This window comes from Saccostrea echinata, unplaced genomic scaffold, assembly GCF_033153115.1.
Source record: "Saccostrea echinata isolate AGI-Se365-2 ecotype Australia unplaced genomic scaffold, CSIRO_AGI_Sech_v1 ptg000054l, whole genome shotgun sequence".
NCBI classification, from domain to species: domain Eukaryota; kingdom Metazoa; phylum Mollusca; class Bivalvia; order Ostreida; family Ostreidae; genus Saccostrea; species Saccostrea echinata.
This window is the reverse complement of record NW_026889803.1, coordinates 13038649-13110737: the sequence shown is the minus strand read 5'-3', so window position 1 is coordinate 13110737 and position 72089 is coordinate 13038649. Positions and strand designations below refer to the sequence as shown.

Sequence of the window (72089 nt, the reverse complement as noted above, 5' to 3'; positions counted from 1 at the left end):
CACAGTCATGATAAAACACACAACTAAACTACAGACATTGGGTTTTCAAGTTAATGAATAAAATGATGTAAAATATGAATATCCTAGACAATTGCTATCAGAAATGTTATTGTTCATCTGGTTATTGTTAAATGATGACTTAAAAATGTGTTTATCTGATTTTAACAAGATGATAAATATATAAAATTTAATAGGTTTCGCAAGTTTCTATATATTAATTAAGAAACAGTTTTTTTATTGGATAGATCAAACACTTCAATACCTGTTATTGGGAAACAGCTTTTACACACAATTTAAATCAACGAAAAATCAAAGAAGCACTTCAAGTAAAGAATGTTTAACTCGTAAATAATGATTGATTTTTTAAAAATATATACCGGTATATTTCAAAATACAAATTTAAAAGAGTATATAATTGATGTAGCAAAATCTCTTTGTAAATCACAGCATATAATAAGCAAGAGTAGTTATGGACATCGTATTTAGGTAACTTGAAATGTTTTAAGTGTATGAAGACATCATTTTCCAATATTTACATTTTCAAATGTTTTCTCTTACAATTTTGTATTATTATTTGAGCAAAGTGTATTTACATCTGTGTATAAACAGGTTCGTCACCTGACCATAAATTCATTGTTTAGTCATAAGTGATTGACGTAATTTCATAGTGACTTCATAAGTGGTCGACGTGCTCAACACATTTAATTTATACCGTTGAGGTTTGAAAAAAATCATTTCATAGTTTTAAAACTATATTACCCACATATTTGTTAAAAACCTGTCACAAATGTAAATATAAGTAATAAGGTATCATTTTTCAACTTTTATCGGTATGTAAATACGGGTTGGTCATGTGATCAAATCCCATAAAGCCCGATGTAACAGAAAAGAGCAGTTTTCTTTTTATTCAACTGATAGAAAAAGGTGCAACAGACAAGAAGGACACAGCATCAAAGCAAAAAAGCTGATAGATAAACTGCTAATAAACTGAAAGACTTATTAAATTAACCACCTTGCAAAACAATACACTTTTAGAATACAAAGATTGATGACTGAAGACCAGCGACCAAATGTGCTCCACTGTTCATAGAAAATTTAGTATCAATTTTTTGTTCAAATAATTTTAATTATTAGGTAAAGTTTAAAGCAAATTAATATCAATCAGTCTATTAAGTACAGTGTGTACATTATTCAAATCAAAATTGTATGAATATTTCAATACGCTATCAAAACTGCATAAAAAATAATTTTTCTTAATTAAGTTTTTCGCTTTATCATGATTGATATTAGCACAAAATTATAAAGATAATGAAGTGCAATGACCCTGAATGATAATAATTATGCATATTCCGGTAATCCTTCATAGTATTTTTTAGATTCTTAATTTATCATATTACCTTCAAATATTTAAGGAATATAGCCGAAAATATATTCGTCAAATTTTGTTCAATGACAAACATAATTATTCATTTGCATGGCAGAACATCTACATATCTTTCAATATTAAATTTCTACTTTCTAAAATTAGTTTCATCTTTTTTTTTTAATTTTGATTTCCATGTAATAACAATTCAAGGTCAAATTTTGGAGCGGGGCGTTCTGTGCTCTTACACTTTTAGATTTGAAGTAAAATAAATGCCGTAAGAGTTACTTAGGAAGATTGAAGCCTCAGTATGTCAAAAAATATGTTTATTTCAGAAATACAGAAGTCTTTGATGTAAGTACTATAGTAATTGTAAGAATTCATATACAACTGTTCTGAGTTTTCCTGAATTCATTTTGATCAATCAAAAACAAAAACAAAATATATTACCAAACACAATTTGCAAGGGCTTAACGAAAGTTTGTAGTTCAATACATGTAGTTGCTTTACAGTAGTCGTATCTAAAACGATAGCTTTTTACACTCTTATTGAAGCTAAAAGCAGCTAGAACACATGACATCACGACAAAGCGATTTGGAAACATTATTTTTTCTGAAATGGATCTAATTACTCAATTGTATCATGACCTTTCACAAAAATAGATTTAAAAAGATATCACCAATGTTAATGACTGGTACTAACAGTCACACTTGTCATTTCATTGCTTTTGAAGAAAAATATACATCTAGTGACATTTCTTTTTTTTCTGAATTTTCTGAAATTATATCAAACAAAATAACCTAGTACAATTGGTACTAGCTTTTTAGTTTTTTGTTTAAATGAAGCATTACATATTACTTGTATGACATTTCAATATTACATATATAATTTTGAGAAGAGAATATGAAATATTTACTATGTAAAAATTGCGGATACATTGGTTGGGCCTTACATCAATTCTTTTTTTTTATCATAGAAAAATTACCCTTAAAACAAGAGTTACTGAAAATTCATTGAAAGATTTTTTTCTTCAGTTTTCTTTTATTTATTTACTTATTTTCGTTGTTAACAATAAGTACAATGTAATTGAAATGCTTGATCTTGAAAAAAACAACAGTAAAAAAGACCACTGATCTAAATTGCTACAGCTGCACGAATATATATGCATGGATATCCCTTTTCCTCCTCTTTGGCAGTGGAGCACGTGGCTTAGTGGTCATATATATTTGACATGAAGCCGAAAGGTCGTTGGTTGAAGCCCCACTTGGGCACTTGATGTTGTGTCTTTAGACAATGCACTTTATTTGCATTGTCTCAGTCCAGCCAGCTGCAATTGGTACCGGCTTATGCCGGAGAGTTAACTTGCGATGGACTGGTGTCCCACCCAGGCGTAGTCAATGACTCTCATCCACTTGGTACCACAGACTCGGTATAGGCACCGCTCTTCTGAGCCTCATGCATGGCTCGGGGAAGGATTTAACACTAATTCTTCTTTTGTACCCTGCAGCTTTTAAGCTTTGTCATCCAATCTCAAATTGAGTAAAATATTTTTTAAGAAGAAGAGTTACTTTTTGAAACATGTAGATTGTTATGAAGAATATAAGGTGTAAAATGTATTTGAACTGTCTTAGGTTCTTTTTGTTGTTCAGGATTTCATATGAACAACAATGAATACAAAGCATCGAAATACAAGAGTTATTAAATTGTAGCAAACATGGTATTTTTCACATTTCCATTCAATCCATGATAGATAATCTTTACACATGAAAACATTGGAAAACCAAGCATGTGACATGATTTAATTAAGCAATATTTGCTGTCAAGATTATATCAGATATTTGAAAGGTTTCTTTTGTAAATTATGAATTAGCAAAGCTCATGATCACACGGTCCATTCATACATGGTCAAATAAAATGTATAACATTTTAAAGGGATTTCAATCTATGATGAAAAAAGTTTGATAAGAACAGTTAAAGTTTTATAAGAAAACAAACTAGTAGATCATTCATTTGCTTAATTTTGAAACTCTCTCTCTCTCTCTCTCTCTCTCTCTGTGAGTGTGTGTGTGTATGTGTGACTGTGTTTGTTTGAATCTTATTACATTAAACGTCTAATCATTTATATATCAATTTTTTCAAGATTTCTGTATCTCTTCTTCATGCAATATCAATATACTGAATTATTCTTATCTTTTAAAAGTATCCTTTTTATAAATATTAATTCAATACACTTTAAAGCGGAAATGAGAGGCGGAAGAAATTTAAAAAATCTAACCATTAGGTGTTTTGATCCAATTATTGATAATTGTTTTGGCAGATTTTTCACCTCATAAATCGCTTCCTACTTAGTTTTCGAGCGATTAAATTGATTTATTCTCAGTATTCGAGATAGCATTTATTTCTTATTCTCCACATGATACATGATTAACTTACAAAGATATAGGTGCAAGCCTTATCAATATTCAGTGTTCCAGCTAAATCAATTTCTTTGCCTTTTAAAAACTTTTAATTAAAAACAATAGTATTATTCACTTATCTCTTACAATTGTCATTTATTTGCCAAGATAACGAAAATCTCCTTTATGAAGAACTAGTTGCACTTGAAAGCGGGAGGTTTTAGTGCTTTATAAAATGTGGGTTAAGAATTAATCATTGTAGTACTCGCAGTATCGTCTTAATGTATTTTACAACTCTGTTAATTGATTAGTACAGTTTAAAGTTTTTCTTGCTCTACAAGCTCCTAGAATGCTTAATAGTCAAAAACCAAATACAGTTGTAGTGTAATGTAAACCTATATATACATCAAAATAAATAAATCATACATTAATATTCAGATACTCATAAAGAATAGAAATGGATCTCTCTAATAATTGTAAGTGATTTTCAAAGAGTTCATAAAATTTATTTGGTTTTATGAAAGAAATAAGTGAATATTGATTTTTTAAAAAAAGTATTTTAATCATTTTCGAATGAACAATGATTGAACAACTCTCTAACAATTGAATAAATTGTCAGTGAAATATACAATACAAATCTTTGAAATTGCGGTAGCAATTGAAAGGCGACAAAAACAGTTTTTAAATGAAACAGTTTTGAAAAAAATATGAAGATAGCGAACAGTATTCAAGCTCATAAGTCCATTGAAACAGTAAAATGAGCAGACCAAACACGGACTCAAAAAACATCAGATGTGGGATCAGGTGCCATGGAAGAGTAAGCATCCACGCCCGTCTGTGCTCTTTGTCATGATGGAGTAAACGGAGAAATCCGTAGTCAATGCAGTCTGGAAAGAAATATATGGAGATAACGAACAGTATTCAAGCTCAAAAGTCCATTTAACAGTACAAAATAGGAGCAGAGCAAACACGGACCTCCAAAACATCAGAGGTGTGATCAGGTGCCATGGAGGAGTGAGCATCCCCTGCCGACCGGTCACACCCGCCGTGTGCTTCTTGTCATGATCGGGAAATAACGATAAAATCCGTCGTCAATTCAGTTTGTAAATAATGGCCTTACAATGTAAAATGAAAGATGTTAGTCAACATTCGGCCTAACGACACATTGTTATTTGCAAACAAGGTCATTAATTTGCGAAATGTTGACTTCAAACAAGATTGTAGATATTGTTGTATCATCGACTTGTTTGTCAGTAGCCTGTCTCACTTTAGAAAATGTTCGTACGAGAAGCATGCTCAACTTTGAAATATAAATCACATATACAGGTAATAATGGTTCATTACTACAAAATTAGGGAAGCTGGCGATAGGATAGAAATATTGAAGTCATCACGTTTATCATAAAGTTTAGAAATTAATTTGCCATCAATAATGTTTTCTTGTGAAATATTTCTAGTTAAATATCCAAATATAAAGCAGTTTTGTCAAACGCCGTGGTGTCTTTATTTCGAATTGAATGGAATATTTCGAAACAAAAACAAAATTCAAGGTTATATAAAACAGTAAATATTTTTTAATCTAGGTTATCTGCGTGTAAGAAGAATTTGGTTATTGAATTTGATGACTCTGGGTAACCTCCTTAGATTTTCTTCCTGTCAATCTAAATAGAAAGATTAATCTGATGAGAAAGTGCACACTTTTATTTACAATATTTTTTTTATATTTCAGATAACCGATTTTTCCTGACACAGTGACTCACATTTTTAAGTTAGAGTGTCCTCTGCAAGGTTAAGAGGGATTTTGTTGTTTTGATATATTATGAATCTACCAGAACATAATCGGAGAATACCCTCAACTTATTCATTTATCAGATGCGAAAGAAATCATCCACCGACTTACCGTATTAAACTATATTTCTTCTCAATCAAATTTTGTACCATTTGACCCCTGTAAAAAAAAATACAGAAGAAAGCAATCAAGTTGGCTATCGAACATATTTGAAGGCTATCTGTGAAAATGAACCACACATTTAAATTTTGAAAAAAATGGTATGATATTTATCAAATGTTGAAATGAACACTCGACAAATTTTTATCGACTATATGGGAACTGTCTCTTCTTATATCCAAAGTGAGACCTACAAAGCTTTTGTTGTATTTTACCTTATCAGATCCCCGGACCTTTGTGTGCTAAGTAAGACGCTCACTTAATAATTTTTTGACAGGTTTTCACACTGTGGCGAAGAGATAGAAAAATACAGTGCAAAAAAGACAATTATAATGATTCTGTTCTGCAATTGTTGTTGTTGATTTTTAATGATACATGTTTCTGTCGAAACATATATTTAGTTAACAGCAGACTACCATTCGCAAGCTAATTCGACAGAAAAAAAAACCCCATTTCTTTTAAAGGAGTGACACATATTTATATCTTCAGGCAGAAGATTACTCATTTCAGTTAATTTCAGAATATAAGCATTATATCCCCAGTTCCCCTGCAGGATAAGGAATCCATAGACTTGTAATTAAAAAATCAGCATGGATCTGTCTAGACGTTATATTCTGACTCCCCTACAAAAAAGTACAGTCAGTAAAAAAGAAATCGACACAACAAATTAACAATCAAAATGTTAACTTGTGTCTATTGCATTGAGAAAGGTGGAAACATGAATGGTAGCTTTGTTTTGAGGTTCGTTTACAACATATTGAACTAATTAGACTTTGAATGACATATTGTTGTCTTTATTTATATTTCATTTGCATTTCAGCTACGTAAATTTAAATCATGGCTATGGATTATGTTTTGCAATACAAGCACAGGTATTTGCTTTATATCTAATCAATATGAAAATGAAATGATAAACGATATGTAGATATACATGGCGATTCAAGTAGATAACAGACTAACACACTCTGTAGATCCCCTATCCTGGTTGATTGGGAAAAATAAAAAAAAGGGGTGTTTGAAAAGAAGAAGGGGGAAAACATAAACCCAAAACTTTGTGAATGAAATATTTTTGGTAGATACTATAAATGTATTCATAAATCATAATTCTAATTTTTTTGGTAATTAATGAGCTTTTTTTAAAAAAAAAAAAAAAAAATCACCGTTTTGATAAATATTAACTCAACTTTTCTCATATAGTTGTAAACCTTCAGAAATGATTATAATTATTCAAAAAAGGGAAAACAAACGTATAATATATAAACATAACTCCTTTCATTTTTCTCTCATTTTTTTTCAAAACCACAGGCCCTTTACGATGGCCGATATCAGCCTGTACATAATCCGACTACTATTGAAATTTGTACACTTAAAATGTACATTGACATGTACATTTTGCACTGACAGTGCACACTTCGTGCTCTTAACTTTTGTGTGTACATGTACAAAATGGCAAAAAGGCAAATGTAAAAGTAGAGGCATAAAACATATGTTCTTTTGATTAAAATTCCTGGTCGGCGAAGACCATTAAATATGAATAAAATTGTACAATGGCACTGGCCATGGGATAGTTGGACAATAAAAAAAAGAGACCGATAAATATTAGAGGAAACTGTTCTAAACCTTTGATTTAAAAGAAAACTCCAAACACTCTCACTGAAAAGTTCTAATTCCATGGTAATATTACACAGTTGGAATGATCTGATAGAAGTACTCTTAAAATGATTACGTATATACGTATACTAAGTATTTATAATATGAATGATTTTTCTATAAAATGTGAAAGTTGAAGTAAACATATCAGTGAAAAGAAATAGTCATTTTAAAATTACTATGTAAATGAAATTCGAAAAAAATGTGGATTTTATGAACTTCAAAGGTCATAATTTAATCTTACATAATATTTCGGCATGTCTCTTACTTATATGGAAATCAGCTTTCTTTTACTTTTGATCAAAAAAGGAGTGTATGTATATATGTATTTTACATATACTAGTCGTCATCATTTTCTGTGGTGGGTGGGGACAGTTTATTGATATGGATGTGCAAAGAAATGTTTGTGGAAGGCAATTTTAATCAATGAAATTTTCATTTTTATTTTTAAAGAAGATCGTTTAATTTTTAACTTACAGGTGGAAGAAATTTTTAAAATTTTCTTTTTAAATTTTTCAGCCTTTTTATTTCGAAACTTTCCAGTGCCTTGTACAATTTTATTCATATTTAATGGTTTTCACCATCCAGGAATTTTAATTAAAAAGAATATTTGTTTCAAACGTTCACATTTTGACATTTGCCTTTTTCCCATTTTGTACATGTTCACACAAAAGTTAAGAGCACAAAGTGTGCACTGTCAGTGCAAAATGTACATGTCAATGTACATTTTAAATGTACGAATTTCAATAGCAGTCAGAATATGTACAGACTGATATCGGTCATCGCAGCCCTTAGTAGAAAATCCTCAAATAATTGTTTTTACTATAAAACATATTATTGGGATGAGATAAGTTAATATGTATTTCTTTTTTTGAAATGTTTAACCAAAGGAAATTTATCGTTTCAGAATTGAATACTTTTACAAAGCAATAACATAGAATATGTGAAATAACTGCATTAAAATATTTTTTCCGAATCTGAGACGAAATACTAAGAAAATATCATAATCATGTTAAAAATGATACTTTCTTTGTTCGTCAATTGTGTCTGGGACTGAAATCTAATATAATAGTGGGACTGGAATTTCTTAAATTCTACACTGTTTACGTTGAATCTGACTTTACTCTTCAAGGTCAAACGAGTTATCATGTTATGAATCTGAACATATTTATATATCGCGCATGCATGCTTTATTTTTTTCACCTTCTGAATAGAGGACAGGCAACATTCTTAGCATAATTTGTATCTAAATTTTAAGATACAAATTGTACTAGAAACGAAAAACAATTGAAAAAAATAATAAAGCAATTTTTGAAAGCAATTTATCAGTGTGTCATCAAATTAAACCATACTGATGTTGTATTTGCACTTCATATACATACGAAATTCTAATGCTTTACAATAAATGAAAAAAAGATGTAAAGTAAATTTAGAGGAAATTTAAATCAAATACTTAAATTTGTTCAATGAATATACAAACAAAATCTTTGCATTTATGATTAAAAGAAGTCATTTTTGTTCCCTACTTTAATGAAAACATAGGAGAAAATCATTTTATGCATTGTTAATAAATAAAATTTCTCATCAATTTTCTCATCAAAATTGTAACCAAAGGGGTTTTCAAGAAAGAAGGCAACGGAAAAGCAATATGAGCTGTAATATACTAAAGTCTTGAAGAGATTACTTGTTATAAGATTGTAAATTTGTAAAATATAAAAAAATAAAGGTTTGTAAACTTTTGTTATTCGTATTTTTTGGGAAAAACTCTTTAGAAACTCTGACTAAGCCATCTTTAAAACAATATGTTTGTTTGCTCTCCCGACCGACCGACCGGCTAAAAATGGCCAGACTTAAAACTCTTTTTAACCTACAGGAAACGATTATTTTTTTTTTTAATTCTTTCCAAAATTTTCTCATCCCGACTACAACTATTTTTAATTTTGATAGACTTGGGACTTTCAGCATTGATGTTGAATTTTTCCAATCTACCTACCGACCCATTTTTTATCCTGATCATGAGTCGGGAAAGGGCAAACAAAATTTATTTTATAGATGATCTTAAGGGGGCCGACTGAGGTTTTCATTGCGAAATACTTCTTGCAGCATAGTAAAATCAAGCATATTTACACTTTCAACGCAACTATTTTCACGTAATTTGTCAAATTTAACAAAATTAAGAATCACACAAGTTAAAAAATCTAATTACAATTTTAAAGGACTGATTCTTTAAAAGATTTTTTAACTGATAGGTAGATGGACGTCGTAATAGTATGTTTGTGACGTTATGAAAAAAGTTCTTTAATAGGGGGTCATAAAAATTATTATTATAGAAAAAATTATGAAAAAATGTGCTCTTCAATTTTTAAACACAGAAATTTGAAAATCTCACAATTATTTTCTGATATTTTATATATAAATTATTAGTATCGGTCATATTCTGTAGTATTCCATAAAAACAGGACAATTTCGATTTTTTAAAAATATATTTAGAGATGTCCTCTCTGAAACCCAGACAATAGAATGTTGTATTTCTTACATATTTACAATATGGTATTACTCATTATATATTATAATTTGAGCAAAGATTCTATTGTAGTATTTACTATTATAGTAGTATAGAAGTATTTGTAAAATTAGCTTTGAAGTGCGAAAAACTAGCACTTTCTCATATAATCCTATGGTAAATGTGCCCGTATTTTGAGATGGTCCCTAAAATATCCAGACAATAGATTTTCGCTAAACTTGGCATGTGCACTGAGGTCAATGTAAATTACATATTATATAGAATTATAGAGTTTTTCTATTGTAGTTTTCAGACAATAAAACCCTGGTCGGCTCCCTTAAATCAAAATGACATTGTCGTCCTTTGATATACAGTATAATAGTATACATTCTGCACAGAAGAAATCTCTCTGAAAAAAATAACATTTAGTTTTAGTTTTCATTATCATAAATGTTTAAACTTCATAGAGAATTATCACAGAAGAGCAATTTTTACAACAATATAACATTTTCGAAAATACAGTCCATACAGAATGAAAAAAATCTGAAAGCAAGTATATATTTTGTGCAGAATTCCAACCGAACATGAGGGAAAATAGAGTTGATTTGGTACGTTTAGCACCATGAAGCACATATTAAGAAACTATGTAAAATATCTCGGTGTACTGTCTAAAAAATAATGAAGCTAATCCCTATTTTGCATTGAATTAATAAAACTTCTTAAATACACATTCATCTGCCTTTTTTATGTCTTTTAAAATACACTTTAAAAGGCTCAAAATACACAAAACAACTATACAGAGGACTGATTATTGTCTTAAAAGTACCACTGGCACCTAAATTTAAATATAATTTGGTATAATGAGTGAAATTAAAATTTTTAAGCGGATTAGAGTAATCTACATGAGTGTAGATCTATAGATTTGCTACAATATATGAGGCAAGATGGTGACGATAGTGAATAAAAGCCAGCCATCTTAAAATGGTAATCGCCCAGTATCAGTATAAATGCAGTTGAATGTGGATTACTGAGTACATGTTTGCTTAGTTCAGAAAGATGAAATACCTCTTTTTCAATGTAGATGGTTTATGTTAACACTTGTATGACAATGTAGATGTATCTTGATACATGATAAAATTTGAGGGTTTTCGCGTCATCATCAGTGGTATGCATACACTATTAAACTAACATTTAATAAACGGTTCTTTATGTAAATTTATCGTATACTGTAGCATATGTTTTTGCTATTTTCATTTTGTAAATCTCAATTACATTATTTGAATTGAAATTTCCAGAGAAAACAGACTTTGTAACGAAATCTCAGACTTTTTTCTCTTAAATTCTTAAGTACACGAATGGTTTATTTTAATTTCGAATGGTTTTTACCAATGAAATTTAATAAATTTAATTTTTCGATTTTGAGAGGCCGACAGGTACAGAAGACGAACAATACATATGTCTTCAAGATTTCACTATAAATAATAGAATGATGTGAAGTGTCGTAATGAAAAATTGTAAAAACATATTTCTTTACAAAATTATAAACTGGTATATAAATGGTATGCTGATTGGGATGGAAAAAAAAGTAATTTTTAAAGATAAAATGAACGAAATATTTCACCGCAAAGTGATGGAATTAGATATTATAATCCAGCTCCAACATTCTTTCAAGGCATGTTTTACATAAAACATATCCATTAAAACACGAGTTATGTAGCATAAATTCTTTCACTTAAATAGTAAATCATGCAAGTGATAAAAAATAATAGAATATAAAAAAGCTTAAATAATCAAGTGAAGATAACGGTGAAGTTTGCACTAAAATGTAACTATCACAACATGTACATAGCATACTAGTATCCGTCAATCAGTTTGACCACAGTCTACTCAAGTTATCCGTCCGTCCGTTTTATCACAGTCTGTTCAGTTTATCCGTCAGTCAGTTTTACCAAGGTCTGCTCTCTTTATCCGTCAATCAGTTTTTCCACAGTTTCAGGTGATCCAGTTTATCCGCCAGATAGTTATACCATGTCCTCTCATTTTCTTTTGTTCAACATTTCCTGATCATAACAACTTACATGCAAAGGACTCAATGTAAGAGATTCCTTTGTTCTTTTTAGCAGGGAAGAAGGGAAAATAAATTTTATTTGCATTAAGAACTAGTTTAATTTAATGCCAGCTATCACCTAGATTAATTAAGTTCTGTTTTGGATAATAAGAAAGAAATATATATATATATATATATATATATATATATATATATATATATATATATATATATATATATATATATATATATATATATATATATATATATATATATATATATATATATATATATATATATATATATATATATATATATATATATATATACCATATATATATATATATATATATATATATATATATATATATATATATATATATATATATATATATATATATATATATATATATATATATATATATATATATATATATATATAAACCATTGAGACCGTTATTCATTTTACTTAACATGTTTGAATGTTGTAGTCAATAGGAAAAGCACCAAGTCTGCGCACTGTTATACAAAGCAAATACAGCTAAATTACTAAACCTAAATAGGATTTTTTTTCTGTCTTATTGAATGAAATTATTAACAATATATGAAATATGTCATTCATTGCAGACAGGTATATTACTTGACAGCAAAAAAGATTAAGGTACAAGTAAACGTTGTTTGAAAGAAGAATATTAAAGATATAACACAACAAAAATATCCTAAGTTACAATAACAAAGAGTACGTAGTCAACTCTGCCACAACTATACCAACATTTGCCCAAAGTGAGGAATACTGCCACACAATCTATCTACGTGGTATCATAAAGTTTGCTTTGATTTGATAGTTTGCAATTTATATGGATTGTTTTTGAATAAAGGCAGAGGGCACATACACGTATAGGGAAAGTAGATCTAGAAACACCCCTTATCTTGGTAGCCCCATCGTCTGTGTTCAAGAACCTTGGTCTGTAATGGTCTCATTGAACATTGTACTTCGTGCCCTTTCTACATTGTTTTAACAAACATTTCAAGTTGATAAAAAGGAGCATAGTTTCACGATACACCTCTCGTCAATCACCTTTAATTTTTGTCATTATTTGGGATAATTTAATAGGTTGATAACCTTCCATTATATGAGATACATTTTGATCAAAATGTGACGTTTACGAAGAGAACATCGAAGACAAGTGCATTAAAAAAAAATCATCAAGCACTTTATCAATTTCTACATAGAAAAAAGGCATCATCTTTATTTTAATTTAAAAAAATTCAGATTTTATTTGTCAAACTTTTGATATCACGTCTTTTTTTTTAATGCAATGTTACATTGTAACCCCAGACCTAACAGTTTATCTTCATGAAAAATTGCATAGTTCTTAACTCTTCATCAAATAATGGATAATTAATCTCAATTATCTGCTTTTTTCAGTGTGAATGCAAAGAGGTCGCTTGTTAAAGAATAAGGTCTAGGCTATATAATTTGTATTGGAACAGATTAAAGATTGATTGATTGATTGATTGTATGTTGTTTAACGTCCCATTCGAGAATTTTTCACTCATATAGAGACGTCACCATATACCGGTGAAGGGCTTCAAATTTTGTCCTTTACTCGGCACTCAGGGCCATTGAGCAGTGAGGGGTCTTTATCGTGCCAACGCCTGCCGTAACACGGGGTCTCGGTTTTTAAGGTCTCATCCGAAGGACCCGCAACTTTCACCTCAAAGTACCGAGCGCATGGCGAAGGAACAGTTGCTACCCATTTTTTATCGACTTAGGTCAGTCGCGGCCGAGATTCGAACTCACCTCCCGATCACGGAGCGAGCGCTCTACCGACTGAGCAACAGATTTAAGAGAAAACCATTTGGCCATGAAAAAATAAGGTAAAAAAAAATACCTTATAGCGACCTGGCCAAATTGATGAGTGTGTTATTATTATTTTATCATTTTGATATAAATGTCTTCTCTTGCCAGATATAACTAGACATACAATATATCTTCGAATATACATGAAATAGATCTTTGAATATTCACTAATTTTAAGAATATATATCGGGATCTTTCCAAAAAGCTTAGAGAGCTCATTGGAAACCTTCGAAAAATTGTCAAATAACGAAAATATTTATATATGATATAAAAATAAGCATAAATTTGAATGCAAAATTGAAGAAATAATTTCTTTACATTTACATCATTACAATGTATCAGATATTGTATATTTATGTAATAGATCTAATCTTTTCAAATTAATGAATGTATTCAGTGTATAAGACAGCTTGAAATGCTAACACGCGTCTGTATAATGAACTCTGTAAATAGAAACAGATAGGTCATAGACTTCAGACACATTTCTTCTTTTGATTATTTGAATGAATATTTCTTTATATATGTCAATAAAAAGAGTCGCGGTTTTCTAACAATGTGCATGTTATGAAAAAGGGTAAAAGGTACATATAACTGCTTTATAATGGTATATAGGTTCATCTGTCATTCATGTTAAATTTCTCAATTTCAATTTTGGAGCAAAACAAATTCCTACATATCATTTCCTCATGCTGGTGTTATTCCCCACGGCCGCCACTCTGGAGTCGGGTTTCCTCGGAGTAAGTTTTCCAGATAACAATCAGTAATTTTCTACAGTTAATATGAATGAAGCGTATGAACTGTCAAATGACTCGGCATAAATTGTAGTAAGTAACTGATTCGGAAAGAGAACCCCATACGGTTTTTTTGTGGTTCGGAGACTACCTGGTTCAAAGAACTTAAAAAAAATCTATTAAATGAGTAACGGATAGTGTGCTAATTGTGGAATACAAGGATGTACAGTTTTCAGATGTTACAAATTCCTTAGAAATTGTTTTAAAAAAAACAAAAATAACAAAAAAAAAAAAAAAAAAAAAAAAAAAAAAAAAACTGAATTAAACACTAAGAATCAAATAATAATACTTCAGTGCAATATCAGTAAATTTAAAAGAACAAATTTTCTTTAAGCTAAGAAGCTAATTTCTAGAATGAAATACATGTATGAAGATAACAAACAATAATCAAACATTAAAGTCCATTTAAACAGAACAATTTGGGAACAGAGCAAACACACTCTCTGGAAACACCAAAAAAGCGGAATCAGGTTCCACAGAGGAGTAAGATTCCCATCCGCTGTGAGCCCGTTGTTTTGATCAGTTAAAGGAAAAAATCTGTAGACAAATCGGTAAAAAAAAAAAAAGCTAAACAATTTGAATCAAAACACGTCAGTAAAAATTCGACCTCATGACAGGTTTTGTTCACAAACAAGGTGATTGTAACGACCATTAAATTTGCAAAATCTTGAAAAGGGGTTATTGATGTCCCTGTAAGATCAAGTTATTTGTCGGTTGCCTCGGTTTAAAAGTTGATAGTACTTTATATGCTCTTATGTTTTAAATCAATGGGATACATACAAATAAACACTATCTGCAAGTAATAATCGTACATACGTATGAGTTGTTGACTAGAGAAACGTTAAAGGCAGCAGTTAAATGAAGTTAAATTGTTAGTTTGCCATCAATATTTATATTTAATACAGTAATCAAATACGAAGCAGATGTCAGAAAACTGTTGGATACATTGCAGGGTCAAGCAAATGCTCTACCAAACCCCTATCTATACGCCTCACAAAAATATTAAGTGCTTTAATGAGAAAATTAAAACGCGCTATATTCTGGAAGTGGTTTCAATCAAATACGAATTTTCAAAAACTCCAAACTTTTAGAAATTTAAAATCACTAAGTTATTGATAGTCACATCAAAACGTATGGCTTTTCTACACTTTATTCAACCATTGCTCACGACAATTAAAAACTAGGCTTTTTGACATCATAGACAAAATGGAATGTAGACACTTTCATGTCTTGTGCTTAGTCATCTAGAAAATCATTCTGAATCTACTACACAAGTTCTATGAAGTTCATATGAAAGGATGCAGGAGTTCCTCTTTGACGACATCTATATAGTCTTTGGCGACCAAGTCTTCCAACAATCTGTTGAAATTCCAATGGGCACTAGTTGTGCTCTTTTCTTAGCCGACTTGTATTTGTAGATATATATTCCTATGAAGCAGAACTCTTGCTGTGGCCTTTAACTCTACTTTTAGATAGATCGATGACGTTTTATCAATTAATACTACTTACTTTTATTCATATGTCGACTCCTTATATCCCCGTTAACTCGAAATAAAAGACAACACAGAATCTGTCACATTTGTGTCATATTTGGATATTTTGCTATAGACAATAATGGCCATTATAACAAAACTGTATAACAAACGAGATGATTTCAGCTTTAGTAATATTTTGTTTTCACTTGCATATGGTGTGTATATCTCCCAACTTATTCGATACGCAAGAGCATGCTTCATTTTACTAGAAAAAGACGTTAATGACAATCTAACAACCAAGCTTTATGATAAACGTGATGACTTTAATTTTTCAATCGCCAGCTTCCCTTACTTATTCATCATCTGCATAAGCGGGTTATATCTCTCAGTCGATTCGATACGCAAGAGCATGCTCTACGTATGAACAATTTCTAAAACGAGATAAGTTTTGACAAACAAGTTGATGAAACAAGAATATCAGCTGTCTCTTTGAAAGTCGTCATTTCGTAAATTCTATGGTCGATATTATGACCTTGTCAGCAAATACAATTTATTGTTAAGTCAAATGCTGAGGTTTTTCATACCAATTGTAAGGCCATTATTTACACACTGAATTGTCGACGGATTTTTCCTTTATTTCCCGATCATGACAAGGAGGACACGGTGGGTGTGACCGGTCGACAGGTGGATGCTCACTCCTTCATGGCACCTGATAACACCGTCTGATGATTTAGAGGTCCTTGTTTGCTCTGCTCCAAAATTTGGATTGTTTAATGGACATTTCAGCTTGAACAGTGTTCATTATATCCATATATGTCTGAGTACGATCAGCTTTTAAACCGAGGCAGCCTCCTGACAAATAACTTGATGAAACAGGGATTTCAAAAACCTCGTTTAAAGTCAGCATTTTGTAATTTCTATGGTTGTTATAATGACCTTGTTTGCAGATACAACCTATCATTGGGTCGTATTTTGACTGACCTGTTTCATATCAATTGAAGCCTTTTTTTATACTAAATTTGAGTGCGGAATATTCCGTCTACCTGACGGGTCAATAGGGGATGCTTACTCCTCCTAGTCACCTGGTCCCACATCAAAAATTTTCAGGGATCCATGCTTTAAGCCTTGTCAATAAATTTGTATCATGTAAAAGATGTTTAAGATCGATCACTGGTCGTTACCTTCACCATTTTTACTAAAAGATGTATAAACCGGGCTTATATAACAATCAATAAAGATAAAAATGGGAAATTTCGAGTTTATCTAAATGACAACTATACTTATTGTGGATATTTTTTTCAAATAATGACATATAGCTTTTAAGTAAAAAAAAAATCATTATGTTTGAAAAAAAAAATATATGAAAGAAAGTAGTTCTGTTTCAAGCAATTATTGTCTATTGCCTTGTATCAGTAAAAAGACTCCCATTGTCGGAATGACATTTCTTTTCTGTCGAATCAAAACCTTGTAAGAAAGCAAGAAAAAAATCCTGCCACGTATATTTATAGCATAAGCGATGTGTATGTGTTAAATTCTTAACCTATTCACAATAGATAAATATCTATTTGGACAAACAGACTGGAATGTAGATGACAGCTTTGTATTTTGATTACAAGGTTTTCATTTCAATTGTGTTTTTGTGTAAATAAAACCATAAAACACACAAATAAGGGAAAAAATAAGAATACTTTAGAAAAACGCATTAAATTTACAGAATATTCTCATAAAGTTAAGAAGCAATAAACAAAAGGTCCCTACAGATTCGAACTGAATTCCTTTAATGATGCGTTATAGCTACGGCTAGTAAATTAAGGTACATCTTGGCATTTTTTAAAAAATTTAAACATAATGAAAAAAAAACATATTTCAAACTATCAATTTCAATAAAAAAAAGAAAGAGGAAGACTAATCATAAATTTGGAACTTTTTTTCCTATTAGACAAAGGAAATGCATTAACATGGACCACCGTCTCTTAGAAACAGTAATTAATATGTTCCTGACCTCTTCTTTTAAATAATATTAAAGTGAATACAAGTATCGGGAATTATATTATCACGACTCCTTATTGAATTCCATGAAAATGCTTTAATCTCTACTTAATTCAATTATAGTCGTAACCTACTGGAAAATGTAAGTTTATTTTAATTATAACGATATAGTGGATCTAGCACCAAAAAAGACGGTATAAACTCATTCTAGATCTTGATCTTAAAATGATGATGTTCTTTTTGTGCAATAATAGTGACAATTTCGATGTACCAAATTCCTAACAACAACAACACATGCCTCACACAATTTTCAGTATTTCTCTCCGAATTTACACTTCAAATTCGGTTACAGTCCGATTGTGGTTTGTGTACAAGATCTTTGAGCTTCGGTGTATTCCTTTAAAAAGAAATCTAGAGGGTTCAACGGACCTTTTCACAAAATATCTACCGAATAAAACAAAAATTTTCCAAATCTCCAACAAGACAATATCTGAGCTGAAGAAGTTCTCAAGAAATATTGAATTTTTATTGGGTTAGAATACATTGTGAATAAACTTCAAAAATATATAACAAAGAAATAAGCAAAGTTTTTTTTTTTTTGGTGAAAAGTGGTACTGGTGGGTTGAATGAGGGGCAACTCTTTTGCAGTTGTAAAATAAACGATGTTTTCATCGAATGTCTCTTGCAGCCTGTAACATCTCGGATAGTGTGTGGGGGTAGCTCCATTCTGTTGAAACCAAATTTCCTTTGGATATATGCCTTTTTCTGATTAAACATGGAAGAAAGAATCTTTTTTCAGGTAACGATACTCTGAACATTCTGAGATTTACCCTCTTAATGTTCAAAGAAAAAAAGGCCCAGTTAACACTAAAGCTACCAAAACTATCAATTCCTTCACCATGGACGGTTTTTTTTTCATTTGGAAGATATAGATTTGGTTTCTCACTATCCCAGTAACACAGATCTCTCTATTTACTATCCCATTTAGTGTAGAAAAATGTGCTTCATCAGAAAATTAACAATTTTATTGTTGTCTTTCAGCCATTTTTGCAGACATTGGGCAGCATTCAACATCTCTCAGTTTGAGTCGCTTCATAATGGACATTTTATAGGGTCTCAAATAAAGATCAAATTTTAAGAATCTGAGCATACTAGATCTGGTATATGTTACTCTATTGTTTACATCATTCAATACTTTTTACACAGATCTTTAAGAGATTCTTCAATGATTTTCTCACCTCATGTCTGATGTTTCTCTTTTCTCACCGACTTTGGGCTGCCTTTATTTGAATGCCTGTTGTCTTGAATGCATCCTATTCTCAAGAATCTTTCTGCTTCTAGATGACTTCTTTTTCCTCTAGGTTTATTATGCTCATTACCGTAACTCGAGTCTGTATTTTGTGATATACAGTAGACTAGAGTCTCTTTAATCCGGACACTTCAAATTCCCGGCGATATTTGCTGGAACATAATTAACATTTATTTCAATTTTAAGCAATTATTTCAGCAATCCGGACGCTTCATTAATCTGGACAAATTGCCCGGGAATAAAAGCGCCCGGATTAACAAGGCTCGACTGTAGTTTTTAAATGGAAGGAATCTGTTGTTTTCACTAATTTATATAAAATGAAAATTTGTAAGATCATATAATTGTGTGACTTTATAATTCAACGGTAACAGTAACTTTTCCGCACTACTTTATTTAAAAAAAAAAATTAATTTCACCATGTTTGAAATCTATGCCAATTACTGTTAATTTTACATTGATTTTTAAATTGTATAAGATATCATGGGAGACAAAATTAATATAAACCTTCCCAAAATAATAATAATAAATCAATAAAAAGCAACTTGTTATCTATAGCTATTTTAACAGTATTTGTCTTACGTCTGTTCTAAATTAGTGACAGAGTTGATTTGTCATTTCATGGTTTTTAAGGTTGATAACTGTGAATCAAAATACAATCATTGATTATGGAATAAATGTATCTTAAGTACATAACAAATGAATTTGATTTCCTCACCTTTGGAAGCATGCACATGCTTATACAATACTGTTTAATGATGTTCTGTTGAAAAATAATTTTATTAAGTAGCTTAAGATGCGTCATTAATCTAAGAAATGAATCAGTTCTTCACTTGATAGATTTGTATCAGTTCTTTTTTTTTTTTTTTTTAATTTAATTCTTTTTTTCCGGCAACATCAATAGTGGCCTTGAATTATAATGTTGAGTCATGTATAATTTTCTTAATTAGCATATAAATAAATGTTTAAGCAAAATAATTCATGATTGGAACTTCAAATAAAATCAAAAGTGCAATGTATTCCCACCTTAATAAATTCAATTTCCTATCATAACCCTGAGATCTTATTTTTGATTATTACTCTAAATAATTATTTTAAAAATAAAATTGACTGGATGTTATTATTTTTGGAATACTTAAATTAAATTGTTAGACGTTAATTAGTTTGTATAATGCCAATTACTGGATAACGGGTCCGCTGTAGCGTACGCTGTAGTCTTGTTTGTTTTGAATTCATTTAATCATTCTCTAGTTGCTGTCTTCAAAAACCGAAGGGAAAAAATAACAAACCGAATAAGGTTCGATGATTTGCATTTACATACCCAATGACTGATACAACTTTATTTCTTTGTAAATTTATCTGTTTTGAAATAATCGCTTTAGTGGCAAAATAAGAATGTGAAAAAAATGCAATTAAAAATTATAGACTTTTAAAACCCTAGTCTAATAAGCTTTACTTAAAAAAAATTTAAAAGATATTTTTCTATGTTTTAATGTATGTGCTTGCAAACAGAGTAGAGGTTGTTTTAGCTTTCATAAATCTGATTGTAATTCAGTTGATGTCACTCTATGAAAGCATTTATTGTACGATTCTAAGTATTGTATGGAATTCCTGATAAGAGGATATGATGTCATTACTTTGAAAATAGGGGTTGAATGAAATAAAAGACGAATTTATTCTCGAAGTTGATGCCCTTTCTGTCAAAAATGGCTTGCACCAAATGACATCCCATTACTACCCTTTTTAAAGTCATGTCTTGATGTGAAATTCATTGCAACACCTTTAAGGGTCATAAATTAAACTCACACAGAGAGTTTTTAGCACTACCTTTGAGGATCCTGCTTGGTCGTATTTGTAACCGTCTTTCGCGTTCTAAGGACCAGCTGTCATAAGCAAGATGAATAGCATTTGACATATCACACAACACTTGTGATTTGATAGATGGTTTCATCCATTAACCTCTCGAGTACCCAGGACTGTATGGAGCTCTCTTTGTCAAGGCCCTGCTGTAAACTTCATATTTGAACTCGTTTGTAAATGAAATGACAGTTGTTATGAATATGTAAAGTTGATTTTATTTTAATTTCTTAATTGTGAAAAGTAATTCAACCCGAAGTTGAAGGAGTCAGTCATCTTTACCTGGAAGTCAGAAGTTCGGAAAGGGTGGGAAAAAGTCATGATTTGCTATCAAATTTATACTTATAAAGTTATAAATGATATATAAATGATCAAAATTTTATGAATATATTTAAAAAATGACGAATATGGCATGAAGACTAATTTTGGTACCGGAATTCATGATTGCCATCATAAACTTTTCACCAGAAATAATTGGAGATAGTGCTAACGTATAAGTGTCATATCAAATTAAGAAAATGTTCAGGATTCAACAAGTTGACAAGTGTGATATACATTTAAATGCCATTTACTATTTAGTGGTCCATAGACAAGCTTCATGATTTCTTCGTTCATAAACTATCATATCAAATTTCTGTCAAAAAGTGCATGCAAACAATTAGTAAAAGTAAATAGATCTGATAAATTCATTGAGCGGCAAAATTATGAATGGAAGACAATTATTATGAAACAAAAAGTCGGTTATATGCGTCAATTTTGTACGTAGATTGGTATATTTTGACAATAAATTAAATGAACATTTGACATCTTGAAAGTACGCTTAACTTGCTTAAAATGAAAAAAGTGCATCGTTCTTTTTTGAAAATTTTCTGTATACTTTGTTTTTGTTTATTATTTAAATTTATAAGAAATGATAATTTTCGTCATGAAAGAGCAAGACATTTGAAGTTTAATTTCGGTATCTTGAATCCGACTTCTCGAATATCATGGATATGTCAAAGTGGTTTGAAAAGCCCAATCACTATTTTTCAAAATCTCAGTCCTTCGAGTTCGAAATAACGAGGTTTGTTTATATATATATATATATATATATATATATATATATATATATATATATATATATATAACTCTGATTTAAGGACTAGGGAGACCAGAACATTATATATGGCTTAAGGAGACAATATACAGATTTTTTAAATTTGCTTTTTTCTAAAAAGAAATACCAGATCAATGTTCTATAGAACACCATTTAGTCTACTCTTGCTTTATTTTTTCATTATAAATGCCTCCTAAAAATATATGAAAAAAATGGTCTCCCTAATATTTTATGTTTCTCTCATATGACTTAAGGAGACCAGTGTATACTTTTATACATATAACTTGTGGTTTAAGTAGACCATTTTTCTTTCATAGTAATTTCACTGATTATGGATTAATTAACATATTGTTTCCAACCAGAATAGTTGCGGATGGTCATTGGTCAAGCTCAGCAGAAAGATATTTGTGTTAATGTGACTCAACATGATCAGTACAAAATCTTGAATATAAAACTAAAGTCATTGCACAAGTGACTTATATAGAGAGTAGTTGCCCCCCTGGTGCAGTGGTTAGAGCGTCTGCTCTAGAGTAGAGAAGTAAGGAGTTGATCCTTACGTCGCAGGTTCAAATCCCACAGTTGGCTGGGGAGACCGATCCTTCGGATGAGACCGCATAAATCGAGGTCCCGTGTCACAGTAGGTGCTGGCACGAAAAAATCCCTTCACTGCTCAATGGCTGTAAGTGCTGAGTATAGGACAAAATTTGCAGCTTTCCACTGGCATGTGGTGGCGTCTCTATATGAGTGAAAAAATCCCGAGAGGGACGCTAAACAACATACAATCAATCAATCAATCAATATATAGAGAGTATAAGCCCAGAGTAGCTTGTTCTGATATCCACAATTAACTCTCAATGCTGTCGCCCACATGTTGCAGTAGTAAGAGCCTATGCTCAAGAGTTGCCGTGTTAGGAGTTGATCCTTATGTCACATGTTTGAATCCCACTGTGGGACGTGGAGACCGGTCCTTCGTACAAACCAAGGTCCAGTGTCACAGTAGATACTGGCATGAAAAAGATCCTTCACTGCTCATTGGCCCTGTGTGCCGAGCATAGGTCATTTGCAGCTCTCCACCGGCAAGTGATGGCGTCTCCATATGAGTGAAAAATTCTCGAGAGGGACGTTAAACAACAAACAAACTCTCAATGTCCAATACAGTTTAACCTGAAAGTGAATGCAGACATAGACATGCAGACATAGATTAGACTTATTCTTTAGACCAAGTATAGTATACTCCATATTGTTTTGTTGAGGACACAAAGTTCACAGTGGAAATCAAGTAGTTTTTCCTGCTATTTATACCCAGCTTCTTTTAAACCATATAGTCATTGAGTGCATTCACTTTCCAACTAATTGATGAAGTTCTGAATCATACCTATATTTGTTTAAATTCTTTGTGATTTAAGAATATGTTTGACCAGTTGAAACCAAGAGTACATGTACTACATAAAATTTCAATGTTGTGATTAAGATCCAGTATAGCAATATGTAGATGCCATGTTCAATATACATATTTGCTATCATTAAACTTGCAGAGACCATGAATCAAAATAATTCAAATGCTTCAAAATCATTTTATTTTTACTGCTAGTCAAAATACAGTCACTCAAGCATATCCTTTGTTAATTTGAAAAAAAAATGATAGTTTAACATTTATTATTAATACCATACCAAAGCACAAGATAGTGCACTTCTTACATAATCCAATGATTCATGCTGTGATTTGACATATTTAGATGTTTCTCATTTACAGTTCAATATACATGATATACAAGTACAGTGTGACACTAACCTAGTATCAGTTGAATGGATCATTACTATTCTGTTTTTAAGAAGTTTGCAGGGTAAAAAGTATAATAAAATAAATAGAGGATATTCAATGTTTTGTAGATGAATATGGAATTTATTTCACGAGTGGGACAGGATTTTTTGATATTTTCACGAGTGCGAAGCACGAGTGAAAATATAAAAAAAAATCCTGTCTCACGAGTGAAATAAATTCCATATTCATCTACAAAACATTGAATTTTCTGTTTATTACATTTTCTTTGATTTTCCCTTTGCCTCTGTCTTTTCTTAACACAGTGTCATAGGCTTGACGTCATAGTTGAGCGGTTGAGACGTCATAGCTTAGAAGTTGTGTGTGAGATTGAAAACATTACATAGCATGGATTTTAGCAACATATTTAGGAAGAAATTTGCAGTTTTAGCTCTATCAAGATGCTTAGTTACTATCTCTATCTTATGAAAGGCCAGAAATTATTTTTTACTTACTTTGATATCCTTTCACACTGTGAGAGAATATCATTTTTGGTATCCTTTCACACTGTGAGAGAATATCACTTTTATTCAATAAATAAATCACAGTGTTTCACTGTTGAAAATGTAATAAAAATGTTGATACATTTATTGATTGCATATGCTAAAAACTTTGATAAAATATCAAACTTTGTATCATAACAGCTTTTACAAATTAATTCAATACATTCAAAGGTACAAAAATCAAATTATTTTCATCCACAGTTTTATCATATTCAGTTGAACAACAGCTACATCTATTATATAAAATGTATGGTAGTTGGCACTGATGGTATAATCAAAGAATACAAAGCTCACTTCTATAAATGTTATCCACTAGTAAGGCAAAGTCTCACTCAACAAACACTCTGGTAATGTATATCACCTGAATCCAAAATCTATGCAAGTTGTTCTGGGTTAGATTTAACTGCTCAATAACCCTGAAAATGTATGTTACATCCAGCATCAGAAGCAGGATGCATCATCTATGTTTACTGATCACCAAAGAGTATATTGTTACTTTGAATGAACCTTCTCTAAAAAACTGGTCATTAATCCAGAAAATCTAAGTCAAATCAAGGATTGGTACCCTGAAACATTAACATACATCATCTTTGCAGGTTTGTTCAACATACAGTTTATAATTACATGAGAATAGGACTGCTCAAAACACTTACTCTTGTGGAGTCCCCCATGTGGCGCAAAGGCTAGAGTGTGTAATCTAGAGTCGCAAGTAAGGATTTAATCCTTAAGTCTCAGGTTCAGATCCACTGGGGATGTGGGGACCAGTCCTTCAGATTCGACCGTATAAACCGAGGTCCCACCTCGCAGTTGATGTGGGCACAAAAAAGATCCCTTATTGCTCAATGACCCTGAGTGCTAAGTATAGGTCAAATTTTGCAGCTCTCCACCAGTAAGTAGTGGCATCTCCATATGGATGAAAAATTCTTGAGAGGGATGTTAAACAACAAACAAACAAAAACAAAAAACACATGAAGAAAATGTTGATCAGGTCAAGCATCTGAAGTAAATCTGTTAATGTGCTTTAATCCATGCAAGTTTGTCCAGTTAGAGCTTAGGAATAAACCTTGCTCCTTAAATTTTAACTGGGATGACAATGCTAGGCATATAGCAAGAACTCATCTAGACTGTCCAGAAAAGCTTAAGAATATTTAGCAATATCTTACTTGCATGATTTAAAAAAATCTGCAATCTAACATTATTCTAAAACAATTTCAATAAAGTTTCTAATTTTCAACAAATTCAATGCACTATGAGATGAATTACATTTCTAAACCACATACACTCTACTTAAAGTGCAATATACATGCATTATACTGTATGTTAAATCTTTACAGTTCTCTTCAAGTACTCTAATAGTATATAAAATATGAAGATTACCAAAAGTGATCAAGCTTTAAAGTCCATTGAAACAATACAAAATTGGAGCAGAGCAAACACAGACCTCTAAAAACACCAAGTGCTATGGAGGAGAAAGCATTTTCTGCCATGTGCTCCTTGACATGATTGGGCAAATGGAAAAATCCACAAACAATTCAGTGTAAACAATTTTGATGAAAAACATTAGTCAACATTCAACTTAATGATAGATTAAATTTGCTATAACAATTAATTTACATGTAAGTGTACACACATGTATGCATACCCAATTTTACTAAATGAATTATTTCACAATATCCAAAATTGGACAATAATATATAGTTTCTAATCTAGCCAGACAACAGGAAATTTTCATTATCACTTAAATTACATGAAACTATTGATGTCTGTGAGCTACAAATTATATCTAAAAATTATATACATTTTAACAAGTGTTTACAGTTTAGTGTATTTATTATACACAAATGATGACTTAATTAGTAAGACATACCAGTAAAGTCCACAGATTGACTTCCAGATTTCAGCTCAAAGGCTTGAAGATTTTTAATGGCTTTTTCTCTCATAATTTTTTTTTCACTGAATATTTTCATTTTTTTTTTCAAGACACTGTTTTTGTTGAGGTCTTTTAGCAGTTTGATGCAATCCAAGAACTCTGAGGGCAATTTAAGAACTCCTGAATTTCTTTCTTACCTGGCAAAAATAAAAATTTAAAAGTTTGAAATATATTCAACTTACATGAAGAAAACTAGTAAAACTAGCGATAATGTAATAGACCTTTCAGATGTTCCAAAGCAGCTACATGTACCTTATTAAAAAATATAAAGTTTGAAGTATTTAGAGTCACCTGTATTCTGAACAAGGGATATGTGTATTTGACAGACAGATGAATGAATAGACTGATCACTATAGAGCACCTTAGTCTTTTTTCAATAATCATTATATTAGTGAAAATAAAATAGGAACTAGAGTGCTTCAAGGAATGTATATGTCGCCTGCTAGGCAGTGTTCGAAATTAGCGTCGGCCCGTCGGTCCTGCGCCGACGTACAAACTGAAGGACTCACGAATAGTATGACTAAATGGGTCCTTGAAATAATTTTGGGCCGATGATTTGCCGGGAAATAAGTTAACGTCAATCACATCTTCTCAGACCGTTGTTTTTCTTTACCGCTTGTTGGAAAGGCGTAAGAAGTTGCGATTAAAGTTTAGGTATATTGGTGTATGTATTTACATTAACTTTTATATCTTTCCTGCATTTTAACATGTTTAATTAGATATATTAAACAAATTAACCAATGAGCGTCTAATGAGCGTCTTTAAACCAAATTGGACTTATGATGGGCAAAACTTGTTATTTTTATCAAGATCGTATAATTTCTTCTTTCATGTGTATTTTAAATAAATACTGAAGATTTGATTTCTTTTCTGTATGGAATAAAGTTACGTTATATGTATGCGGTTACATTTTATCAACATATTGTGGCAATCTATGAAACCTGCGTAATTTTTTACCCGCGGATTTACAAACAGAAATTATATTTCTGAGGAAAAGTATGTATATAGTAATATAATTTAATTTTGGTTGTAAAGCGTCATTTGATTGGATAAAAAAAATAGAAAATAGCGTATAACCTTGGTTGCCTATGTCACAATGACTTACGTTAAAATGTATCAATCCGCTTGACGTTACATTTAAAATACGTACAATTTAAGGGCATTTTTGAAGGAGAAATTGTTTTATTTTTTACACTTAATGATGGGAAATTAAATTATAAGGAATAACTTTAATAGCTACCCAAGTTATACTGGTATAACCTGGGTTGGAACAGTTTACGCTTTTTTATAAACCGCTTCGCGGTTTATAAAGCGTAAACTGCCCCAACCCAGGTTATACCAGTATAACTTGGGTAGCTATTAAAGTCACTCCTTAAATAAACACATGTCAAACTCATTAAATGTTATATATGACCAAGTAAGACAGTGTGATGATTAATATCTTACCGTTTCAAATTGTTAATACTTGCGAATTGTAGATACCCTTTATTAAATTGACATATTTCATATGAAGCGATAAACTTACCAAGACCATCGATACGTAAAAGTTTATTTTCCCAAAATATTTAATGGTATTATTTTTTGGCCTGCGCTGCCCTGAAAGGACTCGTGTAGTCCCTTTATCTGTGGGTCCTCTGGACCCATAGAAAATAATTCTGAATTTCGAACACTGCTGCTAGGTATCTTCATTAAAGAGGTAAATAAATCTAAGAGTGGTCAGCTATTAATTTAATATTAGCATGGAGGTTCATGCATTTGCCTGCAAGGAAAAAAAAGGATCCAAAAGTAAAAGACTGGGATAGAATCTGGCAATCAAAAAATATAGTTCCCCAGTCCTTATATGAATAATTAAATTGAAATTATGATGAATAACTATTTATCATTTTATTAATACACATGCAGGTGCTTCCAACAATCCTCGGAGGAAAGAGATTTCAGACTGTCTTTACTTTGTCACTTTGTCAGTCAACACGATTCATTGTAGAATACTGATCCCAATGTATTTTCATAGTATTTAAATAAGTTTGTGGTAACTGAATTTCATACAGTTTCAAAGTATAGTATCATGAGCTCAAAAACATATATAAATGCTAATTATCAAAACCCTGCCTCTAAAAATTTTGGAGATATAAGGTGTGACAGACGGACAGACAGACACCAGGTAAAGTGATCTCTAAGTGTCGTTCTGCTCTGCAGTTGACACAAAAATGAAACTTAGTCAATTTTTGAGCATGCATATCACTTCAGTGATGAAAGGAATGCTGAAGTGGTAAGTCTATCCTAATTATTTGAAAATACGGCAACCCCATTGGTCAGAATATAATACATATGCTGTCCAGCCTTAATTTCATTGGCATAAAGCAGCACAAAACAAGATTTGATTGGATGGTGCAACTCGTTTTTCTAGGGGGCGCTGTTGCAACCCTGGAAAAGAAAATAGGACTGGGGCTTGCCCTTTGGGGGCACTTACTGACCGAAAGTAAACAACAGAAATAGCAAATTACACTAGAAATATGTCCATAGGCCATGAATGCCCCGCCGAGTGTATAGTAATGCAACATGAAATTTTGTGTTAGTATATGAAGTTTGATGAGAATATCTTGAAAAGTTTCTTTAAAATTGAAATAAAAATTTTAAAAAAAATGAATAGATGATAAGTTCTCACCAAATTATGTATAGATGCATAGCCTTAGATAACAATATCTTAAATGGTTTAAAACCATGCAAGATGCAAATTAAAGAAAAGTGAGGTCAAGGTCACAGGAAAGGTCAAAAATTTTTGAAATAGTTGAATAGGTCTTACTAATCTTACAGCATATTAAGTTTGATAAAAAATATCTTGAATGATTTCTTTAAAACTGAGCTAGTCACAAGCGTGGCGCCATGGTTAAAGCGTCTGCTCTAGAGTCACGAAGTAAGGAATTGATCCTTACATCACAGGTTTGAATCCCACTGTGGGATGTGGACACCAGTCCTTCGGATGAGACCTTATAAACTGAGGTCCCATGTCGCAGTAGGTGCTGGCAGGAAAAAGGACCCTCACTGCTCAATGGCTGTGAGTGCAGAGTATAGGACAGAATTTGCAGCTTTCCACTGGCAAGTGGTGGCGTCTCCATATGAGTGTAAAATTCCCAATAGGGGCTGCAGATTACCTGTTATGATTGACCAAAATCCCTACTAGGCTTTAAACTCTTCATTCTTGACCTGTATATCGTCAAATGAGATTTGTCCAGTTAATTAAGGTAAAAATTACTAATTGATAAAACTGTAAATGATTTTTTTTTTTACCTGAGTCAGATTTTTACTTTTCTTAAAGGTGTCTGGATTTCACTGTTGGTTCCACCTATCTCAAGGAAATGATCTGTAACAGTAAATGTTAGAAATCATAATCTGTTCTCTATCTCCTATAATCACGAGAAAAGGTGTTAAAAATTAACAGATGGAGATAAAATCAGCAGTCATATTAAAGGCTTTTTTCAATCATCAATTTATTAGTGAAAATCATAAAAGTATTAGGCAAAAATGAAAAATAAATGTTGTCATTAATTAACCTTGCATATCTCTACAATTTTCTGATAAGAAAATTTATACCCGATAGATGCAATATAATCACCCTTTGCCTGCCCCTAAATTAAATTATGAAATTTTGATAGATTTTGATTTAAGCAATTATTTAAAACAAGGTTTTTTTAGGGGCACGTACCCCTGCTTTAGATTTATATAAAAAAAAAAAACTACAAAAAACGTGAAAACCTATTTCTATCTTACTGGTTTATATTTATTACAAATGTCCTCATAGTCAGCATAGCCCAGAATGGTAGACCGCAGACTCTCACCATGAACATTTTTAGTGTCCTGGTTCGAATCCATTTGTTGGCACATTTTTATTTTTTCAAACTTTTTACCTGTATAAACATTAAAGAACGAGTGCACTTATGGGCCCCGGTAAAATGTGAAATAATGAAGAATCAAATTAAGCTTAATTTTCCATCTCAGATCATTAATTGATATCTAAACCCTAAATTCAACAAATTTTATTGCTGAAATTCATGAATATACAAAGAGCAAAGCCATACAATGTGGTAGGGGTCAGCCAACATTCGTGATTTTCTATAGTAAATTGAGGACAGTCATTCATTTCAAAGCTTTTGTTTATTGTCAGCCTAACGTTGTACAAACTTGTGTGATTGACAAAAAATGCATTATACATTTATAAAACTTGTGTGAAAGTAGGAAATTTGTACAAGATTAGGCTTGTACTTAAAATATTAAAAAAATGTATGAAAAGTTCAATGTTTTTCCTATAGCAAGTAAGAGCTTAGATTTACCTGTATGATCTAGCTATGTTGAACCCACCCATGGAATAAATTATTTAAAATACCGGTAGTCACGTGAGTTCTACCCAGGTAAACATTCCTCAAAGATGCTCACTGTAAAGCATAGCCACGTTTTGTATCATTATATCAAAGTCATGCCGCATAGAGAAGTTTGTATGTACATGTATTTGGTTTTAGGAAAACGGGAGGGTTAGGAACACAGAAGGGTTAAGAGAGTTTAGTGTCGTTCAAGCAAGACAATGGTACCAGTATTGAAAGCCACCCAAATACACCTTTTTTCATTTTAAAATATAAAGGAACTAATGTTAATACTTATTGCATTATTTCAAATGCAAGCATACCAATTTCATAGTTTGATCACTATGGATACAGGCATCTATACAACTTCATTCAATTTTTTTCTCGGGTAAAATAGCGCAAGAAGTATCATTCGGCAAATGTGCCTGTCAATGATCCACCATCAGATTGTTCAAGTGTCTGATTTAAGATTTAAATGCCTCCTCCCCTTGATTTAAATAAACGATTGAAACTCAAAATGGGTTTGATATGACTTTCCGGATCTATAGGCATTTAAAAAACTTCATTTGTTTCAAATCCATGCTGATTGATGTTTTAGCGTGATTTTAATTAGAAATGTCCACTTGTGTTTAACTATTACTAAAAGAGAACAATTTGGTAATATATTCTAAAGTAATACAGCACTGAAAAAGGGCCCATTAAGCATTCCTTAAGTGCACTTGTCCTTGCACTTTGATTTTTTTATACAGGCTTTTGCATTTTACTTATATTTTCTTCCTTAAATGCATGTTTGGTGTTGATATAAAAGACATCTACAGAAATGCAGATCATAAATTCTCTTTAACTAAATGCAATCAACCGGAACTATACCTCATTGTAAGCACACTTTGTTCGAGGACACTAATCATTCACTTTGTGTTACTCGATACTGCAGGTGTCAGGAAAAAGAATCTTGCTGAGCAATAACTGCTGTGTTTTCCTTTCAAGAACATAATGACATGTAATAGTACTGTTGTGCCAGTGGGAGAGATACTGTTCTATGCAGAGTAGATGCAGTTCATTCCTTGGGAAAAATGTGTGCATTGGCGATATGTTATGCTAAAAATGCATGAGGGTTTTCAGATTAGAAAAGAATGTGGTAAGGTCAGTTAAGGTTTTATGTCCCATTGCCATTACTCAGTCAGACATCAAGAATGACCCTCATACAAAGGATGTATAATTCTGTAAATACTGAGGTAGGATCATATGAACACACAGTTGACTAGAATGAAATATATCGAGATAACAAACAGTATTCAAGCTCAAAAGCCCATCAAAAAATACAAAATAGGAGCAGAGCAAACACGGACCTCCAAAACATCAGAGGTGGGATCAGGTGCCATGGAGGAGTAAGCATCCCCTGCAGACCGGTCACACACGCTATGTGCTCCTTGTCACAACTGGGAAACAATGGAAAAATCCATCGATAATTCAGTGTGTAAATAATGGCCTAACAATAAGTATGAAAAACGTCACTCAGCATTTGACTTAATGATAAATTGTATTTGCTGACAAAGTCATTGTATCGACCATAGAATTTACAAAATGATAACTTTAAACAAGACTGCTGATATTCTTGTTTCAGCAACTTATTTGTCAATAACTTACCTCGTTTTAAAAAAATTTCAAACATAGAGGATGCTCTTTCGTATCAAATCAACTGAGAGATATAAACCCTGTATGCAGGTGATGAAGGTATATTGCTAAATAAGTAAGGGAAGTTGACAATTGAAAAGTTAAAGCCATCTCATTTGTCATAAAGCTTGGTTGTTAGATTACCATTAACGTAGAACTAAAGCAATACATGAGAAACAAGAAACTACACACATGTGGCCTAAAGTCAGTGATCGGAACATACATCGATAAGCTTTTTCTAAAGACTGAAACCAATATTGGTCCTAAGGTCAACTCAAATTTTTAACTAGAAGTGTTCCTTTGATATACTATATTTTACTTATTTTCTATAGACTTACTATACCCTGAAAAAAAAAAATGGAAAACAGGAACTAGCTGTTTAAATGACCTCGACCACCGAGGTTAATCTAAAGTTTGTCCCTGCCTACTTGAAAAACAGACTACCTCGGGCAGTCAGTAATTTCCAACTCTGGTTATGAGATGCTAAATGTTCAATATTTACAATCAAATGCTTATATTTACATTTTTAAATTCAGGATAGATTGAGAAAGTCAATAAAATCACTTCTATATTATGTCTGTATACTTCAACTGAAAAATTAGTTGAAACTGGTTCCAGAAAAGAAGCTGAAAATGTTCAATAGTTTACAGACAACACTTGAAACATGATGACTGAACAAACACAGATAGCAATAAGTAATTTAAATGACTCAGGTGAATTATAACCTGTTCAATCTAATAGATCCATCTTTTTTCTAATACGACGGTTGATCCAAAAGTTTGTGAAATTTAATTATCTCTAAAATTTTATTGTGATTTGATGAAAGCAAACAATAGGCATATTTATAATATGGAGTCTTTATGCAACAATACTGGATATTTTCACCATGTTCCAATTACCAATAAGGTCACACGAGCTTTCTGAACATTGATAGTTGTAAAATCAGGGGGAGACTTCTACGTAACGTCAAGTTAAGTATGTCATGTCACATTATAGGAGCGTTATAGGAGCATCTCACCCTCATGTTCAATTCGACTAAGTAATTCTACAGAATATTCTGCCTTTTTCTCCTTTTCTCTCTTAAGAAAAGCCTTGGTATCCTCTCACACGGATCAACTTATCTTAATATTACACTCATATTTCAAAAATACTCCCCATCTTTGCATATGGTGTTCCAATTTCAGAAGCAAAGTCAAGCACAGTACGTCAGCGGTCAACGTCCATCAACGCTTAATAGCGATTCTCTGTAACCACTTGAACTTCTTTGCCACGCATGGTCACCGATTTTGATAAAACTTTGCCTATTATTACAACTTGACACCAGAAACATATATCAAATAAAATCCCGTTGCCATGGGTCTTGGTTGCCATGGTAACAGCCAGAAAAGTTGAAAAAATTGAGATTTTCAGCTACTTTGAATCTTTATTAAGCCTTAATAAAGACTAAGAAAAACAAACAAACCATTCTCCTAAAAACATGACACCTTGTTTCCACTTATGCTATAAAGAAACTATTTAGAATTTATCTCTAAGTAATGGTAACCATGGGTACATTTGAAATACGTTTTAGATGCTGAAAAATGCTGAAAAACGCTCAATATTCACAAATGAAAGATGTTACATGATCAAACTCAATCAACAACGTAAGAAAAACAATAAAAAATATTTGACCTCATGTAATTAGGTATTGGCAATATTATTCTAAAAATAATTTTCATGGTTGCCATGGTAACACAGTGTCACCATGCAAAATCTGTTGCTATGATTGGGTTAATGCTACTATCGTGAGGAAAAACAATAAAATTCATGACTGGCACATATGCATCCTTAGGACCTTGCAACACCGACAACATAAGAAAAATTGAGATTAATTGTTGCTTTGCAGTGTAACCATGGAAACAACGTACTAGTTGTTTAATGTGATATTTTTTTTGCTGCTTAAGGAATTTACTAACCTTTTAATCAAGAAAAATATTATTTGAATCACCCTGAATAGTATTTATCTCGTAGAACTAAAGTTGAATATCATATATTGATAAAGGTTGTTGAAAAATACAACACTGTTGCTATGGTTACCAAGAAGAGAAAATGTTCGATTTTGTTAATTTTTTGTCAATATTAGACCCTATGTGCCAGCTTTTTGCATCCAGTTAGAGATTGGGTGATAGTCAAAATTTAAAGTCAGGTTAGTTGTTCACATATATCAATCATTAAAGTTTCGGGAATCTACATACAACGGTACGTATCCAAGGAAACAGAGTATTTTTCAGATTTTTATGCATATTTTTTTGCTTTATTTCCATAGCAACGCACTATTTAAAGAATTGAAATTGAATTTTTTGAAATGTGAAAATTAAGGTCACACCAAGGCCTTTAAAAATTGATCATCAGTTATATAGAAATATGCTTTTTAAAAAGATAGGATAAGATTAAAACACTAGGAAAGTAAATTTAAAATCCCTTCGTGGTATTAAAACCATGGCAACCATTGCCAACCTATAAGAAATATCATATTTTGTCCTTGGTATATGTTACAATGATCTCTTCTCAATTATTTGCTTGCATTTCAACCTATAATAGTTTTTATTCTTCAGTGTATGACATTATAAATTTAAATGAACAAAATTATTACTTTTGAATACTTTGTTTCCATAGTAACGTATGTTATAGATGATTTACCAAACATGTTTATCATGCATTTAAGACACCAGGCCTTCAACTTTCAGAAACAGTCATTGCCACTTGTTTGCTTTGCTGCAAACGTTAACTGTGGGACTCTGAAGATGTTGAAAAATGCCATTTTTCAAACTTTAGGACATGTTGCTATGGTAACCGTGACACGTAGCAACCAATTTTTGCCCGATTTGAGTTTACGGTATCAAAGACTTTTATCATAGAGAGTTTGGAGAAATTCTGAGACTATGCGTGCCACAGCTCCTATATAAAAGTTCAAGTCATTACAGAGAATGGCTCTTAATTTGTCTATGAGAAAAACAGACCCTCCAAAAGGCAGCCACACCTTTAATCAACCTCCATGGAAGTTCTGTTTTTCTTAAATTTCTAATGCCACTGGTAAATCAGTTGCTTAATGCATTTTTCTCCAACCTGTATCAGTAGTATACCCCTTTAAGTCAGAGTGTTCCCAAGATTTTAACAAAACTTATAACTTGACCAAAATGTGATGTTCTCTAACAATTAAAATATGAACAAGAAATCATCAACTAATAATCTAAATATCAAGTTAAATCAGTAAAACTCTCACAGAAAGGTATATTAGTGGTCAAGCAATCGTAATTATGACAAAATTTTCGTTTTATTTGCCACTTAGTGCAGGATTTTTCTTATTTCACGTATTAAGAATTAAAATGATAATGAACGAGTAAATGTCTCCCCTGCATTTTCAAACATCCTTTGCTATGGCAACTGCCATAGAGTTACTATCATAAATATTTAAAATATTGTTTATTAAAAAAATTCAACAAGTGTCTATATAATTCTTATTTGTAATTTTCAACCACTTACACTAATAAATAAATAAAAAATGAAGAAATTCCATGAACTTTCGAATCAACCCTCGTACATGTCAGTCATTAAATTTATATTAATATACAGTATGCATAAGGGAGACCAAATGTATTATTACTGCATTAAGGAGACCAACTACTATCCACATGTAAATCAGTATTTAACCACTTTCACTAATAAATAAATAAAATATGAAGAAATTCAACAAACTTTTGGATCAACCCTCATACATGTCAGTCATTAAATTTATATAATATGCAGTATGCATAAGGAAGACCAAATGTATTATTACTGCATTAAGGAGACCAACTACTCTCCACATGTAAATCAGTATTCAACCAATTTCACTAATAAATAAATACAAGAGGCCCAAGGGCCTTAACGGTCATCTGATTATAATACAACAATTAAGAGGATCCACAGAGTATAAAATGAACTGAAAGGTGAAGCTTTGTTGCCCAAAAGCAAGAAAAATAGGGTGATCAGGATCAACAAAATAATTAGTCTAGTGTTCATGAACAGTTCATAAATTAGGTTCTAATCTGTTCCCCATTTATCACTATCACCATACAGTTATTAACAAACTATTAGTGCTTGTTGAAAATCTCTTACATTGGACTCTTTTGGTCTTTGATGAACATTGAATAAGACAAGTTATTTTTGTCTCAATTTTATTCATCTATTACTTACAAGTCTACCTGATCATTAAAACTATGAAAGTACTTTTTGTATTATACGATAAAAAACCTTGCATAATTCTCTTATACTATTAACCTTTCAAGTACATTATTTACAGTGATTCTCACGTCTGAGATTTTTCTCAAACATGCGTGCCACCAACGTTTTTTCCGACTCAGCTGAGAAAAAATTCTGAGATTTCTCAGAAAATCTTGAGATTGATGTATACCAGTCTCAAACAAAATCTCACAATTTTTTTTTATGGTACAATGATCGCAAATGTTGTGACAGTGCACATTTTAATCAATAAATACACGAAATTAACATACAAGCACAGAAAGGATGTTAATTTCTCCCAAAACTTGATTATCCTGTGAAGGGGGGGGTTAATTACGCGCATGTAAATATTCTTATTATATTAATATTGTCCACGCATGGAATCAAGCACTTTAAACTTTACCAAAAGAAAAAAATAAAGAATAGAATATTCTAGTGGCACGTTCGTACATAACATTTATATCTTCATTCGTACAGGAATTAATATAATTAATTTAATTCATATTTAAATGAGCTATTTGTGACAAGACATTTTTATTACATGTAATTCACAATGTTCATGTATATCAGAAAAGGAAATATGATTAGATAAAATATCAAAACTCCTCGGTCCCGTATTTTTTTTCCCAGGAAGTTACATTTTACTATTTATTAAGGTAAATATTATACGAAATATTAAAAGAAATCTGTCTAGAATTTCATGTACAAATTCTTCTGTTCTTTCGAAATAATATGTAAATCGCCATTTATTTATTACAGATGATAGCAGTCTGTCTAATTTGGTTCTTAAACTTGACTTATGACCATTCTGAAATACATGTATAAATCACAAGAAGGACTGCATCTATTCAAATGTACTTGCTAGCTATAGTACTTGCAAGAATAGATTCTTTTTTAACAAACAGTATTTTTTAGTACGACAACTTACATTTTGAAGCAAAAAAGTATGATCCGTAGGTTCTTTTTTTTTTTTTAAAAATTACATCATTACGCAGTGAAACTTTTATTTACGATACAATTAGAAATTAATCAGTTTCTCATTACTCAATGAGCGTATGCGAGATTGATTTGGGTTTTCAATGTAACGATGATTATTTTTCAAGTGGTGCTATATTCATTGTTTATTATTTATCTAAAAAAAAAAAAGAAGACTTTCCGAGACATTTTGTCACAGGGGATCGTAGAAAAATGCGATGTGTTAGTTTACCGCTTCCCTATACATGCCCTTAGTTCAAATTTCAGCCGGTTTTTCTTCCTTCTGGGGGGATATGAGCTGAAATTCACCGACAATTAAACAGTTCCTCGAGAAATTTCCTTGATAAATTAAATCCTGTAAAACTAAGCATGCGTATGTTACCTGCTCCTGGATATGTTTGCTGTTTTTCCACAATTATGGTATACTCGCGAAATTTATTACAGCATGTGAGAAATTTACATGATATAGGCCTACTGAGCTTTTTTTTTTTTGTGGATCTGCTAGAAAAAAAATTCACTCAGGTTTATTCTAAATTTAAATAGTCCCTATGACTCATATTTTTTTTTTTTTTTTTGCTATGGAGAATTAAGAATTATACAGATATATCTAACATATATAACAAACAAAGAAAAATGATTTCTTTTAATCAGTCTGGGGAATATAGTCTTGATCCGCCTACCTGCTACATGTAACGTCACAATGGTGGAAGTGACGCCTCGGTGTATGTTTTTGTGTGTTTATGTCGACAGACGAACCAAGACTACAAAGTTTAGATATGTTTTTGTGTTATTCTTCTGTAGGGATTTTTTACGGGGGGCTCAATGAAAATTGTCGCAAATGTCGAAATGGAATCCTCTTTGTTGAATGACTCGAAACAACAAATAAAAGACGAAGGAAGTGTGGGATGTGTTTTTTCGTGATATTCACTAAAATATTGCATAAATAACTGACTAAAAGGTAAATTCAATCATTGATTCAACAAATTCATGCATTTTCAGAAAAAAAGGTCGTATATAACAACGAGAATAAGTCCAAGATTTTTCTCAAATCTCAGCTTACGTGAGATGATCGAATCTCAGAGATGTTGGTGGCATGATGTTTTAGGAAAATCTCAGCTGAGGCAGAAATCTAAGATTTGAGGTTGAGATTTGAGCTCAGATTTTATACGTTGGTGGCCCCGAAGCCAGATGTTCAAAAATCTTTATGAAAACTTTTACTTGTTTTGCCTCTGATATGCCCAGGTGCAGAGAAGATTTTCAAAGAAATAATGCATTTTTTACTACAGATTCACTATATTATCAATAGAGCCCCCCCCCCCCCCCACACCTAGAAACACCAGAGCCTCTCACCCTGGGACCAGAAGTTTGCTCATCATACATGTAAGTAATCACTTTGTTTATCTGATTAACACTAAGGAGCAGACAGGATTATTTAACAGAATTAATGCATTTTCACTATATCATCAAGAGCCCCACCATTACACCAGCACATCTGACCCAGGGGTCATGCAATTCACTACTCTGGAAGAAGCAATCATGCTCATCATAACTATATGCTTAGCTTCTTTGCTTTTTAACCAGAAGCAGAAAAGAGTATTTTCAAAGAAATTTTGCTTTTTCACTATATAATCAATAGAGCCCCTCCCCCTTTTTCACCATAACCCTTGACCCTGGGGCTATGAAATTCACAATTTTGGAAGAGGCAATCTTGAATATCAAAACAATGTACTTAGTTTGTTTAAATAATACCCAGGGGCAGAGAAGAAGATTTTCAAAGAATTAATGCATTTTCACTATATAATCAATATAGCCCCGCCCTAACACCAGAACCCCTGACCCTGGGGCCATGAAATTCACAATTTTGGAAGAGGCCCTCTTCCTCATCATAACTATGTACTTAGTTACTTTATTTAATACCCAGGAGCAGAGAAGAAGATTTTCAAAGAATTAATGCATTTTCACTATATAATCAATAGAGCCCCGCCCTAACACCAGAACCCCTGACCCTGGAGCCATGAAATTCAAAATTTTGGAAGAGGCCCTCTTCCTCATCATAACTATGTACTTAGTTACTTTATTTAATACCCAGGAGCAGAGAAGAAGATTTTCAAAGAATTAATGCATTTTCACTATATAATCAATAGAGCCCCGCCCTAACACCAGAACCCCTGACCCTGGGGCCATGAAATTCACAATTTTGGAAGAGGCAGTCTTGCTTTTCATAACTATGTACTTAGTTACTTTATTTAATACCCAGGAGCAGAGAATAAGATTTTCAAAGAAATAATGCACTTTCACTATATGATCTATATTGCCCCATCCTAGCACCAGAACCCCTGATCCTGGGGCCATGAATTTCAAAATTTTGGTAGAGGGCTCAATGCTTATTACAATGATGCGAACAGTTTGACTGCTTGATGTCCAGGAGTAAAGAAGAAGATTTTTAAAGATTGCATTATTATGTTCCCCAAACGAAGTTTGGGAACATATTGTTTTTACTCTGTTTCTTATTATTATTATTATTATTTTTTTTCTTCCTGGGTACTTTTTTGTCCGTGAGTGATCTCCGAAACTACACATCCGATTGAGGTGAAACCTTTTTAGGGTTACTAGGCATGTTATGTAGATTTGCGGAACGAAGGTCATTTTGCGCGCACGCGCATGCACGTGCGTGCGCGTGCAATGCGTAAAATGACCAATATACTTGAAATAGCTGTAACTTTTATATTTTTTGATGAAATGCTTTGATACTCAGAATATAAGGATATATTAAAAGTATGAACAAGATGACATGGTCAACATGCACATGCATGCACGTGCGCGCACGCGCAAAGCGTAAAATGACCAATTTACTTGATATAGTTGTAACTTTGAAACTTTTTGATGAAATGCTTTGATACTCAAAATATTTGTATGTATTTAAAGTGTAGACAAGGCGACATGATCATCATGCACATGCATGCATATGCATGCACGTGCGCGCGCGTGCAATGTGTTAAATGACCAATTTACTTTTCTTGTCGGTAAAAGAGCCTTAAAGCTCATGTTTTTTGTTAAATGTATATATTCCGACTATAAATAAAATTTACTACTACTACTACTACTTAATATAGCCGTACTTTTTATATTTTTTTATGAAAAGCTTTGATATTAAAAATATACAGATATATTAAAAGTGTAGACAAGATGATGTGGCCATCATGCACATGCATGCACATGCGCGCGCGTGCAATGTGTTTAATGACCAATATACTTAATATAGCCGTAACTTTTATATTTTTTTATGAAAAGCTTTGATACTAAGAATAAACAGACATATCATAAGTGTAGACAAAATGGCATGGTCATTATGAACATGCATACAGGTGCGCGTGCGCGCAATGCTAAGATGACCAATATACTTGATATAGCCAGAACTTATATATTTTTTGATGAAATGTTTTGATACTGAGAATATAAAGATGCATTTATAGTACAGACGGAATGATGTTGTCAACCTGCACATGCATGCATGTGCGCGCGCGTGAAATGCGTTAAATGACCAATATATTTAATTGCCTTATTTAATGAAGCTTACAGGAAATAAGACACCAAAAGGGAGTTGGGGAGCGTTTGGGGAACATCTGTAACGGTCCCCGTTACAATTAATACTAGTTTTTGGTGGTTTTAGCCCCGCCCCTCAGGCCCCAGGGGGACAGGGACCATGAAATTCACATGCAAGTCTAAACTCGACGTAATGAAGATTTAGATTTGCAAACAAGGTCATTACACTGACCATAAATTTCTCGACATGTAAAATTCTAAACAAGGCAGTAGAAAGCTCTGTATCATGGACTTAGTTGTCAGTAGGATGTCTTGGTTCAAAACAGTTACTACATAGAAGATACTCTTGCCGTTGCAAAATTAGTTGAAAGACGTAGACACCATCTGCAATTGATAATATAATGTGATTTTGTTTTCTTGCAGGACACGGCAATACTTTTATTCTTCTCATGTAGAAGTTTGCACATGAATTCTCCTTCATTAGAACATACAATAATAGGTCGGCAAATTAATGATCACAGTTTTTGGAAATGCGAATTATGTAAAACACATTGTTTGAAGGCTTTCATACCATCTGATGGTTTTGGGGTAAGAATCGTGATTTCTAATTTTCTTTAAATTTTCTACAGGTTTTTTAGAAACAAGATTTCATTAAAATCACTTCTTTAATATGGTAATTGTAGCACAGTGCTTCTTCACAGCATTTAGATATTTATCTCATGCACATTTAGAGCAATTTTTGAAATTTAAATATGGCATTCTTAAACATTTGTTACACCATTATACAATTACACAGGTATTTGTATTTACTTCGAATTTTAACATGAAATTTGATTTGAGTAACATTTTTGTGGACATCCATGGGTTTTAACAGGTCTGGACGATTTTAATATTAATTGCCATAAATGCACAGAATAAACAACATGCTAAGGCAATCTTTAAAATAATGTTTGTTTGCCCTCTCCCTTCACCCAAAGATGCTATATACCAAATTTGGTTGAAATTGGTTGAGCGGTTTCAGAGAAGAAGCTAAAAATGTTCAAATGTTAATGTACGTCGCACGACGACGGACGAAAACGGATAGCAATAGGTCACCTGAGTTACTCAGGTGACCTAAAAATATGAAGAAATTCCTCGAACTTTTGGATCAACCCTCGTACATGTCAGTCAATAAATTTATATAATATACAGTATGCATAAGGAAGACCAAATGTATTATTACTGCATTAAGGAGACCAACTACTATCCACATCTAAATCAGTATTCAACCTCTTTCACTAATAAATAAATAAAATATGAAGAAATTCAACAAACTTTTGGATCAACCCTCATACATGTCAGCCATTAAATTTATATAAAAATAAATATGCAGTATGCATAAGGAAGATCAAATGTATTATTACTGCATTAAGGAGACCAACTACTCTCCACATGTAAATCAGTATTCAAAACGAGAGATTTTAATACCCTAGTAATTTACATGTTTAGTTACATGAACTAAATCTATTTACCTTTGTCATCACGCAAGAACTGTTTTACATTCATCCAACTTTAACAACATTATACATGCATACAGTGTATGCCATACATTAGGAAGACCAGATGCATTATTACAACATTAAAGAGACCAACTACAATGGAACAATGAGACAGTATTCCAAAATGTTCATCCCAATACCATAGTAATTTCCCTTAATTTGTTTGTATTTAGATGACCTAAATCAATTTATCTCAGCCAGAATTGGAACAAAAAAGCTAGTCACACAAGTGGCCAAACACATGAACAGACAGATGGACATGATGATTCCTATGCTTATATACAACCATGCTTATATACACCCAAAGTTGCCAAAGTAGAGCAGATGCAGTGGTTAGAGCGTCTACTCTAGAGTCGCGGAGAAAGAAGCTGATCCTTACATAGCGAGTTTGAATCCCACTGTGGAATGTGGAGACCCGTTCTTCAGATGAGACAGACGTATTAACTGAGGTCCCGTGTCACAGTAGGTGCTGGCTCGATAAAGATCCCTCAATGCTCAATGGCCGTAAGTGCTGAGTATAGGACAAAAATTTGCAGCTCTCCACCAGCAAGTGGTGGCGTCTCCATATGAGTGAAAAATTCTCAAGAGGGACGTTAAGCAACAAGCAATATACACCCAAAACTTTGTTGCAGAAGATTTTGTGATACATGCTTTACAAGTATACATATTGTTCATAAGGGAATAAAAATGCTATAATATATCATTAAGGAAAGCAACTGAAATTAAATGTGCACTTCTAATTGAACTAAACAAAATTACCCTTTGTCAGAATGTAGATTTATAAACAGGAAGGCTGTTTTTCTTCATTTTTTCCATGTCAGATTCAGACTGTTCTTCAAAAAATTCTGGCATACACCCTGTAAAAGTGAACAGTGCAGATAATAAAGAGCTTCTAAATAAACTGCATAATATTTAAAAGATCCACTTAAAAGGGATAACAAATGCATATAACTGCATCAAGGAGACCAACTGATATCCATATATACATAAATCAGTACATGTATTTTAATTGTGATATTTTAATATCCTAGTAATTTACATGTTTAGTTTCATGAAATAAATCTATTTACCTTTGTCCAATGACCAATGAGCACAAGCACTGATTTTTCCTCTTTTTTCTTAACGGAATCACCAGGGCCAGTCTGCGGTCCATATGATTCTGGCATATGTACACTCTGTAAAATGCATATTTGTACCATGTACAGGCATATGAACAATATTTCTATACTACATACATGCATCATTAAACTTAATAATCTTTTTTTCCAAAATTCATTATTCATAGTGTTTTGCTGTTAGCAAAATTCAACAAAAACTATACTGTATATACTCGCCTATAAGGTGGTCTGCCTATAAATCAGTTGTATTTTTTGAGGTTATTTTGGAGGGATTTGCTATTGACCCGCTTATAAATCGGTACAACTTTTTGCCAGAATCAATTGACAATTTCAAATCAATGCTCTGATGTTTTAACCTGGTTTCAAAATACTAATCTTTTTATGACTCACCTATAAGTTGGACATAGAGTATATACAGTACCTGCATTATACATGCATTAGGAAGACCAAATGCATTATTGCAATATTAAAGAGACCATTGCGGCAAATGAAATCAATGTATGAATTGTATTCAAAACTACGGGTGTACTAATTTGTCTGAAGTATATCATGATATAATGTGATACACAAAGACTTGAACAGGATATGTACATATACCCACATTCCTAAATGTAACAACAGTTTAAAAATCAATAATTTTCTTTTTTTTTTTTTGCAAATTTCACTGTCTAATTTATGAAATATAAAATATTATTTAAAACCATAAAGCATAAAATGGTTGAAAGCTCATTTAATACAATAACTGACATAAATAGGATGTTTAATCTACATTTTTTAATATTGTGGGTCATCACCCCATTTTTTGTGAAGGAATCGTGAAAGGCATTGTAATTCCAACTTGCTCACAGAGCAAGTTTTACACAGAGGACCAACTCTTTATTCAAAATTTAGTTTACATACTTAATTTTTTAACAAGTTTAATGGGTTTATAAAACTTTAAACTAAGTCAAAATATTTTGCTTTCTAAATATGGACAAGAAATGTTTTTTGCTTAAAATCACCTTAACTTCATGCAGATAAAAAGAATGCACTGTGCTCATCCTCTTCAAATGCCTTGTTTGTAAATAACTGATAAAGGGTACATCTCACAAATGCTTCATTATTACAAATGTCTTACAGTAAATATAGGCATCACCACAACTTATTTCATTAGTAAGAATAAACCCTTAAGCAATGAATATAAATGCTGAAAAGTGGTGCATTGTTAGGAGTTGATCTTACTACACAAGTTTCGAGATTATCTCCATTGCACTCGGCACACCTCGGCCGATTCGTACCTCATCAAACGTTTGATGAAGGTGACGGAATCAGCCGAGGTTTGCCGAATGATCTCCATTGGTGCACTCTTTTGTTATGGAGGGAAGTTTTGTTTCCACATTAGCAGGCAGGTGGGACAGTTATTTATATATTGCATACATTACGTCATTGATATACTGTGAAACCTGTCTTATCCAACATGTTGAAGGGGAATAAAATCAATGTCAGATTAGACAGTGTGTCGGATTACCCAGTGTTGAATATTTCTGAGCATTATGATAAATGTCAGGTGACTTCATACAGAAAAAAAAAACATTTTTCGTTAGGTTTAAAGTACATGTGTATTTAATTGTCAAAGTGTGTGTGTGTGTGTGTGTTTCTTTGTTGTATAAAATATACCTTCGGCTGATTAACATTTCTTTGAGACACATCATTTGTTACAGCACTAGTAAACTCTGTAGTAATATACGATAATTTCTTTTAAACGTGCAAAACAGATGGAACTGCCAATCACTTCGAGTTGTTGCAATTTAATTTTTAGCATTTTACTTACTAACAGTAGATATTAAATATTTTGTCTACCTTCTGTAAACAGTGGTTTTATTTTTTTTTCTACACTACATTTCTCTCCGATTTTTTCTGCATTGTTAACTTCTCAAGATAGACTGTGCTATTAATACCCTCTCGTGACTTTTCAAACAAATGGGACGTACCTCTAAAACATTGTTATTGCGATTTAATTTTTATCAAACAACATTAACATTTTAAAATTTAATGGGTCTACTTAAAGTGGAAGTTTTTTGCTTCCTGCAAATCTTTTATGTGCACAGTCTCACTTAATTCAGTGTATATTAACCCGGAAATGAAACATTTTCTATTAGACGAGATGCTGTCTTCAAATTGTGTGTTGTCTACATGTTATACAGTAGTTTGCTGTACTCATTTTTTAGGGAGACATGACTTTAAAGGACTCTGACTGCATGTTTGATTTCAATTTCAAGCAAAAAATCTTATTTATTCTGTTAGGTAAAGGCAATCTAAATATCAGGTACTCCTTTTTATTTTCTATCGCGTGAATGCTATTTTGTCAATGCGAGAATAAAATTGATAACAACGAAGAGTACTGATTGCCTAATTTTTAAATTCAAACACAGTTCATTTATTGTTTATATAAACACCATCAAACTAATACATGTAATTAACTACTAAGTAGACCAAGCTTGTGCCCAAATGGAACTAGCGACTAATTATGGTACAAATGTATAATTATGTCGAATTACCCAGGTAAAATCATAAGGTAATTATCTAGTCTTGTCGACAAAAAGCACCAGAATTCGGAATGTACAGTGGTCGGAATATACAGTGTTTTATTCTATATATATTATAAAGAAATTTTTGGGAATAAAATATTTAAGTTTTAATGGTCGGAAAGTCCAGTGTGCTGGATTGCACAGTTGTCGGATTGGACAGTGGACACTGTAACATCATAACTGATTGTCGGGATGCACTCTTCAACTTGAAAATTAAGGAATTAAAGAAAAGGCGTCAATTTTTTTCAATGAACAAAAAATCAGAACAAAAGAAACTAAGAATCAGAACAAAAGAAATATCAGTGGATAAGGCCACAATTAAAAAATTGTTGGTTTGGCATTGCCGATTGAGTCTTTAAACACTTGGGTCAGTAGGTATAGGGAAAATATTTTTTTTTTTTTTTTGCTGATACAAAAATTAATGCTATTAAATCAATTGTGTTGTATTATTGCATTTTGTTATACAAATTAACAACTATGTCAAAACAGATATGAAATTTCACACGTCATACAGATTTCTAATACAGTTTCAGGTCTTGAGTGACAATTATGAAGCAAGAACTTCTGCTTTCTGCTTTCTGAGCAGGAAAGGGCATATACAAAACAAATCAAACAACACTAACAAATAAATGCTGAAATGATACATCGTGATATGTAGGTATATTGGGTTTGGATAATACACAGACATTATGATACGATACATCTCTCAAAACAATTTTATGATTCAATACATGAATCTAGACATTATTTAAGTTATAAAATTTTAATAAAATTACTTTCTTATTAATTTTTTTCTAAGGATAAATTAACCATAAATGTACAAACAAACAAACAAAAAAAAATCAAAAATCAAATCACTTGAATTGAAATTTACAGCAAGGTATTGCTGTAAAAATTATCATTAATATATTTGTCTAGGGAGGAATTGATGGGAATTGCTTTAATTTGTTTTTAAAAATTTCAAAATGATTTATAAATCATGATTGTCAAATGTCAATAAATAACACAATAAAGTAGATTCATCATTTAGTGTAATGGCTAAGCATTCAGATTTGTTGTGTTTCTCATATATATACTGAAACTTTGAATGACACAGTTTATAAACAAGCTGTCTTCTCTGTAGTAGCGGCACTAGTGAAGAATCCAACATGTTTCAAAACTTGTAAGAATGGCCTGATTTGAATGTGTAAGATACAGTTGCAATGCCAACCATGCCAACATTTGGCATTTGTTTATTTTTTAGTTATTTATGAACCAGCAATAATTAGGGCTGCACCAAATATATTGATACATATCTAGATTAATGAATATATCGTATCCAAAAAATAACTTAATTCCAATACATTTTGGGCAGGCAGTTTTTTTATGTAATTCTGTGAAAAAGTTGGGAATTTCAATCACCAAAGATTATATTTAACTGTTTTGAATTAAAACTGATCAAAAATGATATAATCGTTAAGGAGGTAGCACATCTTAGATGATTATTACAAAATCATAAAAATACATAGACAACTTTACTTAGCATGTTGATTTTACAGTCAAGAAAAGTTTGAATTTGAAGTGTAATTTTTAAAGACAGTGAGACAAAAAATTAAAAATGAGTTGCAAAACAATTATTATTTTTATAAAATTCATGCATAATGATTTATAAGACTTTTTTGACAGAATTGTTAAAGAATCCAATATATTGCATATCGCATTAAAAAATGTCGATCTTCTTCTTTTTTTTTTGCTCAATACACAGCCCTAGCAAAAATGATATACAACAAGGACTTTGATTGGATTATTAAGGCCAACATTTTTTTATTTTCTGTTTTACGGGCATTTTTTTCAAAAATTTGAGTCGGGGGGTCGAAATAAAAATAAAAATAAAAGCTCGGAATTTAAGCAGTCGGTCAGAAAAATAAAAATAAAATGAAAAAATGCAATAAAATTTTTTATTTTTAATTAAGGTTGGAATTTTATTTGTATGACCTTAATTTGTTAGAAAAACAGTGCTATTTGAAAAACTTATGTACACAAAACACAGAATTGGTACTGTTAATGGATCAATGAACTATTTTAAATTTAACTTTCTCTTAGATATTTGGAGCAGGGGTGCATTTCTAGTATAAAGCTTGCAGTTTCTAACATTAATGCAAATCAAACATACAAATCTATAGTCTTCTCTCAAATGTCAAATATCATATTGTCACCACAGTAAACCTATAGGACTTCTGTCACACCCCTCATAAACTTTTCAGAATCTTTTATTTTTCGGTATTCAGCAAATTACAAGATCTGAGGATTTTGGACTAGTTCTGGCAAAGTTATGTAGAAAATACAGTGAGACATTCAATGGATCAGCTAAAATAAATTAATTCACAGAAGTGCACAGGAGACATGAAAAAAAGAAAAGTTGTATAATATTTTTTTTTCAACGCACTTCCAATTAATATATACGTAGGTTGAAAAAACGTACCACAATATCTCTATTGAAAACATATTCAAACTTCCTCAATCTGTAGTATATATATCTTTTTATCCTTATGTTTTCTTTCTGAGCATGCTAACTTTCAATATAATTGTAGAAAATACACATCTTTCCCATAGTATACACATGTAAAATACACATGACAATATTCTGTTTACTGCAGAATTTAAAAATTTAATTGTTGAAAATGGTTCTAATCCACAACTGTTGAATGAAAAAAGAAACCAGGTCTTGAATTGAAATAATATTTGTAAGGGCGTATCATTTACAACAATACTTTTCCCTAGTGGTAAAAAAAAAGTTGTTTTACTAAACAAGAGCTATACATATACACTACATCAGCTGATATGAATACGCTGAACAATCAATGTACATTAATTTGTTACATAGCACGCAAAATTCCATAAAGCAATAAAAAAGGAGATAATGTCTTGTATCAATCAAGCATCAAGCATATATACTGATATATCTTCGTAGGTAATTCTGAATTCCAATATTTGTCATAAAACGAGTGAAAGTTGTGACTCGAATTTCCTCAGTCACGCCACTTTCTACCAGTTCTACATAGTTCTAGTGTTCTGTCGTTACTTGTAAAAGAAAACATTTCTGTCTTAAAATTAAGTTTAAAAAATCTTCAAGACGTATTTCAATGTATTGAAGCAATTGTCAAAGATAATACGTACTCAGAACCTTTCAAAACAAGCGGTTGACAGAACCTCGATTTCCACGTGGCCCTCCGCATGACATTTGATCAAGATCACTGATTCGTCTATTTCATTCAATCTTTCATTAAAATTTATACTTTTTCTAATATATAACATTGACACGTCACTTTTTAAACTGACTATTTAAAAACACGTGAAACCCTCCGATTCTGACATTTTGGCGCTATGCTGTGCAGTGACTCTTCACGCAACGAATACTGTGATTGGATGAATCTATTTACCTCAGCCAATGACAAATCGCATTTTGAAAGGCTTGTAAAAAGGTTATTTATATTTCTTTTATTTTTTCAGAGATTATAAATAAACTATCGGCGGGAGAAATAAAAATAAAACTTGAATTGGGGACTTTTATTTTTATTTCATTTTAGCCCAAATTAGGGTCGGCGCTCCCGTAAAACAGAATATAAAAAAAAGTTGGCCTAACATTCATTCAATTGATCATAATTATTAAGTGTTATTGCACTTTCATTTTCAAAATGTTGTTAGGTATGTTGTTTGTTCATTCTTTTGCATTGATATTATAATTTATAAAAGAGTATTTTAGCAGAAAAAAATTATCAATTTACCTTTCTTGGAATAAAGACATGTTGACCCTTGAGCTGAGATTTTCTCTCTTTCCATAGATGTGTTACACTGGGGTCCACATGATTCTAGCAGAGACCCTGTAAAAAAGGACTTAATTATGGAAAAGCATGAAGAATATATGCCTATTATACATATCTTAAATTCTAATAAAAACAATGTTTTTTAATTAAGATCCATATATTTCTAATGATTGACATAATACAAATTCAAAATAAAATATGCATGTCTATATTATACCTTAAGCAGACCAATTGCATTAATACATCCTTCAGGAGACCAACTTAAATCAATATTTGAGAAATATTTGTGAGAACAATAAATTTGTCTACTTTACAGTACTAAATGTACATGGAATCTATTGGATCATGTTACTTTAATTGACCTGCCTTAGTTCAACACAGTAATCTAACAAAGAAATTGAGCCAAAACAACATTTTAAGACTTTTTGAACAGTGCATGTTCCTATCATTTCAAAACCATTACCAGTAAAAAGCTAATATAGGAAAATGATGACAATTAATTAATATTGTACTTTCAGGTATATTAAATGAATCAATCTGATTCGTCAAGAAACATTTGTTAAAAAGCACTATTACCCACTGAATAATGAAGCCACGCCCTCCAGTGTCGCAACAGTCAACATTGCTTGACGACGGGTGATATTCCAAAAAATAGTGACTGCGCAGATTTATGCGCTCAAGGTTCACTATTATTTGTATTTGTATAAAACATTCAGTATAATATAATAAATGTTGCATGTAGTTGAGTGTAACATTGAAAATTTTCACCCCCTGAAAACCAAATACGTCAAAAAGGGGATAGGTTTCTTTTCCAACTTCTATATAGTTTCGCCCCTGCAAAAACTGGTATAGACCTAGGAAATGTTTAAACGGGCTAAGAGAAATCAAATGCATCGAGAGTACTTTAATTGTTTTTACCCAAGTTACATGCCAAAAAAGATTCAGAAAGACGTCACATAAAGTTAACGTTGATTTGAACTGAAGTTAGGGTGTCAAAAGTCATTCACGTCTAAAAGTGACATTGATCATGTGTGGTAGATAATAAACTCCTACGAGCAAAATATGCTGGCATAATCAAGTGAGGATCTTTCCCTAATCCTATATATAAATCCATTTAATACAATATTATATGCACTTAAGCAGCTGTTTATGACATTGTAAAATTATATAAACAAGACCAGTTTATATAATTTATAACAAGACCGGTTTATACAATTTATATACCAGGGTAATTAATAATATAATTTATATAATTTTATCAAGATAAGTGTATGGGGTAGAGGGAGCAGACATTGAGAAACAATGTTGTCGGACCTCATGAAACTAAACTAACAGTCTTCCAAATAACCCGGGAGTCCAATGCCAGGGACCTGTTAAATTTGCAGCTGGGCATGTAAAAATTGTCAAATTACATGTCCGAAGAGGGCATATGTGAATCTTCTTTCATTGTACGATCTTTACTTGCCATTTATTCTGTCCTACCCCCATTATTCCCGTAAACGTTGCTATATGTAATGTCTTAGATGGATTGCCTGTCTACATTCTCGATACGACCTGTCAAATGATTGTCAATCTAATCATTGAAGTGTTTAGTTTAACCTATTTGTTTTCTCGAAGTTTCTTGCTAAATTACGAGACGTTCATCGATGCCACATACTGTGGCACTACAGTCATGATCCCATTTCTGAAATTCAGTTCAGCTAAACCTGCCAACAAATGACCAGCATGCAACTCAAAAGTTATTAATGAACAAAAACGCTTTAGAAAATGGCAATCACGGTGAATAAACACATGTGGTACAGTCACGGAGAAATACAATGCTGAAAAAATTAATATAAAACCTTTATACCTAATGTTTTTTTTTTGTAGCACAATACTGGTAAATGTAAGAATTTTGAGTAGGGCATGTACAAATTTGAATGCGCTGGGTAAAAATGATAGGTCTACATGCCCGAAGGGCATGTGCTGAAAAAGAATTGTTGTGAAGACTGAACTAAAGTGACAGCGCCGGGTGATCATATAAAGTCCCTTTTATTACATAATAATTTGGCAAATTATCAACATATCACGCTAAAATTTCCAACATATCTTAACGGTGAGAATTTTTATTTTTTAAGTTGAAACCCTGTGACCTGTGAAAAAAATGAAATTTGTATCATCTAAAGTCTTAAGATGTATCAAGGTAATTTTCAAAACAAATTTGCGGTTGGGGTTATAAATGAAGGATAAAACCAGAGACCTCGGAATGGAATACTTGGAAGTCTCTGGTTTTATTCTACCCCAACTGGAAGTTGTATCCCATCTAAAGTCTTAAATTTAACAATGTATCGAGGTAATTTTCGAGGAATAAATGAGTGCTCTACAATAAAGAGTCTCGACCAGAGACGTCTGAAACGATTTATTTGACAAGAAAAAAGTCTCATGAAGCGAACAATGTCATTTTAAAGTAGGTTAATGATTGATATATGAACAAAATACGAGCTTGAAGCAGGGTGCCTAAAATTGAGTTAGATACCTTGTGGTAAAAATAAGTAGGGGTGCACCGTATATGAAACAAGTGCCTGTGATTGATAGTCTGAAATTTCTCTTCACTTAAATATTAAAAGCTTGCAGTGATCGCTATAAATCTATACAACAGTCAAGTTACATATGGTAAACTAACATAAAAACAAGATTACAACAGTCATGATTACAGAAGGTATATTTTGTCAGTAGGTGAATGTAAACAGGTAAACACACGTGGGACAGTCACCGCAAATAAATGAACCACAAAACGACTTATAACATTAAAATGTAAATATTCATCTGCACACAGAGTTTTGCATAATAATTTTAAAAAAGTGTAAATTAAAATATAAAATAAACAAACCTCAAACCTTGTAACAAGGCTTGTTTCCCTGCATTCTTATATCTGGTTCTCTGTCACTGAAAATGCAGGGAACCCAGGGTGCGTTATTAACTCGTACACAGATTTGTTGATACGAATAAACCTATAAACATATATATACGAAATACAATATTATCTTAAAAAATGAAGAATTTCAAATTGCTTGAAAAATTATCTTTATGTAGTTTATAATAAATGGTTGTAATTGTATATTAATTTCTATCTATCCATTAAAATTTGATATTTATATCAGCTTATGTATCCGTCTGAACAATTATTGTTTTTACACTCCCTGTCACATCTTCATAGTTAAGCCTGTAAGCATGGTAAGTAGGAATCAATTTCAGTTGAAGGGGACCAAAACCAAACATTTTTTAGTTTCATTTGGTGGTGGGGGGGGGGGGGTATAAACCCCAAATGATCATTTTATCTCCGTCACTGAACTGCTGAAAATAATGAAGGGAACTAGGCTGCGATAATGATTTGTAAAGAATTTCCAATTGCTTGGAAAAAAAAAAGCTTTTCGTGTATGTGGTTTACAATAATGGTTGTACTTGTATATTTTCTATATATCCATTAAAATTTCATAGTATCAGTATTTCACTATTTGTAAACATTAACTGTTACAATAATATTAAATAAATGTTACACTCACTGTGTAACATTTAGTTACTGTCACATCTTCATAATTAAACGAGAATATTCCCTCCCGTAAATATTGCTATATATCTGAACTGTTACCAATTAATCTTTCTTTGGTGAAAGAAAACCTCAGGGATGGAGAATAGGCCCGTACGTAATTTAGTTGGAGAGGGGGGGGGGGGTTGAGCACAACCAAACAACATTTTTCAGTTTCAGGTTGGGGGAGGCTACAAACTAAAAATTTCTTAATAAGCAAAAGAAAAATACATTACCAGAGGTTATTATTTAGGGGGGCCAAAAGCAAAAGTAAAAAATAGATCATCCGAGGTTATTATTGAGGGGGTCCAAACATAAAGGAGCAATGTTTTCTATAGTATACCTAAATTTCATTTCGTACGTTCCTTCAGCCATGTATTGTATCAAATCTGCTTCACCCTTTTTTTACTGCATATGTATTTTAACAGCAGAGGACCACATTATATTAATAAATATTTATTAAATTACAGCTATTTTTTCTTACAGGGTCTGTTTCATTTATACTATATCATGATGATCATGTCCTGCATGATGTTTACAGAAAGTTTAATTTAAATTTTTAAGCTCGACATAGCTGCGTCAACTTGCGAGACTATTTTTTTCTACGTTCGGCCTAATCTTTAAATATTTTCTGCAATTTGTTTGTGGACTTGCATAAAAGAATTAAAAATATAGGGGCCTATCATTTAACTTTATTTCGAATTTCCTTCAGGATTTTATATACCGAACTATAGTCTAATGATTATTTAAAATCATACTTTTTCTCTTAAAAGCTAAATTACTAGGCAAAAAAACAAAACAAAAACAAAAACAAAAAAAAAACACGAATGTTTGTCTTGCGTATTCTTAATTACAACTTATTACTGTATCATTTTAGTTACTTACCCAAATTTCTCAACATTCATGGTGTTCAGAGGTCATTTTCTGAAAACTGAAGAGGCATTCCGATGGCATTCGGAACAAATGACGGAAAGCACTTGCTAAGAATTCAAAACATGGTCCATAAATTTACAATATTTTTCCTTTTTAGGTTTTTAACATAAAAAGTGGAAAACTAAGTTAAAGAAACACTCATTTGAACATATCAAAAGCGGAAAAAATATATATGCTAGATTTTTTGTTTAATTGCATGTTTTTCATGGTCTCCAAAATGCAGAAAAATTATCCTTTGAAATTATACGTAGGTTATACATTCTTTTCTTTTTTAGGGAAGATGATAGGAATTAGACAACTTTTGAATGTTAAATAACAGAGTTAAAGATTAATAATATTTAATGGCAGACTGTTTATTTATCTATAAAAAGACATTTGCAATACTGATGAGGTCAAAATAATAGGGAGACCGAAAAAGGTCGCCTTAATCCAGTGGTCTCCCTAAGCCAGAAAATATATCCTCCTTGGTCTCCTAAAGCCATATGTCATATATATATATATATATATATATATATATATATATATATATATATATATATATATATATATATATATATATATATTACATATTACGTGTTTAAATAAGAAGCATTTCAAAAAAATGTCTTGACTGATTTTGTAGAGTTTAGTTACATCATACACTGTAGTTATCTTTAATATTACAGTAGGATACCTTTTGAAGTAGACGTTCATAATTATCTTTCCATAAATGACACATGTCTACCAGTAATACTTTCAGCATTTTTCTCTCAGAGAGCATTTTCTTCAAATTTCTAGCTTGGTATGATTTTTGAATTTTTTTAGAATTATAATAACTTTATATATACACAGATTCATACCAAAATACAAGATTTTTAACTCTTCCTTATATGTATATATTTCTACAAATTAATTATATAAATATATAGATACTGACATTTTCATTCTAAGATAGAATTATATTTATAACATTTAATTCTTCTGCAGATGTAACTACGTGTTTTTTCACGTTTACGTATTTATATGTAACTATATCTGTTCAAAGATTTATACACTCAGATTTCCATTAAGAGAAGAATTATGCTTGATGAACCTTGTAGGTAATATCCTTATCTTTATTTCTTTAGATTATGATGTTATCGGTGAATGTTTTCTTCATTTCTTCAGTAGCATTGACATAAAAAAGAAATTTATCTTAATCAACACATGAGAATTCAGCTAATTATTCAAAATACATCATTTATATGTACATAGCATTTCCCCATCATAGGACTATAGGGTAATCATTTAGAACAGGCATAATAACTCTGAAATCTCACATACTTTTCTCCTGTGTTTAATTTACATGTACATCTTTAAATTAACGTGTACCAAGATTTATTGCAAAAAAGTTTTATAAGATACCTGTACATGTATGTATTTTCTAATCTGTTCGAGTCATGTGCCATAGTATAGTTTTCCACTGCTCTTTTACTTTTCGCGGTAAGGTCTTTCTTTTTCCGTTTTTTAAAATTCTTTTCACTGATAATTTAATTTTTACTTTAAATCTTAAGAGTTGTGTTTCTATCAGCGGCTGTTTTGAACGTTAGGGCATTTTCGGTTGAATTTAGTGGTGCATTGTTTGCAGTTAGTAAAGAACCTCCTTTCAAAATTAAGGTAGGTCCCTACTCGAATGACGTCATCATTAATGGTAATTTTTACAATCAATTATTAATGTATAATAATCATGATTAGAGAATAAAAAAATATATTTAGATCTCATTTTAACCGTTCTGCATTAATGACATTCTAAAACAAGGAGGCCCAAGGGCCTTAACGGTCACCTGAGTAAAATACAACAATTTAGAGGATCCATAGAGTATGAAATGAACTGAAAGGTGAAGCTTTGTTGCCCAAAAGCAAGAAAAATAGGGTGATCAGGATCAACAAAATAATTAGTCTAGTATTCATTAACAGTTCAAAAATTAGGTTCTAATCTGTTCCCCATTTATCACTCTCACCAGACAGTATAAAAACAAACTATCAGTGTTTCTGTACTCTTTTAATTTGTTGTTGAAATTGTTGCATTGTTACATTGGCCTCTCTTGGTCTTTGATGAACCTTTAATAAGACAAGTTATTTTTGTCTCATTTTTATTTATCTATTACTTACAAGTCTACCTGATCATTAAAACTATGAATGTACTTTTTGTATTATACAATAAAAATTCTTGCATAATTGTCTTATTCTATTAACCTTTCAAATACATTATTTACAGTGATTAATTATCACACGTAAATGGCAAAGGGGAATAACTCCTCTCAGTAGAATACAAATTAATAGAGCCTTGGCCTGGACCAGAACACTTGACCAAATGGTCCTGATCATGTTCAAAAATCTGGTAAAAATACCCTTCCTTATTGAAACTTTTACTCTTTTTGCCTCTGATATGCCCAGGTGCAGAGAAGATTTTTAATGCATTCTCACTATATAATAAATAGAGCCCCGCCCTAACATCAGAACCTCTGATCCAGGGGTCATGAATTTCACAATTTTGGTAGAGTCACCCTTGCTTATCATAACTATGTATTCAATTTGTTTCAATAATACCCAGGAGTAGAGAAGAAGATTTTCAAAGAAATAATGCACTTTCACTGTATGATCTATATAGCCCCGCCCTAGCACCAGAACCCCTGACCCTGGGGTCATGAATTTCACAATTTCGGTAGAGTCACCCTTGCTTATCATAACTATGTATTCAATTTGTTTCAATAATACCCAGGAGTAGAGAAGAAGATTTTCAAAGAAATAATGCACTTTCACTGTATGATCTATATAGCCCCGCCCTAGCACCAGAACCCCTGACCCTGGGGTCATGAATTTCACAATTTCGGTAGAGTCACCCTTGCTTATCATAACTATGTATTCAATTTGTTTCAATAATACCCAGGAGTAGAGAAGAAGATTTTCAAAGAAATAATGCACTTTCACTATATGATCTATATAGCCCCGCCCTAGCACCAGAACCCCTGACCCTTGGGTCATGAATTTCACAATTTCGGTAGAGCCACCCTTGCTTATCATAACTATGTATTCAATTTGTTTCAATAATACATAGGAGTAGAGAAGAAGATTTTCAAAGAAATAATGCACTTTCATTATATGATCTATATAGCCCCGCCCTAGCACCAGAACCCCTGACCCTGGGGCCATGAATTTCACAATTTTGGTAGGGGGCTCAATGCTTATTACAATCATGCCAACAGTTTGACTGCTTGATGTCCAGGAGTAAAGAAGATGATTTTTAAAGATTGCATTAATTTTGATGGTTTTGGCCCCACCCTCAGGCCCCAGGGGGGCAGGGGCCACGAATTTCACAATTTTTGTTCCCCTTCACCATAGATTCTATATGCCAAAATTGGTTGAAATTGGTTTGCTGGTTCCAGAGAAGAAGCTGAAAATGTTCAAAAGTTTACGACCGACGAACGACGGACGACGCACGACGACGGACGAAAAGTGATAGCAATAGGTCACCTAGTTACCCAGCAAGAGTGACTCAGGTGACCTAAAAAGGCTTTGATTTCAGCTACACTTACATAAAATATTAATATACACTTTTTATAAGATATTTTTTTCTCTTAAAATAAAGGATTTCAATGTATTTTTTATAGGAATCAAATGAAGTAACTTAGGTCTTTTCTAAAGAAGTCTGTTTCAATGACATGTTTTCAGGGTGAAAAAGACTGATCAATATGGGGATATGCATTTTCTAGATACTGTACATGTGTAGAAAGAAAAAGAAAGCTGGTGAAGCTACGCTTTTATTGATTTATAAAAGCAACAGATGTAAATCTAACATTTTAAAGAAAAAAATAAGGTGGTAAACCACTTGTATATATATGAAAAAGATTTTGGTTAAAATCATGTGATGAAAGAAGGGGGTGTACGTCTTCCGGAGAATTCTGGTCAGAAAAGTAACCGGTAAAGAAGAAAAAAATGCATTAAACCCAAAAATGTCGAGTAGAGACCTACTTGAAATTCTTATAAGTTTCCAATATTTTGACATGGATCACCTGAAAACAGAAACGTTTATTATTGACATGAGATATTTTGAAAATGAGGTGACTATAGGGGGTGTACATGTGCCAATACAAAGTCAGATTGTATAAAGTAATTTCTTGCTAGCAAATGAAGGGAAGTAATAAAAACTTTGTCCATATGATTCATAAATGTATAACTCGTATCTCATAAAAAAGTGTCCAAAGCGGAAGAACTCTCATTCCCTAAATAATGTAAAGCAATTTATTAGAAAATTCCTTAGTTAAAGAACTTGATGTGTAAATTCGACGACAAATAGTCGTTCGTCGTGTGTTGTGTTAACATTTAAACATTTCCAGCTTCTTCTCTTGGACCGCTTAACCAATTTCAACCAATTTTGGCACATGGCATCTATGGAAGAAGGAGAACAACAAAAATTGTGAATTTCGTGGTACTCCCTCCTTAGACCTGAGGGGCGAGACCAAAACCGTCAAAATAAATGCAATCTTTGAATATAAATTTTCTTTACTCCCGGACACCCCAAGCAGTCTAACATTTGGTTTGATTGTAATAAGTTTTGGGGTTTTGGTTTTAAGGTGGGCCTTTATTGATAACATATTAAAATGCATTAATTGTTTGAAAATCTTCTTCTCTGATCCTATGTATTTGGCAGATAAACTATGTACATGGTTACGATAAGCTAGGGCGAGTCTTCCAAAATTGTAAAAGATGACCCCTGGGACAAGATTCTGGTGTAGGGCGGGTCTTTATTCGTCATAAAATGAAAATAAAAATGTATAAATTCTTAAAATATCTTCTTTTCCCCTGTATGCAAATTCTATCACAAAGTAGACGATTTAAGTAAATGCATGGTTAGATGAGCAATGGTGCCTCTTCCAAGATTGTGAAATTCACGGCCCCTATATCAGTTCTTGTGGCTGGGGCTTTATCGATTATATAGTGAAAATGCATTAATGCTTTGAAAGTCTTCTTCTCTTGTTCTGAGCATCTAGGGGGCAAAGAGAGTACAAGGTTGTAATGAGGAAAGATGTTTTCACAAGAATTGTGGAATTTTGGACTACTGGATCAAGTGTTCTGGTGCTGGGCAGGGCTGTATTGTTCTTGTAAGGAAATATGTACTCCACTGAGAGAAGAGAAGTTATTTCCCTTTCCTAGTCACATATGATTATTGATTATTAATCACTGTAAATAATGGAACTGATAGATCAATTGAATAAAAACTATATAAAAATTTTAATGTTTATTACGAAAAAAGTAATTCCATAGTTTTCAATGGTCAGATAAACTTTTAAATGATAGATAAAGAAAAATGAGACAAAAATACCTTGTCTTTGTACATCAGATGTTCTTCAAAGACCAAGAGAGGCAATTATGAGAGGAACTGTGATTGGTTTACTATATAAGAATAAACAATACTGTTTTGTTTAGCCTGTGTGGTGATAGTGACAAATGGAGTTAATTACCACTGGCAAGTATTATGATTTGCTAATGAGTACTATATTAACTAATTTGTGGATTCCTAATCATCCCATTTCTCTTGCTTTTTCCCAAGACATCTTCACCTTTTTAAATTTAGATTATAGGTCCTTTAGAGTGATATACTCAAGTGACTGTTAGGGCCCTTGGACCTCTTGTTCATCTATCACTTGTTTGTTCATTTATTCATCGTTTTCTTTTCTTAAAAACAAAGATTTTGTTTACTGAACAATCTATACTTGTAAATGAATAAATTTTGCCAAAAAACTCTGAAAGTTAATGTTACTTTTTGCACTTTGAATATTACATCATAAATATTAGATGATATCCATAAACTATATTATCAATCGTGAATTTAATTCAAAACCTACTTTTATTTTTGATAATCTTACCCAAATAGCAAAAATGAGACAAGCAATTCAAGAGTATTGATATGCACAAAAAAAAAAAAAAAAAAAAAAAAAAAAAATTAATAAATAAAAACGAACCGAAATCATGGGAGGGGGGTCACATGTTTATTATTTTTTGGATTCAATAAACAGCGAATGATTATTCTCAGAAAAAGTTAAGCCCCCTTCCCGGTGCCTGAGAAAGTAAGGCACCTGGTATTCATTTTTAAAAAATTAAAATTCTAATGAATTACGTTTGACTGTTTTCAAAATACAATTCTAACGATAGTGATACATTTATACAAAACCGTTAATTAGATTTACACAAAGAAAAAATCGTGTTCCAGTACATACCTCTGTGATTGTTTTTCTTAAAATTTATGCACGATTTTGTATTTTGGGCGAATGTAAACCAATTTTCTTACTGCTTTATTCCTGCCTTAAAATTGTGAGAGCAAACAATTTGCAAAAATATGCTATTACTTTATCAGCAATGCCATCAATTTTGTTTTCGGCTCTTGCGCAGGACTTCATCCAGTTGTGTATTATGAAAAAGACTTCAGAATTTTACTCTTTTTTCGAAATTCATATTGTAGAATTAAGAATTTATTATTTTCAAGAATATTAACAATTTCATTAACAAACACACACACACACACACACCTTCATCCCTCCCTCTTCCACACACACTATTTTCTAGAAGAATTAAGAAAAGAAATTACCCCCCCCCCCCCAAAAAAAAAAACCCATACATTAATAAAAAAATAGATATATAAAAAATAGATAAAACTTTAAAAAAGAAACCCTATGATCCTATATATTATTTTTACTTAAGAAAAATGCACAGAGTCAGATACAATGCTTAATTTGATAACTTGATTAGAATACTAAATACCGAATATGTTGTTTTGCAACTAAATTAAAAATTCATGTTTAAAGGATATGAACAAGGATATAAATATGGAGACAACACTGACAGATTACTGAATAAATTATAGTCGGTTGATCAGGAGTGGCAAATAATAAACTTTCCATTTATTTTCACTAAACAAAATGAATTCGATCGTGCTTGGAATACTTGTTTTTTCTCTCCCAACATTGTTTTCTTTCCGATGGGGGAACAGATGTATAATACATCCGAAAGGGTATGTATATTTCTACTTCATGTTTCTTTATGGTGGCTATTGCAAGTCATTATGCTATGTCTGTATATTTTTTACCACTAAATATAGTCGTCCGCGTGGCGAAGTGGTTATAGCGTTTACTCTAGAGTCGCGGAGTAAGGAGTTGATCTTTACGTCGCGGGTTCGAATCCCACTGTGGGACGTTGATACCGGTCCTTCGGATGCGACCGTTTCAACCGAGGTCCCGTGTCGCAGTAGGTGCTGGCACGAAAAAGATCTCTCACTACTCAATGGCCCTGAGTGCCGAGTAAAGGGTCACAATTTGCAGCTCTCCACCATCAAGTGGTGGCGTCTCCATATGAGTGAAAAATTCTCGAGAGGGACGTTAAACAACAAACAAACAAACAAAACAAACCACTGAAAATATGAATTCTGTAAATGGATCTGCAGTATGGATACCTTATCTTAGCAACAAACTCTTCAAAATGTCATAAGCATCATATTGTTAGAAATCTTACCTTGTTAGTCCCCTACCTGTGAAACCGGAGGGGACTACATATATATGTTTTCTCTGAGTCTGTCCGTCCGTCTGTCTGTCTGTCCATCTGTCTGTCTAGCTGTCCCTCTGTCTGTCTGTCAGTCTGTACCACTTGGTTTTCCGAACTTTTTTTTAAACGCTTGCAGATATTGAGCTGATTTTTGGTATGTGATTGTATCTTGATGAGTTACAGATCAAGTTTGCATTTCGTTCCGTTTCATTGACTTTTGACGGAATTACGACCTTTTCAATTTTTCAGGGTTTTCCTCAATTTTCTTCTAAACGCTTGCAGATATTGAGCTGATTTTTGGTATGTGACTTTACCTTGATGAGTTATAGATCAAGTTTGCATTTCATTCCGCTTCATTGATTTTTGACGGAATAATTGCATTTTCAATTTTTAACGGGGACCAGAATACACTTGCCGGTAGGGGACTAGTATTGCTAATGCAATACTCTCAGAATGCTTGTTACATTTATCTTCCGGGAAAGGAAATTGCTTGTGTTTGTGTGTGTATGGGAGGGGAGTGTAGGCAACTTCCAATATCTTTAGATGAAAGAATCTGTGCGATACTAGGAAGGAGGGCATCAGAATCTCCGTAAAATTGAAATATACTTCCAAGAAAACTGTATAAAAAGTCAATGCCCACCTCTTGAATCACTACTATACACAAATCATGTTTCGAAAATTTTGTATTATCTACTGTTTGGTTTATTTTGTCCATTATTGTGTCTATAAAACGGTTCATGTTCCAAGAGTAAAAAGCTATTTGTATCCAAAATGATATGAATAGTTGGTAGTTTTTTCAGCAGTGTACCAAATCTCCGAGAAATCCAATTTAAAAACACTGGTGTTTAGACTGATGACAGATGCATGTAGTTGGCTAATGCATTTGTTTATTTAGAATTAATGAATTAATAAATTTCAGCCCCATTTAGGAAAACAAATCCTTTTAAATACTATCTAACAGAAAAACAGAATAAAAGTTTAAAATGAAAACTAATTCATAAAAAATAATATTGAACACCAATGATCCAGCCGCCTATGTGAGAGTATTAGAAATCTTCTCCCTCAATTTGCATAATTTGGTTATCTTGACGTTACTATAAAAATACAAAGTTAAAAATCATTAATTCAAACCAATGTGACGAAATAGAGAAATGAGAAGAAATTAACAGAAGAAAAATTCGCTTTATGGAAATTTCCTTTTTGTGATGTTTTGAAGATTTATACCTGATGGAGAACATCGTGAATACCAAGCCCCCGATAACTGTACAAAGGGTGCCATATACTGGAAATATCCAAAGGAGTATATCATTGTAAATTTTAAAATAGAAAGCCCTGGTAACTTCTCCGTTTGCCTAAGTGAGAGCATTGGAGGCAACATGTTCAGTTTTTATGAAATCACAGGAGATACGCGACATAGTATTCCAAAAGGTACGTATATAAAATTTCCTGTCTGAATGTCCGAAAAAAAATTGATGATTACCTTAACGTATTTGTGTGGATTCATTTAAAAAAAAAATTGTCATTTTATATTTAAAAAAAAAAATGAAGTCTTCTCTTTTGTTTTACAGGCACATGGCCATGCATAAATTCTCAGTTTGGGAATGCTTCTATTGAGATTCATGCTCCAGAAATGCTTCCTTATGTGGGAGCTCTTAAGTATTATATTCAAATTTAGAATACTTGTTTTATAAAAAATTGTAAACCTTATGTGATCCTTTACTGAAATGTGGTAAAGTGCATTGTATTTGAAGAGATGCACTTTAATTTTGGAATGCTTAATTTTTTTGTTTGCACTGGTAAGAATTGATTAGGTTTCAAAAGAAGACTTTTCTTTCCAGAATAACACTATTTAGAGATAACAAATCCATAAGACACACTTGCTATTTTATATTTTGTGCTTTGCTTCGTTTGATCATTTTTTGGTTTTATTTAGAATGATCTTAAGACGTTAAAAAGATTTTTTGCAATATACAAGAAAAAATTATATAGAAAACACACAATGACAAGTAATTCGAGAAAATAGTGAAGTCCAATGAAACTTTTAGTATGTTTAATAATGAAAAACATTTATTCAAAATAAAGAATACAATACAATTTATGTTAATGTTTTTGTTTTGTATTCCCTCACAGAAAAAGGAGAAACTCAAGGTCAATAAATTTATGCAATTTAGGTTGGCGACACTCAGGTAAAGAGACGCACATGTAAAACACTTGAAAACATAGATAGCTCAAAAAAGAGTAGATAAAGCATTTTTCTCTCATATTCACAAGTATTTATATAAACGAATAAATTTATACTTAATACATAAAAGTCAATACAAGAGACCAATGGGCCGCAACGCTCACCTGAGTCTTTCTTTATTAGCAGATATTTTCCTCTTTATATTTCTATTTAAAACTTTTATGACACATGTATATTGTGACCCCATTTTCCCGGGGAGGGGGGGGGGGTCATGGGCCATGATATGAACAGACTTGAATCTACACTAGCGAGGATTCTTTAATATAAATATGACTATACGGGTTTGCTGTTCTTGAAAAGAAGATTTAAAAAAAAAATCCAATATATTTCTATATATTCCTATGTAGAATCCTGATCGTACACTGTGGTCGCATTATTTAAACAAACTTGAATCTGCACTACCTAAGAATGCTCTCATATCAATATGATTGTCATGACTTTGCTGTTCTTGAGAAGAATTGTTACGATTTTTTCCCTTGTATTCCTTAATAAAACTTTGGCTCCCTATTGTGGCCCGACCCTACCCCCGGGGTTCATGATATAAATAAACTTCAATTTTCACTAGGTAATGAAGCTTTCCTATACATTTTATCTTATCTGCGTAGTGATTCTTGAGAAGATGTTTAAAAGATGCTATTAACTTTTCATTAATTCTTAATTTTTCTTCCCTTGAAAGAGGGTGTGACCTTTATTTGAAGAACCTGATTACACTTTACCCAAGGATGTTGTGCCAAGGAAATTGACCCAATAGTTATAGAGAAGATGAATTTATGAAAAGTTACGACAACAACGACGATAACAAGAGGCCCATGGGCCACAACGCTCAACCACTTAACTATAGACCTGCTGTTCTTCAACAGCAGATATTTTTCCTGACCTATTCCAATGTATAAATGTATATAGTCATGTGGTGAACTAGGGAATCATCATTTTTAGGAGGGTGTGTTGTGTAGCGCGGAACATATAAGGTGGACATAGTTATGTCGTTGAATATTTCTCTTGAGGAATTTTTTCGTGCATATTGGAAGTAGACTCGATAACTGGACTGACATACAAACAGAAACAAAAAAGCCTTGTCAAAACTTACACATATCCTCCCGTTTGAAGGAGATACATGTACAATAAAACATTTTATTATATGATTGAATCATTCCTAGCTCTCTCTGATGGACTGTGATCCAACTTTGTAGAATGAATACCAAGTTAAATTCACCTGCCGAGACTTCCATGTTAACATACATTATTTATTTTGTCTATATTGGATTTGAACTAGATCGAGAACTTCCAAATTGATACAATGAATTATTTAAAGTTATGCTCACCTGAACTCGACCTTCCGGGTGAACAAAATAGTAAACTAAATATGAAAAGTTATTTCATATACACCATACTTCCAGGTAAACATAACATTTTTTTCTACACAACACCAAATTTAGATTAAGATTTTTAAATAAATATATTTTAATCCCTCTTCTCTAACTGCCATTGATTAGGACTTCAACAAATGCAAACCAAAAAAGATTGCAAGGTTTGCTTAACTAGTTTGTTTCATCTTATCATTGAATCATATAATAGGACAATGGTCCTTTTTCTTTTTATCTAATGCCATGATTCAGCTAATCTCGAAGTGCAATATCCACCTCGCCCTCGGGCTAGGTGCTTGAATCATCGTACCGACCCCAAAACAGCAGAAATTGTAGAATATTGAATTCAGGACTTGTATTAACTTTGCAGTTTTGCTGTCTATCAATAATATTCTTATAGAAAATATTTTAATAATTACATCTTTGCTAATCTTTACTGGTCTATTGGAGTTATTCTTCGTGCACCACCGTGCACCTTCAACAGTTACTGTACTTTATTCTTTCCTAAATAAATGTGCTTGGATATTAATGAATTAAACTGATGCTATCTTTGCTGGTTTGTGAAGTTAAATCTATGTTTCTATATTACATCAGGATAAGACCTTTATGAATGTTTCCATACATATTTTACAAAGTAAAGCCTTTTTTACACTTAAGAACAACTTTGCAAGATTTTTCCTATTGTTTAAATGCAGAACATTTAAATCCCAACCTAGACCCGAAGTTTGTTTGAATATTACTTCGGAATTTTCAAGCCTGATTTTGAGAGGATGTTTTTTTCTCAATTTTTTTCATCTACATTTCGAAGTAAAACATTAAACTTTGCAGAAAGAATTCAATGATTTTTTTGCCCCAGACTCTTTTTCGATAGACTTATAAAAATCAAATAAACCTATATATATTCCAGGAATACCGCCTGTAATTCGATTGCAACCAAAAAGCAAACAACATTTAATGCCTCCATGATAACATACTACTGCTGAGATTGAATAATTTAGCTATAAGTTATTGTAGCTAAATGCCGGACCGAGTCAGTTTAAGAAAAATATGTAAGAATATGTTTGAAATTATAAGTTTTTGACCCTTATTGCATGTTGCATGGTAGTACACATTGATGTTTCCTTACCAGTTGTAACACTGTCAGACTTGTTTCTATTGAACGTTTTAGAATACAGCAAATTTTGGTAAAACCGCTTCTTATATACAAGAAAATAAAATTTACTTGGTTTTTATACTGTTAGATAAAGAGTATCCCTTAATTGCTTGACAGGGACGAAATCCTGCTTCCAAATCACATCAGTATCTATGTAAAATGAATTATATTTCATTTGGAAGATTGCCAAATCTGAGCCATTTAATTAATTTGCTGCGCAGAAATACTTAACCTTTTTGCAGGAAATTACGCGACCTTTCTAAATGCCATTAAATGTGCAAATTAAAAGACAAAGAAGATAGAGAGGATTTTTAATGTGTTTGATGTCATCAACTTCCACAGTTGCATGCATTGTTTTCGTCATGTGTATCCTACACGATGAAAACATAGACATATTACATAGCAGTTTTTGAAATATTTTACTCCTGTAACATTTCTACGGAAGTCTCTTATATTTAATATAGTAGAATAATTTATTTCAGTATTTAGGTTAGCGATGTTGTGGTTTATATCTACATGAACTTCTCATCTGAGATTGAGGAGAGTCAAATATTCTTTGCGTGGATCAAATGATCATAAAGTTTTTAAAGAGAAATAGAGAACGCTTTAAGATATTCAAATATTTCAGTGGAAGTTGGACTATGTATCAAATAAAATAATTATAGTCTTATAGTCTTGAAGAGAATTTCTGAAAAAATGCCCTAATCGAATATATATATCAACTTGATATTATCAATTTTACATGTATGAGGAAAAGAAAAGGAGTTAACACAGACGTCTTTGTCTTCATTTTAAATATTGAAATGTATGGCCGATCCAAATCTGGATTCTGAGTTATAAATGCTAAGAATAGTTACATGTTCAAGGTAACAGTGAAATATAAAGATAACAAACAATAATCAAGTTCAAAAGTTCATTGAAACAATAAAAAAAATTGTGAGCAGAGTGAACACGGACCTTGAGCTCTAAAGACATCAGAGATGTGATTAGGTGTCATGGAGGATTAAATATCCCCTACCGAACAGTCACGTCCACAGTGTGTTCTTTGTCATGATCGGGTAACCGGAAAATTGGTATAAAATTCAGTGTTAAAAATGGCCCAATCTGATTAAAATCAGATCTAACGATAGATTATATTTGCAAACAAGATCATTGTATCGACCACATAATTTGCAAAATGTTGACTTTAAACGAGATTTTTTGTTGATGTCCTTGTATCATCAATTTAATCGTCAAAAGCCTGCCCTCGTTTCAGAAATTGTTCATCCATAGAACATGCTCTTGGGTATCAAATTAACTGTGAAATACAAACTCCATATGCAGGTAATAACGGTATATTGCTACATAATTAAGGAAAGATGATGATAGGAAAGTTAAATTCATCACATTTATCATAAACTTAAGTTGTCAGTTTGCCATCAATGACTTTCTCTAGTAAAAGTTTCAACTATGAAACAGATGTGTCAGACTCTGTTTTATGTCTAATCAACTTACGAATAGAAATAATTGCTGTTAATTGATAAAACGTTGTCGATATATCTAGATGTTGAATTGAAGACCATGACAAGAGACTTCTTCCTTTCATTTAAAAGTTTTTGAACAAATTCTGTTTCATATGAATACAAAAACAGATCTGAAAATAACGGGGCACAGTTAGAGCACATGGGAATTCCAACAGATTGTTGGAAAACCTGGTCTCCAAAAACCACATGGATATTGTCAATGAGAAACTCAAGCATCTTTTTAATATAAGTGTCGAAGTACTTGTGCGTAGATTAAGAATGTTTCATTAACAAAATAAATCTGTATATATATGGCCAATGACAAGGTAAGCAAATTTACTAGTTCTATTTTTATTGAAGAAGCAGTTGTCTATGAAGTCAAAGTGTCTGGTCTATAATTTATTGTGGGGAACGGTTGTATAAAGTGTTAAAAAACCTACATTTTAATGCTATTGATATTGTTTAAAAAAATTATTTCAAATCCTCTAAGAATTCCTTGGAGTTTCTAAGTATTCACAACTGAGTAAAACCACTTCTCGAATATGTTGTTTTTACATGCTCCTGGAGTTTCTCCTTCACTATTGTTAATGTTTTGGTGATGGGTAACGCAAAGGCTTGGTAGAACATTTACTCGAACCCGCTATGTATCTTTGTTTGAATCGATGTTTATGTAGTTTAGGAATCCAGTATAGGTATGGTAATTCTAATTAAATTTGGTTGTTGGAAATATTAAAATAACATATGATTTTGAAGAAATTCCTCCTTAGGAAGGAAACTATTAGCTGGATTACCACTTGCAGAATTTAATCCAAATTTCTCTAAATTAGAAATTAAAAAAGTGAGCCTTAAAAACAAAGATACATGTAATATTGTTACAGCTTAATTTGTAAGCTGGGACCAGTACACATTGATTATGTAATCTATTTAATTCTTTTCTCACTTCTTATTGAAGACAGAAGGATAAATTCAACATCCATCCGATCCTTTTAATTCATTCTGACAAAGTGTCAAGCTCTTTTTTTTTTTATGTCTGGCCCATTACATAGCGTAATCTTGGCCAGAATTCATGACCCATAACTTCTTCACTTAATACATTTTAGGGATAGCAATCAAATACGGAATTGCCAATCGGTTAACTGCAAAATGTTTCAAGCGATTAATTGATTAATCGTATCAGAATACGCAATTTCTTTGCATATTTTCAGGTATTTCTAATCATAAAGACGTCACTAAAATTCTGATCAGAAACTTAATTTACTATGTTTGTTTGATTACCTCCAGATATGTGAAATCGCTAACTTAACAATCTTAAGCATTTTCTAAAAATTGAAATTTAAAGAAATTGTTTATAAATTTAGATATATTTCATTTTCTTGACTAAACGATTACAAATGTTTTGTTTCACATTGTTTCAAACGAGTAACCGGTAGAAATTGTCATCCTCAATAGTTAAGTACAGGTCCACGTAACAATCAGGCAGCCTATATATTAAAGGTGATACATGGGGGTTCTCAGAAATTAATGATTTTTCACTCACAGTTTTTTCTTGGGCTATAAGACATGTATGTGGAAGGAAAAATATTTGGGGTCATTGTTACTATGGAAACTGGACAAAGAAATTTCCCTAGCAACCGGCCAATTTTTCTTTGTAGATTGACGAAAGAGCTAAATCCACGAAGGGGCTAAATCGGCCTATTTTTTCAGGAAAATTAAACTTAGGGGAAGAAGAAAATTAACAATAGAAATATTATCCTTGGGTATCAAACTTAAAAAGTTTATGCCAATTTTTTTTTTTATTTGATGACGTCATATTTGTACAGAAAACGTCTAAACACGTGCTTTTTGCTAGTTTTTATCAAAATAAAGCATTTTTTCGTCTTTGGTTCAATTTTTTGCTGTGGCCACACCCTTCGAACAAAATAAAATTTATACCATTGAAAAGAGGATTAAAATATGAATAAATAAAGTATATTTTTATTTTGTTCGAGGGGTGTGGCCACATCGAAATTAATACTTTTCGTTCGATTCAAATACCTTAGCACCGACTCGCACTGTGAAAATAGCGGGAATTACCCTACATTAATAGAAAAGAAAAAGATTCTATATTGTTTTTGTAAATATTAAAAAGTTTCGAAATACGACTGTTATATTTATTATAAGTTATTTTGTGTTGTGGTGCAAAAAAAGGACAAAAAATTCTCGCTAAGCATGACTGCATGTAGATGCAATAATGTCGACATTTTGTGTACTACGTGCCTCAGTCCTGACCCAAGACTTTTCCTTCAAGAAGTTGATCTATAACTCATCATTATGCTGAAATGTTTTTTTTTTTTTTTAAGAATAATAAAAATGTGTTCTCTTTTCCTCTGACAGCCTATTTATTTATGTGCTTTGAATTTGTTTTCCAACTCCCGTCTCCTCGTCACCATGGTCACTATGTAATCAAAGGGGGATCACCCGAGAAACATGTAGGCTACATCTTTATTTTCTCCTGAGTGGCCGTGTCGGAATAGCCTAGAATATTAAACAATTTACATCGGATTCAACTACTAAGACGTATTTATAATGATTTTTTTTTTTGCCACATTACAAAACATTAATGTCGTGAAGTCTGCATCGACAGCATACAAATGGTTAACATTACGAAATAGAGTCTATTATAACTATACATGTATTATAATTATAACCCATACCCAACATGCGTTTCAGAAATCGCCAGTGGTATTTTAAGACAAAAGATTAATTAATATCTATTAGTGAAAACCTTTACTGATCCGAGACCTCATAAATTATGTTACGAAGTATTGAACCTAGAAAATTCGAGTTGACAGATCAAATAAACAATAGATTGGTTTTACAGATCGCATGTAATTTTTGTGATAGGCCTCTATAAGAAAAATGTCCTATATTGTATAAACGAATAACTTACTACTAAAGCAGTGACAACTCTTTATGGTTTTAAGTAAATTCAGTATCGCATGCATGCTGTGACCTAGCCAACACATGAAAAAAAAATGTCAAAAGAGGATACTTGCTATCTCTTTCTATTTTGAGTTACTCCGCTTAAATGTAACAGGCCCAACATGTAGTAGTGTAAATTCATAAAGGGGGATTAGAGCATTGATATAAAATAAGCCAAAAAAAAAAAAGAAAAAAAAAAAAAAAAAAAGAAAAAAAAAGACAGGGGTTTTTGGGAAGAGGGGGGGGGGGGTTTCGGGATTCCTACTCTCACTCATTAAATACGTGGGACAGTTCGACCAATTTCTGCTGCCGTTTAAACAAGAAAGTAGTGAAGTAAATTATAAATAATAATGCCAATTATATTAGTCCTTGTATATATACTTATATAGTATAAAAAAATAAATTCTATAGCAGTTTTCATTTTTTTCAATCTCCTTGATAAAAAT

General features: G+C 32.0%; 1 protein-coding gene and 1 long non-coding RNA gene across 3 annotated transcripts; one reads left to right on the top strand and one right to left on the bottom strand.

The window, feature by feature from the left end:
- Positions 1–24686: 24686 nt before the first annotated feature.
- LOC133205433 (uncharacterized) lies at positions 24687–53381 on the bottom strand. Of its 2 annotated transcripts, none has more exons than XR_009723610.1 (6): positions 53246–53381; positions 50331–50426; positions 43952–44056; positions 43641–43738; positions 29825–29897; positions 24687–26673 (listed from the first exon to the last, which is right to left on the bottom strand). It is a non-coding gene; the product is annotated as an uncharacterized LOC133205433 (long non-coding RNA). The 2 variants fall into 2 exon arrangements; XR_009723609.1 differs by having other exon boundaries at positions 53239–53380.
- Positions 53382–61768: 8387 nt separating this feature from the next.
- LOC133206386 (uncharacterized) lies at positions 61769–64519 on the top strand. Its single transcript, XM_061342334.1, has 3 exons — positions 61769–61894; positions 63638–63849; positions 63990–64519. The coding sequence occupies exons 1-3, from the start codon at positions 61803–61805 to the stop codon at positions 64094–64096; spliced, it is 411 nt and encodes a 136-aa protein (XP_061198318.1). The 5' UTR covers positions 61769–61802; the 3' UTR covers positions 64097–64519.
- The last annotated feature ends 7570 nt before the right edge of the window (positions 64520–72089 follow it).

Excerpts from the sequence above, each read along its gene's own strand:
- LOC133206386 (XM_061342334.1), top strand. The coding sequence starts at position 61,803 with ATGAATTCGATCGTGCTTGGAATACTTGTTTTTTCTCTCCCAACATTG. Across the intron at positions 61,895-63,637 it reads TGTATAATACATCCGAAAGG|ATTTATACCTGATGGAGAAC; the intron begins GTATGTATATTT and ends GATGTTTTGAAG. Across the intron at positions 63,850-63,989 it reads GCGACATAGTATTCCAAAAG|GCACATGGCCATGCATAAAT; the intron begins GTACGTATATAA and ends TTTGTTTTACAG.